The sequence below is a fragment of the Corapipo altera genome, unplaced genomic scaffold, assembly GCF_003945725.1.
Source record: "Corapipo altera isolate COAL_440 unplaced genomic scaffold, ASM394572v1 108, whole genome shotgun sequence".
Classification (NCBI taxonomy): domain Eukaryota; kingdom Metazoa; phylum Chordata; class Aves; order Passeriformes; family Pipridae; genus Corapipo; species Corapipo altera.
In genome coordinates this window covers 36,406-107,237 of record NW_020885028.1, presented here as the reverse complement: position 1 = coordinate 107,237, position 70,832 = coordinate 36,406, and the positions used below count along the sequence as shown (strand labels likewise).

General features: G+C 49.2%; 1 protein-coding gene across 2 annotated transcripts; it reads left to right on the top strand.

The window, feature by feature from the left end:
• Window positions 1-14,816: 14,816 nt before the first annotated feature.
• LOC113959241 (tyrosine-protein kinase ZAP-70) lies at window positions 14,817-46,109 on the top strand. Of its 2 annotated transcripts, XM_027668121.1 has the most exons (13): window positions 14,817-14,903; window positions 33,214-33,670; window positions 36,401-36,561; window positions 37,460-37,598; window positions 38,941-39,019; window positions 39,695-39,735; window positions 41,078-41,126; window positions 41,620-41,800; window positions 42,691-42,897; window positions 43,104-43,296; window positions 44,324-44,464; window positions 45,405-45,517; window positions 45,965-46,109. In XM_027668121.1, exons 2-13 carry the CDS (start codon window positions 33,269-33,271, stop codon window positions 46,086-46,088), a joined length of 1,830 nt encoding a protein of 609 aa, XP_027523922.1. In that variant the 5' UTR covers window positions 14,817-14,903; window positions 33,214-33,268; the 3' UTR covers window positions 46,089-46,109. The 2 variants fall into 2 exon arrangements, with proteins under 2 accessions (XP_027523922.1, XP_027523923.1); XM_027668122.1 differs by lacking the exons at window positions 14,817-14,903; window positions 33,214-33,670 and adding an exon at window positions 35,366-35,471.
• The last annotated feature ends 24,723 nt before the right edge of the window (window positions 46,110-70,832 follow it).

Here is a 70,832-nt window from a genome sequence, read left to right as displayed (position 1 = left end):
AACCCCGTGAGAGCAGGACCCCACAGCTGCACCACCTCACTCCAACAGCATTTCTGAGCTGTGTTATTTTAATGAATGTGTTAATGAACAAAATAAAATCACCAGCCCTCAAGGTTAATTTTTTTTCTTCTCTAAAACGGGGAACTGGCCCCCATAACCACACTATGGTTATTGGAGTTATTGTGATGTCACATCCCACACTGTGGTCGCCTTCAGTCCCAGCTGCTCCTGACCCTCCTAGGGGCTGAGCAGAACTTCAGCCCCTACAGGGGCAGCAACGTGGCCATAATGAACAGCTCCTACAAACAGTACTGCAGGGATTTCTGCTCCTCCAGCCATTCCAACCTGGGAGTTGTCCTACCAGTTCAAAATTTATCACTGGGGAGAAGAGCTGTGAACACATGGTTTGTTCCACAGGCCTTATGGAAACTAAAATGGAGTGGGAACTGGGATATGGGCTCAGGGGCCATGCCAGTGCAATGAGGGGCACTTGGTAGCAGCACTGACAGGCTTTTCGGGTTACCCTCTACTCACACATCCCCTGCTCTGCACAGTGGGCTCTTACCCACTGCTGGTGTCATAGCTGCCCATCACAGACACACAACAAACCTCACAGTGCCTGTAGCTCCTGGATGCTGATCTTAAAGTCATGTTTTCTGATAAAACAGCCCCCTTCTCACCTGCTGTTGCTGCTTCATGGAGGCCCACAAGTTTTGGCCATAAATCTCAGCTGAAATCTATTTTCAGCCTTTCAGTGAAGAAATTTTCCCTGATATCCAATCTAAACATCCCCTGGGGCAACTTGAAGCTCTGTCTTCTTGTCCCATAACTTGTTACCTGGGAGAAGGGACCAATTCCCACCTGGCTCCCCCCTCCTGTCAGGGAGTTGCAGAGAGTAAGAAGGTCCCCCCTGAGCCTCCTTTTCTCCAGGCTGAGCCCCCCCAGGTTCCTCAGCTGCTCCTCATCAGACTTGTGTGCCACAATCACAGAATCAAAGATTTGTGCATAGAATCACAGAATATTCTGAACTGGAAGGGACCCACAGGGATCATCCAGTCCAACTCCTGGCCCTGCCCAGGACACCCCAACAATCCCACCCTGTCCCTCACAGCGTTGTCCAAACACTCCTGGAGCTCTGGCAGCCTTGGGGCCGTGCCCACTGCCCTGGGGAGCCTGGGCAGTGCCCCAGCACCCTGTGTGGGAAGAACCTTTCCCTGAGATCCATCCCAACCCCCCTGGCACAGCTCCAGCCCTTCCCTGGCTCCTGTCCCTGGTCCCAGAGCAGAGCTCAGTCCCTGCCCCTCCGCCTCCCCTCGGGAGGAGCTGCAGCCCCTGAGGAGTCTCCCCTCAGTCTCCTCTGCTCCAGCTGAACCAGCCGAGTGCCCTCAGCTGCTCCTCAGACCCGTCCCCATCCTTGTGTCCCTCCTTTGGACACTCCCCAGCAGTTTTAGATCCTTCTGACAGTGTGGTCCCCAAGCTGTCCCCAGAACTCAAGGTGAGGCCACCTCAGGTCAGAGCAAAGCATGACAATCCCCTCCCTCAACTGACCAGTGATGCTTGAAACTGCTCCTAAATCACATCTCCCTATTTCTCCATCCCTTCCACCACTCACTTCCTCGACTCTGCTCACCCCAGGGAATGGCACAAGGCAGGTCCCTCAGTTGCTGATGCAGTTTTATATTTGCTGAGGGCTGGGGGTTCTCACCCTCTGTGCTCCCCTGAGGCGGTGGGTGTTTCATGGTGTGCAGTCCCCACCCTAGCTCCCAGCTCCTGGCAGGTTCCTGCACGTTCCTGAGGACACAATAAACAGCCCTGCTCCCCCATCACTCTGCTCCTCCCGCGGCATGGGGTCAGCAAAACTTCCCGAGACCTCCCTGGCTTTCAGCAAGAGAATGTCCTGGTATTCCTAACAAAATATTTGGCTGGATTGCCAAGTCCAAAACATGCTGAGTTGCAGATGGCAGAAGTCTTTTTGCAGTCATCTTGCCAGCACGACAGGACTTCCACTGGGAAGTCAGTTCTTAGCTCTAGAGTAGCACTATGGGTTAAACCCACAGAAATCAGCATTAACCGTGCAGGTCATGCTGGGAGCATCTGCAAACTGTGAGAAATGGGTTAAAGTCACAGGTCTGCAGAACAGAAAACAAAGGATTGAACCGTAATCTGCTTTGCTGCTCCAAGCGTGGCCTCTCTGGGGGCACGGCGAGCAAAGAATTAGAAACATGTAGTTATCACTGTTCAGCAGAACACAACAGCCTCCAGCCACGGGACTGCTTCTGCCTGCACAGCAACCCTTTCGGATCCCCTCACCATCCCTCACGTTGCTCGTGATCCCAATCCCACACCGGACAAGGGCTTTGCCTTTCCCTTCCTTGCTAGTTGAGAGGGGACCCACAACACTCCTGCAGCCCACCTTGCTCATAAGGGCTGTTTCACCTCACCCTGAGAGCAGTTTGTTGCGGACACCCATCCCAGCCACTCTGGGGTCCAGTTTAGAGCTTGCCAGGAGGAGAGATACTGCTTTCACACCGTTAAAATCAGCTCCAACCTCATCCAAAGGTGCCAACCAGGCAACGTGGGAAATCCAGACTGACGCTGCCAGTTTGAAACTGAGGAGTGAGGGGTCTGATCCGGGGTGTTCACCCCCCTGCCAGCACCCCAGTGCCAGCCTGGGTGAACACCTTCCCTGCCTTCAGACCACCAGCTCCTTCTCCCAGGCTCTCTGTGCCGCCCCAGCCGGGCCCTGCTGTGCTCAAGTCGGGCACACCCTCCATCCCTTTGTACAACAACTTCACAGGGGTTTGGGCTCCCTCCAGCACTGTGTGGGAGTAGTTTTTTTTCTAAAACACGAGAATTGTTTTACAGTCAAGTCTATTCAGTCATCTGAGTGAGAAAAGGACTGAATTAGCCCCTTGCTCCTCTCCAAAATCCAGCAGGGTCTTTAATTTTGGCAGCAAAGGGGCAAAAGAAGCCCCTGACCAAGTGAGGGCATGTGAGTGGAGAGCTGGGAGCACCGACCTTGCTCTGACACCGCCTGCTTTGCTTTCTGGAAATCCTATCTCTGTGTTACATAAGGATCTGGCCCTATCTGAAAGCCGGGGTCATTGCACTGTTCCAAGTGTGGTAAAATGCTCGGAGGTCCTCAACAGGAAAGTGGGAGAGAAGTGCCAGCTGGGATCACCCGCAGGGAAGGGTGTCGGGCACGAGGCTAAGCCCTGATGGAGCTGCTGAACCAGCCAGCTCCAGGCAGAAGGAAGGTGGCCACCAAGCAGCCCAGAGCTTCCAGCCTTGGACTTCTTTAGCTTTAAGGAGATGACTCCACCAAGCAGGTCCACTTTCAGATGGGACTTATGCAATAGTTTGGAGCTGCTCCATGTGACCCAGACTTGCTGGACCTCTGCCACCACTCTCCTTGCTGGCTCCAGCCAGGCACAAACAGCACAGTTACAAAGAGGACCGAGCAGTCATTAACAGAAAGTGCATCTCGCCCCACCAGACACACACACGGACTGTGCATGGAAGCACACATGTGTCATCCACGTGCAAACAGGGCATGTCTGCAGCTGTTTGTGTGTGGCTGTGCACATGAATACACACTGTGCACATGGATACACACTGTCTGCACGTGGGTACACGTGATCTGCACGTGGATGCATGTTATCTGCACATGGACAGACTATCTGTACATGGATACACACTATGTGCACATGGCTGCACGTTATCTGCACATGGATATATGCTATGTGCATGTGGACACGTTATCTGCATATGGATACACATTATCTGCATGTGGATACACACTGTACATGGATACACACTATCTGTTCATGTAAATATGTTATCTGCACAGGAGTACACACCACCTGCACGTGGACACACACTATGTGCACACGGGTACACACTATCTGCATGAGGATACACATTACCTGCAGGCACGTCTGTGGCTGATGCCCACACACCCCTGTGTGCCATCACGCACTGCCAATACCTGTGGATATGCCATGTGCAAATGCCATTTTTATATCTGAAACCTTCACGTCTCCGTAGCTGCCTTCTGCCTTCTTAACCACTCCTTCTCTCTGTGGGGTTCAGCATAGCCAGGAGAGAACCCCCATCTCCTGAGACTCCACACGAGCAGCTCTCCCCGTGCTCCTACCGCTTTCCCCAGCACAGAGCAAGCAACATAGTTCCAAGCTCTGATGGGCTTGGAACGCCAGGAAACTGCCCCAGGCTCTGGGAAAGGCCAGGAGCACTCCTACCTCAGAGCAGGCAGGGAAGCAGCCCCAGCCATCTGCATCCCGGCAGGGCTGGCTCCCGCAGCTCCCCTCCAGCAGTCCCGCTGCTTACACAACTCAGAAACGCACGGCGCCGAGCCTGGGGCTTGCAGAAAGACAAACACCCTCCTGTGCCAAAACCCAGCTCCACTCACCTGCCCAACCACCACCGGCCCTCCCCAGGAGGGATCTGCTCTGAGGAAGGGACGTGCTGCTGGTCCCAGTTGAGGCAGTAGCAGGTTTTATACAGTTACAGCTCACAGAGACCTGTCCCAGCCCACACACCCCAAAATTTGCATCCTAAATTTGACTCTTCATCAGCCTGGGCATAGGGCAGGGCCATACCCTACACACAGCATCAAAGACTCATAGAATTGTTTGGGTTGGAAGGGACCTTAAAGATAATCTCCTTTCTCCTGCCATGGGCAGGGACACCTTCCACTAGCCCAGGCTGCTCCAGGCCCTGTCCAACCTGGCCTTGGACACTTCCAGGGATGGGGCAGCCACAACTGCTCTGGGCAACATCTGTAGTGCTGTGCTGAGACTCTGACAAAGACATGTCTGGTCAGCAGACTGGAAGCGCTACAGAGCAGGACGAAGCCCCATTACAGCCCCTCTCATCACCTAAGAAGAGCATTTGAGGTGACTTCTGCTACCCAGAGGGGCTGTAAGAAGCACCATGGGAGCTGCAGGGAGCACTGGGATCAGCAGCTCTTTCTACCACCACCATGGCCCAGCATCATCTAACTCTGCACCCAGCAAAAGCCCAGTCCTGGACAGGGGAAGGGATCCACAGCACTGCCCATCTCCAGCTCCCCTTGTGCTGATTTGGACCTGCCAGGCTGAATCAAAGTGAGGTTGGAAGGGACTCAAGGGGGTCACTGATCCCAGCCCACTCTCAGAACAGGGTTAAGTTTGACGTTAGATCAGGATCACCCAACCCAGGCTGTCTCAGGGGGTCACTGAAGTGGCTTGGAAGAAATGTTGTGAGCTGTGGAGTGGGACCCTAAAGCAGTAAAGCCGGTTTGGACCTTGCTGTCCTTCCTAGAAATCAGAACCACTCAGAGAAGTGACATCATGGTGACACAGAGACAGGGAGAACAGCTCTAGATGGCCAGAGAGTTGGCTTGTCCTGATGTGCTGTGCTTGCTTGGCTCTGTGCTTCCCCAGGGCTGAGACACCCCCTCAGGCAGCACCAGCCTCCTGGGGCAGCGAGAGCACAACAAGCACGGCTCAGCTCTGCCCTGCCCATCCCCATGGCCTCCCACCTTTCAGTCTCCCTGTGAGGTGAATGTTACTGGCTTTATTCCACAGCGGGACAAACCAAGGAGAAGTGATTTGGTGACACGGCCAAGCAGGTGGTCTGTGCAAGACCATGGGAACCCCATGAAACCACCCCGGGGTCCCCTTTGTGAAGGGCAGGACTTGAGGAAACAGCCTGAAGTTGTGTCAGGGGGGTTTAGGTTGAATCTCAGGGAAAGGTTCTTCCCCCAGAGGGTGCTGGGGCACTGCCCAGGCTCCCCAGGGCAGTGGGCACGGCCCCAAGGCTGCCAGAGCTCCAGGAGCATTTGGACAACGCTCTGAGGGACAGGGTGGGATTGTTGGGGTGTCTGTGCAGGGCCAGGAGTTGGGCTGATGATCCTTGTGGATCCCTTCTAACTCAGCATATTCCATGATTCTATGACAGTGAGCACCCACAGACCCCAAAACACATTGCCACATGCCAGGGGAGCTCTGCAGGGAGAGGGTGCATCCTGTGGGATGAAGCCTTGCAGACCTCATCGGGTGTGGACTCCCTCCAGCCCTCACAGATCTGCAGATTGTTTCCAGGCCCCCACTCCCTGAAGTCTCTTAAACTCTGTAAGATCTGCTGTGCAGAGAGTTTATGGGCCCTTTTTCCCTCCCTCCAGGTACTCTGCTCTGGGAAACACATGGCCCAGCTGGTTTGCATTTGGTGGGGTAGGACACAGTGCAGCAGAAAATGTGCCGACTCACGAGCACATGTGGCTTCCCCGCGAGGAAACTGCAGCCCAAAAAGCCACCAAGTGCTTTTCCCTGTGCCCAGATGGGGAGGAGCTCCTTTGATCATGGCCAGGGAATGAAGAGCCACTAATCCTGATAGGATTGAGCTCATCTTTCCACTTTTGTTTTAACTGAAGCCACCTCAGAGTGAGTCTTGGTCCTGTTGAGGTCACAACTCCCACAGTGGGAGGCCAGGATTTCACCTGCAAGTTCAGCTCAGCTGGGCCCAACGTTTAGGAGTGTTTGAGTTCAGGAAGATTTACAGAACTGCACAGGAATAGATTCATTTTAACTCATTTTCCCTTTAAGAGTAGGAAACACAACATCAATAACAGCAGATTGGGGTGATAAACAGAAGTATAGAGCCCAGAGCAGCTGTGGCTGCCCCAGCCCTGGAAGTGTCCAAGGCCAGGTTGGATGGGGCTTGGAGCAACCTGGGCTTGTGGAAGGTGTCCCTGCCCATGGCAGGGGGTGGGATGAGATGAACCTTAAGTTCCCTTCCAACCCAACCATTCCATGATTCTGTGAAACACACTGGAACAGTCAGTCATGGAATACCCCAGGGCCTGGGAGGATACAGAAGGTAAGAGAGCAGCAGCGATGAAGGAACTGGATGGAGACCCTGCACTTCACACATGCCACTGACTTTGCTCCACTCAAGTCAGATGGAGCTAAAACATTCTGGCAGAGTTTCTCCATGGAGAATCTCCCAAGTCCTGAATTTGTTGCAGACTTAACTGAAGGCACTCACAGTAACCAAGATGGGAAAACTTGCTTTGATGGTCTCCCTTTAAACCTCCTTCAGTGTTGGAAAATGGGTCTGTATCCAGGCTGGTGGTTTTCCATGTTTCTCACTCTGCAGTCTCTGCATGAGATCCCACCTTACAGATTCCCAGAAATGTTTGTCACTACTTGCCCTGCAAACATGGAGTCAAGTGAAGATCTTTCTGGCTTGTATATCTCCAGCACATCTGAGCTGACATCATCCCATCACCAGTGAATTGTTTCTTAGAACTTGACAAATTTGGTCCCAATTCTGTTTGTTTTAAGTTAATTTGTGTTAACTAGAGATCTAGGCAGGACAGGACGTGACAAACACATCCTGTGGTGCTTCTGGCTTGGAACGAACTAATTGCTGGAAACTTGGCAAGAAAAGTGGTTTTTGGAGTTGGGGGTTTCAGATAAGCTTTAGATAAATGTTTGCATCCCCTGGGTGGGCCTGATGCAACCTATGCTGAGGAGCCTTCCATGGACCTGCTCCTCCTGGTAGTGGAGCCCACGCTGTCCCTGGGCCAGGGCTCCATGTGATGATAAGGACAGTCCCTCCTCTCCAACAGTCTCTGGGTGGCCTGGAGCCATCAGTGATAACAGAGCCTCTCATGTTACAGGTTTGTGGCCTCTCTTACAAGACTTGCAAACACTGTTAATGTTGAGCAGTAACACTTCCCTCAGGGCGACACTTCACCTTCTCAGCTGGGGCTTATCGGGGTCTTCCTGTGCCAAATGAAACAGTTGAGCCCCCCAGCCTTATCTGGGAAAAGCATGATTTACAGGAGATGACAGGACCTTTCCCATTCCACCCAACAAGCAGCCACTCAGGGAATGCAACTGGAGATGCACCAACAAGCACTGGAGGTTTCGGGGATCTCAGGAGGGGAGGAAAGCAGAGGGTGCTGCCGTGGGGCGAAGCAGGAACAACGGGAGGCTGAGGATGGAGCAACTGGAGCACTCAGCACGTTCCATATATGGAGAAACTTTGTGACACTGGAACAACCTCCCAAGAACTGGAGGAAGCCTCACTGATGGAGGCGTTTCAGACTAGTCCGGGCAAGGCAGAGGGAACATCCCAGTGGCTGGGGAACCACCTGGGCACCCCACAAAGCATTTCCCCTTCTTCCATCCACATCTGGGGGGGACCAGAAAGGAACAAAGACTTCAAAACTCTTCCTGCTATCCCCCACCGTGCCCTACATCACATGCTGTCACCACATGAGCTCTGCTAACGAGAGTATTAATGAGCAGAACAAGAAACAGATCCCTGGTGGAGCTGAGCAAGGAACAGAGCTCTGGTGGGGCTGAGATATCCCCACCAACATGGGGAGTGGCAGGGACTGAAACAGGAAAACACACTCCCCCTGAAGTTTATATCTGGACCAAAGAAATCCCCGAAAAATGAGTCTCTGCGTGAAATTTTGACACAGAGGGTACCTGCCCCAAGCACTGCTCCACACTTCCCTCTTGGTTGATTCTGGAAGATATTTGCCAAGGTTATTTTATAAACTCTTTTCTATTTATAGCCCATCTCCTTCATCTCTAATGAGATAATCTTCTGGCATTTCACCATCACTAATATTTACTTTGATGTTTAAAATAACATGTTCTGAGAGATTGATCTTGTTTTGGTTTTTTTTTTTTTTTTTGTTTTTTTTTTTTTTTTTAAAAAGCCCTTTAAAACATAATCAAAGCAAAGAAATATATGACCAGTGCAGCGGGGCCAAACTCCTGGGGATGCACAGGGAGTCAGTGACATTGCAACTTTTTCAGGGCAGACGGTTTATAATCCTCTGACCACATCGTGCAGGAGGGAGAGAGGCATTGCAGCTCCTGAAGATGGAGAGAGACAGGGAAAAGAGGGAGAGGGAGCGCGAGATGTGTTTATTCTCAGGAATGAAGGCAGCAAGGAACGTTTCATTCTGGCAACCGGGATTAGAACTGTTGCTTTCTGTAATTGAGAGTTTTGCCCAGGACAGCTGGGCTGAAGAGAACGATATTTTAGAGCAGAAAACATGCTTAATACAATAAAAAAAAAAGGTGAAGTGGAGCTGAGTGGGGCTGGGGGAGGTGAGGGAGACAGCGCAGGAGAGCAGATGCCTGACTCCTGCTGCCTGCAGACACTCTGAAACACAACCCTGCGTTTTTATGGAAACTCTGAATGTTGGAGAAGGGTGAACATGGTTTTCATTCTCATAAATGTTTTTCCAGCGTGCAATGCTCTTTTCGGGCTCATTCCTTCTCCAGGGAGACGGTTCTGATTTCAAAGAACACTCGCCTTCCCTCCACCCTAGACCACCCCGCTCCAACCTCAAAGAGTCTCCTCTGGAAAAATTATTTTAAAACAGTGTTTTACCTTTTCTAGCGTTTTCCCTTCTTTCTTCTTTCCCCCCCCTTTTAATTCCTTCAGCTTCTCTTTTTTTCTTTTTTTATTTCTCTTCTTTTTGCCAGCAGCAGCCAAAAGCTTCTCTCTCCCCCTCAGCGTGTCAGAAAGTTTCCAGGCTCAGGGTTTATGTCGCCTTCCTCAATAACCTTCTTCTGTCAGACCCAGGCAGAGCTGGAGTTCGAGCCTTTGCTAAAAAGTCTCCTTTCAGGAAGTGAGCAGTAATAAGAGAGCAGCTCGGAGGCAGCATGTATAGGGGCTGCTCAAAAAAAAAAAAAAAAGAAAGAGAGAGAGAGAGAAGAAGAAAAAAAAAAAACTGTGCTGAGGAATTTTGCCAGGATTAAAAAAAAAAAAAAAAAAAAAAAAAATCCCCAAACCCACAAGGCTGGAAAAGTCCCGCCCTGACTGCTGACATCAGTGCAGAAGGCAGATCTTGCCTGAAAGAATATAAAACTAATCAGCTCAGCCTTTCTGGGAAGGAGCAGGCAGAGACCTCTGGGCAGCCCCGGAGGCTCCTCAGCAGATAAAGCATCCCAATAAAGGCGATAAAGGAAAGAGGTCACGCTGATAGTGGCAGACAAAGCAGATAAACCAGCCAGGATTTGTTTTGGTTCAGTTTTTTCCCCCCAGACAACAAACATTTTTCCCATCCTTCATTTTAACCGTAGCTTTCAAAACGCTTTTAAAAACCCAGTGACTCTGAGGAAATGGCCCAAAAGGCAGCTGTGTTCCACAGAAATGGTAGGTACTGGCTTTAAATTTTAAAAAAAAAGCCCTCAAGAATTCACTAATGTTTTAAGAAGTCCCTTCCCTCTCAAGTTACATCATTCTCGCCCTGCTGGCTCCTGTGATGCCGTAATTCTCTTGTTCTCCTGCCACCGTGGAGTGTCCCACAGAGGACAATCCATCTCCAAAGTAAAGAATAAACATTGTAAATAATAAAATACTCCTTGTTTAAAAACAGAGCCCTCTCAGGACGTATAAAACAATAAGCAACCATAAAAGGCAGGAGCTCATTTCCTTCTTCCTTCTGAAGGCGTCTTTGGGATTTGAAAGCTGCATTTGTAAGTCTTGGTGGAGAGAGAATTACCTGGCAGTTCTGCAAATGTTATAAAAATTAGCCTTTCTGGGTTGCCATGTGCTGCCCTGCTTTTCCCTGGGAAGAGAGAGGGGCCCTGGGGGAGCACACAGGGAAAGGACAACAGCACTAGGCAGGGGAACCCCTGTCTGACCCTCTCTGGGGACAGAGAGACCACAAAACCAGCTTCAAGGCACCTTTTAATCTAAGAGGATTTAAATGAAGAGTTAAGGGGGTGAAAAGCTGCCAGGGAAAGATGTTTTATATATAAACCAAGCTCCCTGAACATGAGACCCCAGTGCCCAGGAGGGGATTGCAGGAGGCTCTCGGATGGAGGGTTTGCAGCCCTGTGGAGTGTTGTGTGGATTCCAGGACTGCAGGACATCCCTGCAGACTGTGTGTCCTCCCCTGACCCTTGTAGGTACACACAGTGCCAAATCCACAGGATCCAGCCCTGGGACAGGCCTGGGCAGCCAGGGCTCTTGGCCATGGCCCTGGGTGCCACCCAGGCTGACCCAGCACTAGTCTGGAACCACCAGACCATTAGATGGGGATGGAGAAGGAAAAAGCCACAAAGGCCTGGCCAGCCCTGTGTCCTGATGGGATGCTGGCCATGGATGCCTCAGAAAAGGGATGAAGGACAAAGCAAGAAGTCGTGGCACTTTTTGTGGTGTATCCTCCTCCATCCTCTGCTATCAGTAAACTCAGTGCAGGGCTGGGCCTGAGCCAGGAGCTGTAACAGCCACAATTCATGGTCATCCATGAACTTGTTTAAACCCTAATTGAAGCCCTCTGGACTCCACTCGTTGGAGTGTCACCTGGGCAGGAGATGCCAGGAGTGAGCATCCTCTGATCTCCAGGTATTTTGTGCTGCCTGTCAGGTGTGTTCACCCAAACAGCCCTGAGGAAAGAAGGGAAAACATCCTTTGCTCACAGGAGGAGATGCTTGGAAGGGATCCACAATGATCTTCGGGTCCTTATGGGTCCCTTCCAACCCAGAATATCCTGTGGTTCCGCCTGATGGTGGGGGATCACAGCCCCCAGCTCCACTCGGAGCACTCTCCCTGACTGGCACTCAGACTGGAAAGGCCTGGCTCTCCAGTTCAAAACTGAGTTCAAAGGCACTGGAGCTGCTGGGCTGGACTTTTGGCCAGTTCCCTGGCTGGGCGGACAGAGTGGTTTCCTTCCTCCCCAGGCCACGCTGGCCATTGTCTGAGCCCCCAAAGCACACACATAAAAGAGCGACTAAACAAAGTATTTGGAGTTTAATTGAATGATTCTACTTCTGGCCAGGGAAAAACTAATTGCTCCAAGCATGGCCTGGTGCCACCCTGGGGACGTTCTGTCTGCTGAAACTTGCCCCAAATACACTCAGTGTGGATAAAGAGAGACTGAGGGGCACGAGCCCATCTTCCCTTCCACAGTGAGCTGCCAGTCCCTCTCCCCTCCCAGGGAAACTTGGTTTTCCTTCATATGCAGGGTCTTCAGTCCCTCCTGGACAGTAAATAAAGTGTTAGACATAAAAGGACACATAATGTGAGTGCTTGGGGCCAATTGTCCCAGCCCAGCACCCAAACCCAGCACTGAGGACCCTCATCTTGTACCAGACCAGCGCCAAAACTGGGTCTTACTCCAGTCTTGACCTGTCTCTGAAGGGGTGAAGGAGCCACCTCAGAGCTGTGTACACCTTGGCAAACCAAGGCCTCCATCACCTGCACAAAAGCCCAGAAAACAGGAAAAGGTAAAAGGACCAAATACTCACAGGAAACAGGCAGAGGGTTTTCAGACTCTGCCTGAAAAAAAGGGTTTCACAGGCAACCAACGACCTCCGCACTTCATCTCCAACATCAAACAGCACCAACCAGCTGCTTCCTCTTCCTGGGATGAGCAGATGAGGATTAACTTCCAGGAGAGACTTGAAATCCTCTCTGTCCGGCTCCCCTGCATCCTCACCCGCTCCTGGGATGGAGAGGACCCCGAGCTCAGAGCGGGACCATCCCGGTGACGCTGCACCCTCCTGTGGCTACACACGGCACAGGCTGCCAGGGCCCTGCCAGGCCCGGGCTCAGCACCAGGCTGATGGAAACCCCGCCGGAATGATGGAATGGACCCCAGGGAAGCACAAATCCCAACACTTCCAGGCCAACTTGGCGCCGCCGCTCCCGGTGGTGCTGGCGGGTTCCCAAACCCATTCAGCCAGGAACCAGCCTGCAGGACACCCAGGGCAGTGCTCGTTTTAAGGCTTGAAAAGGCTGCAAACCCTGTCCTGGTTGCTGTTATAACACATGGGGAACAGTGCTGATGCCTGATGGGGTGATTTTGTATGAGCATTTTGTGCATAAAATAAAATATTCTCTCTCTCTCTTGCTATGTCTGAACTGCAGGGCCTGGGCAAAGTTCCCAGCTCTGGCTCTACATCACAGTCTGGCCCCAAGTCCATGTTGGGACAAGCTCCTTGGCCACAGACTAACCCTTTTTATGGTTGTTCAGCACCCAGCACAACAAAGCTCCATTCAATCCTTCAGCTACTGCTGCCATAAACAAACCACTGGGCTTTGTTTGGAGCCCAAATCCTGCAGGTTGAGAACCTGGGAGTGAAACAAGGCGTAAACAAATGGGTTTGTTTTTCCATCAGTGCAGAGACATGTAAACTAATTGCCCAACATTAAAACTGCAGTTCAATGAGTCCCAGGTGTTAGATAAAGCTGGGTTGGTGTTTCCCAAACTTGTAGCTCCAGCTTGAAGGAGCCATAGGCTTTGAAAGCAGACCCATCAAAAAGTGATCATCAAGATCTTTGTACGCCATCCCTAAAGGTTGTGGGGATTTTGGGCAAAGGACAAACTCGTAGGTGAACATTGCTGAGGGCACTGGGAGGTTGGGTGTATTGGGATGCTGCATTTTCACCATTGTAAACTGCCTAAGTGACTCATCCTTCTATCTCAGGATCTCACCTTGTCCTTGGGAAAACCTTTGTTATGGATTTCTGAGCGAACACCATGAACAAATGTAAACAAAAGGTTCCTCAGGGGGTTTTGGCACTGACATGCTATGGAGATGAGTAATGCTCAAGGATACCTTGGTTTTTGCATATCTAACCCTATTACCAACTTTCTTTTGTTCCAACCAGTCTTGAACATCAGCAAGCTCGGCCTGCTGGAATCAGGGTCTTAATCCCAGCTTCTTCTTGGGGTTTGTCTTTGCATTAGCAGAAATTGGTCATGGCCAGGCTGGACAGGGCGTGGAGATCCTGATCTCATGGAAGGTGTCCCTGCCTATGGCTGGAACAAGATGGTCTTTAAGGTTCCTTTCCAACCCAAATTGTTCCATGATTCTGTGGCCCTGGGGATGAAACATGGACATTTTTCCCTTCTGGAAAGGGAGACATTCCCCTGAGGAGCAGCTGAAAACCCTGCCAAACATAAACACCATTTGGTGGGACTGGTGCTGGATGGTGCCCAGCCCAGCTGGGAGTGTTCTGGCCATTTTGGCACCTCAGAGAATTCATCAGAAAGCAGGGCAAGGAAAACAGGCTATGAGTCCCTCACAAACCACGACTCCAGATCAGCCTTTCACAAAGGGCCTTTCTCAGTAGCCTCTGGCCTGGATGTGGAAAATCTAAAGAAATTAGGTTTCCCTTATTCCCTGGTGACTTCCAAGGACACAGCCTGGCATGACAACTACTCCACAACTCTCTGACAGGAGGGTGGGGTCGGCTGCTTCTCCCAGGCGTAAGTCTTAAGTGATAAGACATAGTCTTAAACTGTGCCAGAAGAGGTTTACATTGCACATTAGGAAGAATTTCTTCACAGAAGGGGTGATTAGACATTGGAAGGGGCTGCCCAGGGAGGTGGTGAAGTCCCCGTCCCTGGAGGTGTTCAAGGAACAACTGGAAGTGACACTGGTCTAGTTGATAAGGTGGTGATCAGTCACGGGTTGGACTCAATGATCTCGGAGGTCTTTTCCAACCTAATTAATTCTGTGATTCTGTGGCAGAGACACTCATGCAAAGACACTCACTTCCCCATGAGCATCTGTTCAATGGGCAAGAAGAGAACTTGTTTTCTCCCATAGCAGCCCCATGCCCTGGCACTGAGAAGATCTCAGAGTTCTTTCACTCTTCTGAGCTACCCAGCTTTTCTTTTCTCTTCTTTCCTTTCCTGTGCAACAAGGAAATAGGTCACATTTCAAAGAAACCAGCAACGGTGGTTTGCAAATGCCTGAGCGCTCACTGGATGGTGCAGCCCATTCCCCTCCTGTTTCTCAAAATCAACACATTTCTCACTCAACAAAGAAGGTTTTCCCTCTTTGTTCCTTTCCTCCTTCACACCTGCTGTAAGGAAGCCCCCAAAGCCATCGGGCTCGTCTGCAAACCAGGTAAGAGGCACTTTTTTTTTGCTGTCGGCGTCTTCGGTCGCGGTTGCACGTCATGGCTGCTTTGTTCCTTGTCTTGTGCCTTCCTGCCCACCCCGACAGCACTGGGGGTTTAGAGGGAAGATCCTGTAAAGCCTTGGTGTTAACAGGCCCAAACAGTTAATAAGGGTGAAACCCTGGTGTCAACAGGCCCAAATGAATCCATTGTGTGACTGCTTTCTGCCAGTTACTCCATCTGTTCAAGTTTGGGTCTAAGTCAGGGGACATCACACTGTTTTTGAAGGTGAGCGGGGTTTAGACAGGTCAGAACTTGCTGAAATGGTGGTTTGAGGTCCGATACTCATGGCCAGCCATTCTCTTCCCTTTATGCCCAGACATGACATCAAAATTTGTCTCCTTTGGGAGATTTTCTTTAAACTGCCTGCAAGCCTCAGTGGCACTGTGGGAAAATTTAGGATACCTGGCACCTGCTGGATAATGATCTGAATACTCAAGGAGGACTTCAGAGATTTGCTGCTGATCAGTGTAATAGCAAATATATCCCAAAACAGAGGCCTCTGGCAAACTCACATTCATTTCCTTGGATTTCTTTGTCATCTTCTCTGTTCCCTCCCTGCAAAGGTCCAGGTCCCATCAATCCTAACACAGCCCATGGTGTTATGGAATAAACTAGAACAAAGGAAAGTTGAGTTTGAACCTCAGAAAACATTTCCTAGTGGACAGATCTGTTAGAATACGGAATAAACACCACAGGCGCACAAGGAAAACCCATCACATAGGGAAGAACTGGAGAGGGGGCTGGAGAAGGGATCAGGCAGAAGGTTCCTCGCTGACAGGGATGAACAAACTAATCTACAAGGTTGTGTTTTCTGATATATTCATGATTCTTGTATTTTCCACCTTTCTTCATCCTTTTTCCTCTTGAGAAGAGGGACCCAAGTCCCTGAAAATCCTGATGCTCCCAGGAATAGGATTTCCTAAAGAAACATGGATGGTGTCACAGCAGTTAGAATTCACACATATCTGCATAACTTTAAAAGTTAATTCCCACTAAAATTTTGACCAGAAAGAGGGTTTCCTGGAAGCTGTCAGGATGTTACCAATCTCTGTACTACCCTCTAAAGCAACAGGCTCCACAAAGAGCAGAAAACTTGGAAATTCCCAGGCTCCAGACACAATCTAAGCCCTCTCAGTGACACACAGAAAACTTGGCTTGAGCAGGAAAAGTCTGAAGGGACAAGAGATGTGTCAGTTAAGCCAGGCTTAACTCACATAAACCCCGAGCAGGTGGGACTGGCAGCACAAAACCAGAGATACCAAAGGCAAGGGAAGCCAAAGAGAGGATTTTTTTCCCCCCTACCAGTGTGTGGGTTTGAGTTGAGTGACAGGGCTGGGAACAGAAAGGTGCCCAAAGCAGCTGCTTGTGAGGCAATGCAGGAAATTCATCTGGAGGGTTGGAAATACCCAAAAGTAAAAATAGATGTTACAAAAGCATTTAAAACCTCTCAAACTTTGTTTAGCACTTGTTTTTTCCAGGAATCTCTGCTGACTCCTACAGCAGCATTAGGTGGGTTCCATAAAATGGACAGGTTGGGAATCCCAGAATGGTTTGGGTTGGGAGGGATCTTAAAGCTTATCCTGTTCCACTTCCTGCCCTGGGCAGGAACACCTTCCACTATCCCAGGGTACTCCAGCTTGGCTTTGGACACTTCCAGGGATGGGGCAGCCACAGCTTCTCTGGGCAACCAGTGCCAGGGCCTCCCCACCCTCACAGCCAACAATTCCTTCCCAATCTCCCATCTATCCCTGCCCTCTGGCAGTGGGAAGCCATTCCCCTTGTCCTGTCCCTCCATCCCTTGTCCCAAGTCCCTCTCCAGCTCTCCTGGAGCCCCTTTAGGCACTGGAGGGGGCTCTCAGGTCTCCCTGGAGGTTTCTCTTCTCCAGATGTACACCCCCAAAGTATAATACTTGGGTAACATGATACAGGCTTAAAGTTATATATATATATATAGATAGATAGATAGATAGATATAGATATAGATATAGATATATAATATAATACAGGCTCAAAGTATATAATCCTTGCTTAGTATTTAGTACAGGAATATGAATCTTTAAACACAATTTTGATCACTGAATGTGCTTATTTAGCTTTGTAGCATCCCAGAGGTTCCAGGAAAGGCCCAGCTGGGTGTGGGATTGAATGGGCACAGCGGAGACCAGACCTGGGCTGGAGAGAGCCTAGAACATGAGACAGATCCCAGGGGCCACAGAGAACATGGGCAGCTTTTACTAAGTCCATGCACAGCCAGCAAACACAGTTCCAGCCTCAGTAAGGGAGGCACTAAGGATAAAGCATGAACTAGTCTTAAATAACTCCATTTCCCTATATCCTATTCAAATAAACAAAGCCCCTTTGCTGCTATAATTTAAAATGAACAAAAAGCCCTGGGCAGATCTAGCCCATTATTTCTCTCTGCTCTGAACAGTTTTATACTTGGAAAATGGAGATCACAAGCTGCCTGTTAGTGGAGCATTTCACCATCCAGAGCAGACCTTTCACATAGGAAATGTGAACACAAACTTCCACTGCCCCTCACGAGTCGCACACGTGCCCAAACACACTCTGGTCACATGGAAACACATCCTGACCACTCAGAGCTGATGAGATTTTGCAAGAGCAGAGCTGAACTCCAAGCCTTTAACTTCCCCAGTCTCCAGTTGTATTGATTTTCCTCTTCAGACTTTCCTCTTCAGGAATTTCCTCTGACCACCCTGTAATCCTGCCCAGTCTGAATCTGTTTAATCCTCACAACACAGAGCAGTAAACAGTGTTAAAAGCAATCCTGAGCAGCCCTGATGAGGCAAACCTTGTGCTCCTACTCTGCTGAAGACCTTTTGAGACCATCACTAACCACCAGGACATTATTTTACACATGATTTTGGGATCTTGCAAAATTTCCGTCCTTGTTGCAAATTAGATTTAAATCTTAGACTCACCTTTAGTCTTTTAAAACTCCAAACTGAAAACTTTGCTGTCAAAACTCAGTAAACTTTGCTGTCAGGTGGCTGTTGGGCTCTGAGTCTTTCTACTTTATTTGCCCAGTTTCTGACTTTAAATCCAGGTCTGCCAGTGCAGTGCCCTGGTCTCCATCAGTCACAGTGCAGGTTGTCACTGCTCTGGCTCTGGGAAGGTATTTCCTGGGATGTCAAACATGTCCTTGCCAAAACAGGAGCCATCTCCCACTTCTCTGTGCACAACTACTTCCAAAGAGCAAATGTAGGGACCTCAAATTCCGAACCTAACAGGACATTGTCAGCAGACCCTGGTGAACCAGGACCTCAAACTGCTCCTGACCACCGAAAGGAACAGGGAGGTTAATCACCATCACCTCCCAGTTCATATCAGGGCAGCTTAGCCAAGACTTACTTTGATAAATCAGAGGAGTGGAGCCTCTTAAGCCAGACCTTGTAACAGCCTTTGGCTTCCAACAGGCTCCAGGGGCCCCTCAGCTGGTGACAGCATTACTTTGGCAGGTCCAGATGCATGAAAGCCACAAAGGGCGAATGCTAAAGGAGCTGAAACTTTAGGCAAGACCTGTCACTTGTACCTTGGGAGATACACACAGTGTTTTTTTATTTTGGATGATCTTGAAGTACATCAAAAAAGCAATCACTTCATGTCCTGGGTGCCCCTGAGGGGATGAGACAACATACGATTCTTGCAGTCAGTTAATAATTCAAACAGATTTAGGAGTCTGGGGCAAGAAGCGGGGGAAGAGGCTTCAGGTAATGCTTTTGGTGGTTTTTTTTCTGTATTTTTCTGAAAATCCTCTGGGGTTTTAAAACAGCACAAGAACTTCACTTCTGAGTCCTGTTGGCCATAATAAAGCAGGTGTAAAGATGTCCAAGTGACTGTTCTTTCAAGCCCCACCATAGATCATCTAGAGATTCAATGTTCTTATGGTGCTGGGCAGTGTAATGTGACAGCCAGTGTGGTACCTGGGAGAACTCCAGCCCTTGGCATCCTCTGCCTCCCTCAACATCCTCGTCTGCAGGAGAGGGATCATCAACATCATCCCTCAGCTGCCTAGAAATAAAGAATTGAGACATGGGACCTGGGTACAGAGCACCATCAGCACATTTCTGAGGAGCAAAGCCCTGGACAAAACCTGGGGTAAAGCCTTTGAAGGGACAGGGAACAGTCCTGGTTTTTAGGAACCAGGTGTTCCAGGTGAGAGCTCTGAGACACACCAAGGTTACAAAGCAGACAAGAGCAATTCTAAAGCTTTATTACTTAAGAGAATGGCTGGAGCTGTGCCAGGGGGGTTGGGATGGATCTCAGGGAAAGGTTCTTCCCCCAGAGGGTGCTGGGGCACTGCCCAGGCTCCCCAGGGCAGTGGGCACGGCCCCAAGGCTGCCAGAGCTCCAGGAGCGTTTGGACAACGCTGTGAGGGACAGGGTGGGATTGTTGGGGTGTCCTGGGCAGGGCCAGGGGTTGGACTGGATGATCCCTGTGGGTCCCTTCCCACTCAGGACATTCTACAATGATATAATACTGAGAAAATCCTCTGTTGCAAGAGTTAAAAGCCCAAAGCAGAACACTGAGCCTTACAGTTCATCCACCAGGAGCACTGGCAAGGGCATGGAGTCGATGGGACACTGGATTCTGCCAGGGCTGCTGGAAGGGTCTGGGTTGGGCAGCACTGGGATGAGCTGCAAAAGTGCAAAGCAGAAACAGCTGAGCAGCAAAACCACCATGCTGCCACTTCTGGGGTTACTCCCTCCACTAACCAGGAGCACTCCAGCACCTGCAAAATATTAATGAAAATAGTCTCAAACCTTATTTTTTGATTATTTGACCCGAACCAGTCACTCTCCCAAGCACTTAGAGCTGCCTGTCAACAATTAACTGACCAGAAAACCCAATGGCAGAGACAAAGCTGGAAGAGACACCAGACCCAGCAACAATCAGTCATTGACCCAAACCCTGAGCTCAGATCTCATGGAAAGTCCTTCTGCCTCCAGATGCCCAGCACAGCCACATTTAGCCCAGATTCTGTCACATTTTGGCCAAAAAGAGAAGAGAACTGAAGCCAGCTGAGACCTTTGAAGTATTTTTAAAGAACCAACTTGTTTTAAAAAAATAACTTGTTCATGCTTCTGAAAAGCAGAGAGATTTTCAGGAGTTTGGAATTCCGAAAATCCCTCAGCAGAAACTTATTAAATAACAAAGTTATGATAGGTTGGGCTAGTGAAGAACAGTTTTTGGGTCTCCTGCTCCTTCTTGCCTCTTCTCCATCTCCCTAGAAAACTCCCAGTGCTGGTCTCTGAAGCAGATCAGTGAAATCTGCTGTTGAGATCTGCAAGGCAGGTGGAAAATGATGGTTTTCAGAGTGAAAATCATGACCATTTTCCTGTCAGATGTTTGTGCAGATCCTGAAGATTAGTTGAGAAGACTTACACACATGGTTTGCCCCTCAATTTTTATCTGAGACTATAATCTCTCATGCACAGAGCTCAAAAGCAGAGGTGGGAGCACCCAGCCTGAATAATATCTTACAGCTAGAGCCTTATTTTATTAATGAAGAAGTGTCAGACTGTGCACATGTCTAGAAATCAGTGGAGGAAACATCCTCCTGAATTCCATATCAGAAGTTCAAAGTCCTGGAGGATCATGTGAAGCACAGAGGGGGATCAAAGAGGGTCCTGCCAGGGCAAACTGGGCAGACTCCGCACAGACACCAGTGCTGTGGCTGAGCTGGGAAAGGAGACAGCAAATCCTGCCCCAAGGAACGTAATTTTGATGCTAAACCAGACAGTAGTCTAGAGAAAAGCCCCACAACCACAGCAAAAACAGGAGCCAGAGGAACAGGCAGAACTTTCAGGGATGTTCAGTGCTGTCTGCACCTCTCCAAAATCATGTTAAACAGCACCAGGCACTTCTGGGAACTCAGCTAGGCCAAGCAGAGCAGGACATGCCCTGCACAGCTGCCAGTGCCCTGGATTCCCTGGAACTTGGAAGGATTTCCATTTTGTCTGTGCTGAAAGTGCTGAAGAAAAACCTATTTCCAACCGTTGTCGCTGCTATGAGGCAACTGTGAGGGAAATCTCTCTGCCACCAGTGCCCCAAACACTACCAGGTTGGTTGGCAGTGCCCAAACACTGCCAGGAACACCCACCATGGTTGGATGCAACCAAGGAGCCCAGAGGGATCTCCAGCACAAAATTCCTTGGACCACAATGTTCTCCTGCAGAATTTGTGTCAGTGGGTTATTGGTGTCCTGAACTTTCAGGTGACAAGGGGAGGCTGCAGGAGGGTGAAGCAGAAGACAAGCGACCAGAAGGTTTTCCTAACCTTCTACTACTCCTTTTAGTGTCTTGCATCCAAGAGGGACATGAGGATGGGTGCTTGCAATGGGATGAGCTGCAAGGTCACCTCAAAACTGGTTTTCCTTGGTGGAAAGGTCTGGGGAGACATTTTGCCCATGTAAGGAGAGCCTGAACAGGGCAGACAGTGATTAATGCAACCTCCCCTTGACAGCACAGGAAGGACAAACACTAAGAACTTACCAGACCGTGCAGAATGAGCTATTTTCTCATCTTAGTCATGATCACTGAGCCACATCATAAATATGTGCCAGAGAATACTCAGTGCTGAGCACGTCACCCCAGTCTGTGAGCAAGTGAAGGGCTTCGTTCTCATTTCAGTGAAAGACCACCAAAAATGTCAACAGCAAAAGAAAAATCCTCCTGCATTCAGCATTTTTCAGTCTTCCAAAAAACACTGAGTGAACTGGAAATTACATTTCTGGCCCCAGAAAGAAACTGAAAGTAGGATTTTCCCTAGCGGAACCCATAACTGCAGAAATGAGAGATGGGAAAGTCCTGTGAGCTCATCCCAGGTTCTTCCTGTTCCCTACAGCACAATTTTTGATCCAGTGCTAAGTGAGTGGCAATGGGACTTTCACTCTTTCCCCTGTTCCACATCCTGATGATCCTTCTTGCTTGGAAATGTTTCTTAATAACTGGACTTGCTTTCCAGTGATTAATATCTTCTGCTTTATCCCCAGATCATCTTATCTGCACATCCAGAAGAGTTTTTCCTCTCTGAAAGACTCTTATGCTCCTTAGATAATTCTATTTTGGTCTCAGATTTCCCCTCATCATTTTTGGTCCACAATTACTGTGTATCCTCCACTCCCACAAGCTGTGCTCATTAATCAGCCCAGCCAGGCCCTTCATCTCTTTCACTGCTCTCTCCTGAACTTGTCATGATTCCAGCACTCTTAAGATCAAATCACCTACTGAAATAAGTCATTTCAGTAACACCAAGGTGCTGGGATCATGTTCACCACTGGTACTGAGCCACATGGGTGGTACTGATTTTCTTTTTCATTTTGAAACTGCAGGAACTGCTTTGGTCTGTTCTGTGCAGACTAAACTCCCCTTTGTGTGCCTGAGGAGCAATGAGTGCACCCAGAGCTCTGCCAGCAGCTTCCACTCCTCTATTCACAGCAATATTCTGATTATAAAGGCCAGTGGTATATCTGCAGCACCAGTGGTGAGCACCAGATGCCCAACACGTTCCTCTTGTTGTGCTGGGATTTGCTGGCTCCCCCTTCATGTGGGCTTTCAAAGCCAGATTGAGCAGCCCTGTGACTCATGGCCGTCAGAGCCCGTGGCACTTATTGCAAGTACGGAGAAGTTGCTTTAGTGTCTCAGCCAATTTCGGAGTTGGATATTTATAAGCTGCCTAAATCCCCTCCAGCAGTGCTACAGAAGGTTGTCTCCCTGTTTTGGGCTCTGCTGTGCCAGCACTTGGAGCACGGGAGCCACTGTGCCTCAAATCTGGGGCAGTTTAATTGAAGACAAACCATCTCCAAGAGCCACTTCAGAGATGGCTGGAGGCCCTGCAGCAGTGCTGGCTCCTCACAGGGGAGCTGGAACATTCACCTGGCACTGCCCCAAGCAGAAGCCCCTGTCCCGAGGCTGGTTACAGTTTTGGGGCAGCTCAGGTCACGTGGAAACTTTTATCTCATCCAAGCTGGGGTGACCAACACGTGGCACTGGTGCAGCACCAGTAAGGCCAAGCTCAGTACTGGCCTGAATGGGAACAGCCTGCTGGGTTTGGAATAGATTATAGGGAGAAATTCTTTACTCAGAGGGTGGGGAGGCCCTGGCACAGGTTGCCCAGAGAAGCTGTGGCTGCCCCTTCCCTGGAAGTGCCCAAGGCCAGGTTGGATCAAAGGAGCAACCTGGGCTAGTGGAAGGTGTCCCTGCCCATGGCAGGGAGTGGGACTGGATGGGCTTTAAGGTCCCTTCCAACCCAAACCATTCTGTGGTTCTGTGATTCCCCATTCCAATCCGCCTCCTCTCCCAGAGGGACATGCAGAGCTCCAGGGGTGCCTTTAGAGGAAGACTATAAACCAGAATAAATGTATCAACTGCTAAATTTGCATAAATATTGTCCAGAGTGAGAATGCCTTAAAAATACTTCTGTAGAGACAGAGAAGGCAGGGAGTTTTGGACAGATCAACCCATGTCTGACAGAATCCACCGTATGAAATCTGAGGAGAGTTTATGCTTAGGAAGATGTTACTTAGGGCAACACAGTGACAATTTTCTCTCAAAACTAAATGAAGGCAGAATAACTCAAGGAAGGAAACCCAACCACAGTGCTAAAATTTGAGCTCAGCTGTCACCTTTATTTTTAAACGGCACAGTCAAAGCCTAGATGCGGCTGTTAATGTAACAAAGCCACTGTCATTTTGTGGTTGGAAATAGAGCTGTCAGCCTCTCCAGCACCTGGAGCAGGGAGGCAAGAAGGGCACGTTCCTCAGAGCAGCATCAAACCTGCTCAGTGGGTTTAGTCCTCCCAGAGAAGGACCTGCCCAGCACCATCAGAAGGACCTAGGCCAGTGTACGTCATAATAAACTCACTTCCAGTAAGATGTGTCGCACCCAGTGCTCTCAAAGCCCTCTGTGTCACCTCTCCTGCAACCTGCTGAAGGCTGTGCTACTTGTAGTAGGAAGTAGGGAAGTAGTGTAGTAAGTGGCCAGGGAATAGACTCAAGCTACAAGCTCACAATCAATCCCTCAGGTAAATATTTTATTTAATCTTCCTGCAGTTTGACACTCCCTAAACACTCTGCTCTGGCAGAAGTGGTCACAGCAGGAAGGCTGGCAGAGCCCAAGGAGCATTTGGATCATCCTCTGGGGCACAGGGTGTGACTCTTAGGGATGGTCCTGTGCAGGGCTGAGAGTTGGACTGGATGATCCTTGGGAGTCCCTTCTAACTCAGCACATTCTGGGGTTCTGTGAGTCAATCCCTAGGCCTCTGATGTTGTGTGTAAGTTGTTATTTCAGCAAAAGCCCCTCACAAGGTTTTGCAGGGAGGGCAGGTAGAAGCAAGCAAAATCCTCCAACTTACACCCAGGCTACTGCAGTTTTTGGTCATTGGCTCCATGGAACCACCTGCTCCATCTCAAACCCAGAGGATCCTGCTGGCATCAACCCCTTGGTGGCAGGGACAGCTCTGTGCTCACCCACCCCCAGGACAAACATCTGCCATCACTTGTTTGGAGCCGTGGCTGTGTTCCCAGAGCACAGGAGCACTCGGCAGCCAGGAAGGAATGGGTGTTAGGGGTTTAACTCTGTCCCTCAGCCCCTCATTAACAGCTGGTCAGCATTGAGGGCTCTGGAACCAGGAGTGTTTTCAGTGGCTCCACAAAGGATCAGCAGGGGGTTTTCACAGCCTTTCTAACTAAACCCACATCCAACAGAGGAGCATGAGCTGCCTTAGGACAACAGGGTGACTTTGCTTTACCCAAAAGCATTACACAGTGGTGTCACCCTGCAGGTGGGGACAGCACCCACCTATTCCAGAGCTGCCCTGAGAGGGACACTGCTCACCAGGGGCATTTGGCTTGTGAGAAGATGCTGCTACAAACCAGGGGCAGCTCCAAGGGCTTTTGTTCCTCTGCTAATCCAGCCACTGACGCCTGTGGCAGAGCAGGAAACAGGAATCAGGGTACCTGTGCCTGTCTGCACCACTGGATGTTCCTGAAATATTAATGTCAGCTTGAGTTAAACAAATAAGCCCATTCAGTTAAATTTTCTGTGCCCCTCATTGCAGCATTTTAGGAAAAATATGGTTCTTTACATTCTGATTTATCAAGGTCTGATAAATACTCAGGAAATATAAGATGTTCAACAAGTCTGGACATCAGGGTTGCCCAGAGAAGCACTGCCCCATCCCTGGAAGTGTCCAAGGCCAGGTTGGACGGGGCTTGGAGCAACCTGGGATAGTAGAAGGTGTCCCTGCCCATGGCAGGGGACAGGGCTGGATGAGCTTTAAGGTCCCTTCCAACCCAAACCATTCTGTGGTCAAAAGTAACCCAAAACAAGTCTTGCCTGTGTAGGGACAAAATTTGTTATGGCTTTGTTTTATGTCAAAATCATAAGGGTTGTGGAGAAAATATAAATATATGTGTATAGTAAAGATGCTCTGGTGAAGAATAACATTTTATATGTTTATAGATAAGGAAGCAACACCCTGTTCTTTAGAGAAAAAGCAAAGTACTTTTGCTAAAATCCTATAACTGGTGGCCACTGATTCAGTGCAAAGCCAACCACACTTAAATTGCTCTGTGCTGAGGAGCACAGAAAAATCCAGGTGCTTGGCTGTGTCTTTACATCCACATTTTCCACACAGAACACAATGAGACAACACAGTTTTAGTAAGAGACAGGTGCATTCTGCTAGAAAGAGCATCCCTTGGATGTGGCTACATGGAAATAGGAAACAAGTTTGTACTTTGGATCAGCCTGGAATGGGCTGCCCAGGGAAGAGATGGAGTCACCATCCCTGGAGGTGTTTAAGGACAGACTGGACGTGGCATCAGTGCCATGGTCTGGGTGACGAGGTGGTGTTGGGTTGTGGGTTGGACTCCATGATCTCAGAGGTCTTTTCCAACCTGGTTGATCCTGTGATTCTGTGATTGTGTGATTTTTCAGAGACCCATTGGTACAATGTTCTCACTGTGCTTTGCCTCAGGGGCTGAGCTCTGCCTTTTCACAGGAATATCTGCCCTAGTCTCCTGTGGGGGGTTCCAAACCCACCCTTGTCCCCCCTACAGCAGCTGCACCGAGGGCTCACGAGTGAAAACCCCAGAGGAAGCAGGGTTTGTAACCCCAGGAAGCTGCTTCCTGGGAACTGGGCAATGCCAGCTGTTGACCAAACCCAGCCTGAGCAGAGCAGGCAGAGCTGTCTCTCCACAGCCCCCTCCCCTTCCCCCGCTCCCAGAGCTAATTGCTTCCGCTCATTAGCATCTGACAAATAACCATGGAGGGAAAACAAGTCGCCAGCAGGATCTGAGCTCAGGCCTCTGTTGCCATCTCCCTGCTCCAAACGGCGTGTCATCGATTTTCCCTGCTCTGCCGCACCGGTGCTGCCTCTTGGGGAAGGATGAGCACCACGAGCGGCCAAACCACAGCAGAGCAGCAAGAAGAGAGGGTCTGAGAGCTGCAGGGTGGGGGCAGAGGTGGCACATGGCACCCTCTGAGCCTCTGGGCACAGACTTGTATCTGTGCCAGACTCCTCAAACATGAACTGTCAGCAAGGGCACTGGCTCGTGGGAATAAACGTTTACCAGAGCTGAGGACACCCAAGGCAGCCTGTCCAGCTCAGGTCCTGGTGGAAGGTGGCACAGAACACCAGTCACCCATTCCCCTGCCACTGGCTGCTTCCAGTACACGGAATCACAGGACCATTAAGGCGGGAAAAGCCTTTAAAATCATCCAGTTCCATTGCGAGCCTAACGCTGCCAAGGCCATCACTAAACCAAGTGCCACATCTACATGTCTTTTAAATCTTTCCAGGGATGGGGACTCCACCACTGCCCTGAGCGGCCTGTGTCAGGGCTGGACAACCCTTCCAGTGAAGTAATTTTCCCTAATATTCATATTCAGTCTTCCCTGGCACAACTTGAGGCTATTTCCTCTTGTCCCAGATAAGAGGAAATAGTGACCCCCACTTGGGCCTTCCCGTCCTGCCAGGGAGTTGTAGAGAGTGAGAAGGTGCCCCCTGAGCCTCCTTTTCTCTAAGATCAAGGCCACAAGCATTTGAGCAGAGCCACTCCCTCTGTGTTTGACCTCCAGTAACACTGTGCTGGGTGGCACAAGGTCTCTGGACACAGATTTATAAAGAGAAAGAGGGGCACTGATCTCCATGAGCTCTTCTCTGGGTCTGGTACAGTCAGGAGCCTTCACATATCACTGGGGCACCAGAGCCCTTCATGGGCCTTGCAAGTGGAATTGTTGCTGTGGAATTTAATATTTTTCCTTTCAAAAAGGACTGTGGACTGCCCCCGGGGCCAAATGGCTCCAGTGTTTCACCCCAGGTGGGAGAAGGACATCAGGAGGAATTTCTTCCTGGAAAGAGTGGTCAGGCTTTGGAAGAGGCTGCCCAGGGAGGTGCTGGAGTCACATCCCTGCAGATGTTCAAGCAACGACTGGACATGGCACTCAGTGCTCTGGGCTGGGGGACAAGGTGGTGTTTGTGTAAAAGCCACCACTTCAGGCAAGTCTGAGTCAGTGCTGCTCCCTGAGAAGTAGAAGAGTTATCTCCACATACAAGCAGAAGGCAGCCTGTTAGTGAGCACAAACACAAACGGGCTCACACTTTCATAAACTCCCACTCACACGTAGCTCACTTGCTGATAAATGGGTGAGTAGCTGAGGTTTCAATGAACTGGGAGGTCAGAAAAGCAGCTCTGGCCAGGAATGGGAGTGCTCAGGAGGAAATCTTGGGAAGAGCTGCCATGGAGTGCATAAATAAAAATTAAACATTAATCGGGAACCTGCAGCCAGGTCAGTCCAAAGTTAAGTTTGTCAGGTTTGTCTTTGAACTAAAGAAGCATTTCATGTTGAATCAAAGTTATTTTAAAGCTTTCTGTTATGTAATATTTTAAAAAAAAACAAAAACAAACAAACAAAAACCCGAAAAAACCAAACCCAAACATGTGCCTGAGCTCCAGGAATCAGCTCTTCAGTTCATCCTCCTGCACAGTGCCAGCTCCTCTTGGGATGAATGACTTGGAAAGGCAGCTGGAGGTATTTTTCAGCCCTTCTTATCTTCAGCCATAAATCCAGTTCTCAGATCAAATCAGGAACAACTGAATGGAATCCAGGGAAGGGATGGGGGACAGCCAGAAGGTTCCTGCACATGCAAGTCCAGAGGGAAGCGCCTGCTGCTTGAGATCACTCTGTCTCTGCCACCCCTCTGCTCCTCACCCCCAGCTCCCAGCCCTAAATCCTCCCCACCCCTTCTCTGTGCCACAGAGAAGGCTCAGTCCTGCTCCTCCATCCAGCCACCCCTCTGTGGGGACCATCAGGGCTCCTGGAGAGCTCAGGGAACAGTAGGCTTGGGATAACCTTGGGAACAGACCTGTGCTCAGGGCTCTCCTGCAGCGCTGTCAGAAGGGGCTGTAGCAGCACTGTGACAATGCACATTTATTCTTCGAGGGAGCACAGGTGGCACCAAGAGAAGCATCTTCCCTTCCCAAGGGGTGGTCAAAGAGGCTAGTTCACATGGACAAGGAGGCTCTCCAGGCCATAGGAGCTCGGGGCAGAGTGATGCTCCTTCCACACCCACCCAGCTGACTCACCTGCTGCAGGTCAAGCAGCTAAACTGGGCTGCCCATGGAACCACCCCTGTGCCACAGGACACTCCCAACCCTGAGGGGCAGCAGAAGAGACCTCAGAGGAGCCAAAAGACCCCACTACCCACCCCAGGCTGACCTCACCTCTCAGCAATGCCAAATTTACCAGGCACTTCCAGCTGCCCCTGCTCCCCTTCCCCAGTCAAACCCCATGTAGGGGGTGGTTAAAACCCCCCTGCCCCACACTGCTCCCAGCACCACCTCCAAAGCATCCCCTGACCTCTCTGTGCTGGTTCCCACTCTCCAGCCCCTGATCTCCCCTGGGCAGGTCCCTCCTCTCCCCCAGGGTGACCCAACCACCTTAAAGGGACAGCTCAGCCAGCCAGGGCTGTGATCTAAAGAATTATTTGTGGCATAAGGGATTATTTGTGGTATATGGGATTATTTGTGTTATATAGAATTATTTTTGGTAAATGGGGGTATTTGTTGTATAAGGGATTATTTGTGCTATATGGGATTTTTGTGGTATATGGGATTATTTGTAGTATATGGGATTTATTTGTTTTATACAGGATTACTTGTGTTATATGGGATTGTTTGTGGTATAAGGGATTTATGTGTGTTATATGGGATGTATTTGTGTTATATGGGGTTATTTGTGGTATATGGAATGTTTTGGGGTATATGGGGTTGTTTGTGTTATATGGGATTATTGCTGCCAGGACAATGGGACAGAAAATATGGTCCTAACAGGATGCTGAAGTTTGCCAGTGCTGCCTCCAGTTTCACCAGTGCTCCTGGGAACTGGCTCTGTATTCACACAAAGTGCTTCTGCTGTTCTGAGAAGTTACAAAATCAAACCAGTTCCTATTGGTTCCTGTCTGATGAGTGAAATAAGTGCCCAACTATATATGGACGTGATTGCCTGACATCTCCTGGGTGCCATGGGCACAGATCCCACTCTGTTCGACACAGGGGTTCTTTTTTTTCAGGACATCTCCATGTCATGACACCAACTTGCAAACGTGGCCATCATCACAGGGGCCCTGGGTGACAGCCCCGAGGGCTCTGTCTAGCCTGAGGGGAGCACCTAAACCCAACAGGAACACCCAGGGCCAGAGACTAGGCAGGTGCTGGAAAAATCAGGTCCTGTCACTTAAAATTAATGATGGTGGAGGGTCCCTTGCACAGCTTCTTCTGTGCATTTATTACATTCACCAAATCAGTCCATGAAATTGGTTCTAACTTTTGTCTGCTTTGGGAAAAGGAGGTTGTGTGAGGTTTGTGGAAGTCTGTTGGGGTTGTTCAGGGTTGCTCAGGTCCACCCAGATGTACTGCCAAGGACAGAGCTCAAAGGAGCGTTTGGATGTTACTCTTGAACACAGGGTGTGACTCTTAGGGATGGGCCTGTGCCCATCCAGGAGTTGGACTCGATGATCCTTGTGGGTCTCTTCCAACTAAGCATATTCTGTGGTTCTGTGACCAGAGCTGTAGTTTGGAAGAGGAGCTGAGTTATGCCCAGAAGACCCTGGGCTGGTGTATGAGCAATGGGAAGAGCTAGGGTGGTTGGACAAACCTTTTAAAAGTAAGAGGGGCTATAAATCATCCTGTTCAAGTTTGCTCTGAGACTTCAGCAGGTGACTTTCCCTCATGTCTGGGGACTTAGAAGTTTTTTCTGGTAGGAGTCATTTCCTACCAGGGTTCACCTGTGACAGCAAGGCTTGGATGAGATGGGTGGCACAGCCTGAACCAAGGCCTGGGATCACTCCATGAGGGTTCCTTCACTCACAGCTCTGTGTTTGGAGAGGAAAACCAGCCTGTTTATAACAGAACACTCTGTGTAGGCAGCTGGAAATTTTGTGAGAGCTCAGATGTCACCAATGGCTTCCACCACCTCATTTTCACCTATCTGAACAATTTGTTTGCTGTGATGTTCTGCTCCTGGACTTTCCAGGAGAGGGAATCAGCATGTTTGGGTGCAGCATCCTTGTACTCCCTGCTGTTTGTCCCAGGTGGGCAGTGGAAAGTAGCAGCACACGAAGAAGGCCATTGATCTCCCACTGCTCACTCAGCACTTCCTCTTCCTCCTGAACGTGACTCATGAGCTCACTGCAGTTAAACCCAAGAGCTGCAATCCTCAGTCTCACATCCTTCAGTCCTGGGAACAGGATGAGGTTGGGAAGACCTGGTCATCTGAGGGAACCGGGTTTGGGAACCAGGTCTGGGAACCAGTGCCTGGGCTGCTTTGATGCCTGGAGGCACCACAGGATTAGGACGTTTGCTTTGGTCCCAAGCACCGACTCCAGTCTGGGTTTGAGCCACGGGGTGTTTTCCTTTGTGTCCCAGAACGGCAGCTCTGCCAAGACCCCAGTCTGCTCCGTTGGATGGATTTGGTGGAAGGGGCTCCACCGTTGTGCTGTGCCTGACAGGGTTTCACTGGTCCCTCATCCAAGCTGTGAACACCACTGAGGCTTCCTGTTGTGGTTTCCTGCCTTGGCTGAAACGCCTCCTGTTCTCCCTTCCTGTTCTCATCAGGGCCATTTCGGGGCTTGATGGAGACAACAAACAAATAGGTACAGAATGGTCTGGTTGCCATAAATCCAGCTCCACAAGGGTCTTTGCAGAGCAGGGTTGGTTCCTTCTCAGGAATTTCCTCCTCACCCTTATCCCATTCCTACCCGTCCAGAGCACAGATCCAGCCAACCCCCTCCCAGCTCCAGTGATTCAGCACTGCCACTGTTGTGCTGAGAGGGATGAAGGAGCCTGGGGGAGCCCCAGCAGGGCTGACCACCAGCCCAGACACAGCTCCAGCCACTGCCTGAGAGCAGAGGCCACAGCAATGGGCTCAACCCATTGGGTAGTGACTTCTCCCACAGTGTTCAGAAATAAGGGTCAAATTGGGAAGAACTAAGGCAAATTGCCCAAAAACCCAGTGTCCTCTTTACTCTCCCAGTGTCTGCTTTACTCTGAACACGAGTGACGTGTTTGTGGGATGGGGACAACCACTCTGACCTTTCTTGGGGTCGTCATCTGTGCAGGGAACAAATGAGACCCTTAGGATCTGATGATGTTTCCATGAATCACAGCACATTGGCCCCTGTCAACACCCTCTGGGTGGGATTCTGGATGATTCGAGATAGAGATACAGGACTTGTGTAAATACAGAAGGGCCTCTGCAGCAACTCGGTCAACAACGTGCCCCTTTCTGCCAGTGGGATCGGCCAAATTCAGAGACCACCAGAGTCAGGTATTGTGGGGAAAAGAAAACATAGATTGTTCAAAGGACAATTAGAGGAAAGTTTCTTCTTGTTCCCATCGACTGACGGTTGATGTCTGCCCAGAAGCACTTGGGCTTATCTCTATCTCCTCGTGCTGTGTTTGGTGCAATCATGTATCTAAATGCTTCTTAGACATCTCATGTTGTAATCTTACTGCATTTAAGATTCTGGCCTCAGAGACCTCCATGACAAAACTAATTTACTCAGAGAGGTGAAAGAATTTCCTTTTATTGTGAAAAGAGGGCTGGAGAGAAAATGGTAGGAAGTCAAGGCTGAAAACTTCGGGATGGATGTGAGAAGCACTTTTTTAATAGTTAAGATAATTAACCATTTGGAGCGATTCACTGCAGGATTTGGTGCATTCTTTATTGCTTGGAATCTTTAAATCAAGCTCAGATGGGTTTTACTTATACTTTGTAGCTCTATTTAGGGCAGGGTGGAGGAATCCTGTGGGATGCTGTGGATGGGGATATGGATAGAGTGAGTATTTAGGAAGAGGTGCTGACCTTCTCAGGAAGTAAGTGCAGTGAAAGCACCTGAACTAACAGCTCTCGCCTGCAGTGCTAGAACAGGCAGAAAAAGCAAAGGCAATAAAGGATTTTAGTTTTTTCATAAAGCATTGGTTAAAGTCCTGGCTGTGAGGTTTTGATTTTTTTGTGGGTTTTTTTTGGTTTTTTGTGGGGTTTTTTTTGGTTTTTTGTTTGTTTGTTTGTTTGTTTTTGTGTTGTTGTTGTTGTTGTTTGCTTGGGTTTTTTTAACATTGTACTCTAACATTTATCCCTGATGTTCCTCTCCACAAGAGGTTTGAAATGACTCAGAGAGTCAGCTGAGGGCTGAAGAACCTCAAGACAGAGGAGTCTTTATTCCAACTAACCATTTTTGCAAAATTATGTGTCAGTGAAGAACATTCAGGGCAACGAGGCTGGTGAAGGGTCTGGAGCACAAGTTCTTGTGAGGAGCAGCTGAGGGAGCTGGGGGGGCTCAGCCTGGAGAAGAGAAGGCTCAAGGGAGATCTCATCACTCTCTACAACCCTCTGACAAGAGGGGGAACCGGGGGGGTTGGTCTCCTCTCCCGGGCAGCCAGCCATAGGACAAGAGGGCACAGCCTTTAGCTGTACCAGGGGAGGTTTAGGTTGGACATCAGGAAGAAATTCTTCTCAGAGAGAGGGATCAGCCACTGGAAGGGGCTACCCAGGGAGGAGGTGGAGTCACCATCCCTGGAGGTGTTTAAGGACAGACTGGACGTGGCATCAGTGCCATGGTCTGGGTGACAAGGTGGTGTTGGGTTGTGGGTTGGACTCCATGATCTCAGAGGTCTTTTCCAACCTGGTTGATCCTGTGATTCCGTGATTCCATGAATTTTCTCTTCCAGACTGAGCACCAGCAGTGCGTGAACCACCCGGAGGAGTCCCAGGAAGGTCTCGGAGATGCCGGATGCCGCTGCTCACCTGCCCTTCTACTACGGCAGCATCGCCAGGTCGGAGGCTGAGGAGCACCTGAAGCTGGCGGGGATGTCGGACGGGCTGTTCCTGCTGCGGCAGTGCCTGCGCAGCCTGGGTGGGTACGTGCTGTCCGTGGTGTTCGACCTGCAGTTCTACCACTACCCCATCGAGCGCCAGCTGAACGGCACCTACGCCATCCTGGGGGGCAAGGCCCACTGTGGGCCCGAGGAGCTCTGCGAGTTCTACTCCAAGGACGCCGACGGCCTGTGCTGCCCCCTCCGCAAACCCTGCAACCGGCCCAGCGGGGTGGAGCCCCAGCCCGGGGTGTTCGACAGCATGAGGGACAACATGGTGCGGGAGTATGTCCGGCAGACATGGAAACTGGAGGTACTGGCCTTTTCCAAGAGTGGGAATGTGCAAGGGGTGCTCACACCCTGCTGCTTGCGCCCTGACCCCTCTGTCGCTGCTACCCTGTTGGAAGATTTATGGCGAGGAGATTAGAGTTCTTTGCTTTCCTGCCCAGAAGAAGCATCTTTCCCAGAGAAAATGTTAGGTGTTTTCTCCTCCTGCATTCCAGAGAAATTTTCTCTGGTATGAGGAAAGAGATAAGAACTCACAGACTAAGGGCCTCTGGGGTGGGGAGGGCCAGGGGGCCAGTGATGATAAAGAAGAGCAGGAGTGGGGCTTTTGTCAGGCCCAGTGTTCAGAGCACCATTAAGATAAGTTCCTTGGAAGTCCAGTGTTCTTGACTCTGGAAATAAATTTTCCTACAATCCTTCCACTGCCTGGCATTTCGAGGGTACCTGTGTGTTATCTTACTTCACAGCCACTGTCATCCCCCTCTTGCTCTTGCATCATCCCTTTGTTCTTGCCCCCTCTAGAACAAGATCCTTCTTGGAGGCTGATGGCACTAAGAACAGTCTTAATTCCTCTCTTTCACAGTTCCTTCCTCAGAAACAAGTCTAAACATCTTCCCAAGCCTTCTTGAGCTCTGACAGAGCCTGCCAGAGCTCAAGGAGCATTTGGATGATCCTCTGGGGCACAGGGTGTGACTCTTGGGATGGTCCTGTGCAGGGCTAAGAGTTGGACTCGATGGTCCTTGTGGGTCCCTTCCAACTCTGTGATTTTGTGACTCCCCTTTGGAACACCTGGAGTTCCCCTTGCCAGCTTTTCCCCACGTGTCCTTCTCTCCTCTGCAGCCCATGGGATGCTCCCTGCCTTAGATCAGTGCTCTTCACATGAGATGCCTCCAAATGTTGTGCTGAAGATGGAATGAAACCAGACTTAGACTTTTGCTCAGGTCTTCCTCTTTCTTTGCAGTGGAGTCTTTGCCTATTTGAAGGTTTTTCCTTTGTAGAGGGGTTTTTTTGCCAATGGAGCTTTTACCTATGAGCCTGAGGTAGTTGGTACAGGATCAGATCTCTCATTTAAATTTAGATACTACAACAGTAGTATCTAAATAACTGCAGACAGGTTCCTGTATTTTATTACAGACTAGAATATATATAATATATGAATAAAGCAAAACTCTCTAAATGGTCACACTGGCAGCCCTGTAATTAATTTCCTTCTACCTCCTATCACCTTGACAGTGGCTACTCAGGCTCCTCAAGTGTGATTTTGTTGTTTCGTTGGAAGGGGTTGCCTGGGAAGGTGGTGAAATCACCATTCCTGGAGGTGTCCAAGGAATGACTGGATGTGGCACTCAGTGCTCTGAGCCAGTTCACAAGGTTGGGATTGGTCACAGGTTGGAATTGTTGATCTTGGGGGTCTTTTCCAACCTAATTGATCCTGTGATTCCATATTTTAATTCAAGTCTTGGCAGACATATGGTTCAGGAATTGTCCTTATGGAGCCTTTCTACAAAAGCTCTCTAAATTTGGCCTATTTTAGAGCAAAGGTATTTGACAGAATGAGGTATTCTATAGGTTTTCTATAGCAGAATGAGGTATTCTAGATCAGAATGAGTTATTTTGTGCCAGAATTCTATACCAGAAGCAAGTGTTCTATGGGGTTTCTCCACGAAGCAGATCTGTGGCCACTGACAGATAACACAAAGGACATCGCCATCTCCTGGCAACGAAAAATAACAGTTTAGAGCAGGTGTGAGCCCGGGGAGATGGATTGAGGGTCCCCCACTTGATTTCCAGACTGCATTGCTCTTGCCAAGTTCTGGTGTCTGGAGCTGGTGAGCAGCCAGGAATGCAGGAGCACCAGAGACGTTCTGCTTTAAAGAAAATAATGGAATTCTGGACTCTCCTGAGTTCGAAGGGACCCACAAGGCCATGCCCACTGCCCTGGGGAGCCTGGGCAGTGCCCCAGCACCCTCTGGGGGAAGAAGCTTTCCCTGAGATCCATCCCAACCCCCTGGCACAGCTCCAGCCCTTCCCTGGCTCCTGTCCCTGGTCCCAGAGCAGAGCTCAGTCCCTGCCCCTCCGCCTCCCCTGGGCAGGAGCTGCAGCCCCCGAGGAGTCTCCCCTCAGTCTCCTCTGCTCCAGCTGAACCAGCCGAGTGCCCTCAGCTGCCCCTCAGACCGTTCCCCATCCCCGTGTGCTTCTTTTGGACACTCTCCAACATCCTTCTGACATTGATGTTTCTGACACTGTGGCCCCCAAACAGCCCCCAGGACTCGAGGTGAGGCCACCCCAGGTCAGAGCAGGGTGGGACAATCCCCTCCCTGGCCCGGCCAGTGATGCTGGGCCTGATGCCCCCCAGGACAGGGTGGTCCTTTGGGCTGCCAGGACACTCTGCTGACTCAGACCCAACTTTCCACCCACCAGGACCCCCTCCCAAGGAACGCAAAGAATGGTTGAAAGACACCCCACAACCCTTGTGGCATCAAGTTCCGCCACATTGATGATTTTCTCTTCCCTCACCAGTGAGTCAATGGACTTCAGCTGGATTCAAGGGATGAGGTCAATTGAGAGAAGAAAGGAATTCTGCTCTGCAGCAGAACAGAATTCTGCTATGACCCACTGTTGGGTTGCAGTCCCTTTAATTAGGAAACCCTCCAAGTTTCCTGTGTCATCTGCCCCAACTGGTGCAAAATCAGCTGTGCTGAAGCCTTGCAAAGGTGCAGCAGAATGGCAGGATGTCTCCTTTCCCACTCTTTTCCAGGGGGATGCACTGGAACAGGCCATCATAAGCCAGGCTCCACAGGTGGAGAAGCTGGTTGCCACCACAGCCCATGAGAGGATGGCCTGGTACCACGGCAGCATCACCCGGGACGAGGCTGAGCGGAGGCTCTACTCGGGGGCACAACCTGACGGGAAATTCCTGTGAGTATCCAAACCCTGGCAGATGCTGTGATCCCTGTGCTTTTCACCCTTTCCCCACCTCCACCATCCTGTAATTATTGCTTTCACATGACAGTTCTGAGAGGAGGTTTAGCTGATTGTGGTCAGGCTAGTTACAGATATTTCAAAGACAGGGGTTAAGACCCCAAATCTGTTATTGCCCAGACAGCGTCTGGACTCCATGAAGAGCCAATCTTGAGCTTTATTTATTTCTCATGTTGAAATATCTCTATGAAATGTGCTTTCCACTGCACTGGATGATATGAAATACAGGGTTCAGTTGATGAAGGCATTTAACACTGACAGTTTGGCAATGTATGGCCCATAAAACACAGGAGAAAGCATTTGCTTTTCATCTCTGCCAAGGTGAGACAGCTCTTAATTGAATTATCTCCTGAATGAGTCAGGGAAAGGAAGAATTAGCTGGAGAACAGTTCATTAGGAACTTTAGTGATAGGACAAGGGGGAATGGGTTTAATCTGAAAGAGAGGAAATTTAGATTGGATATTGGGAAGGAACCCTTCCCTGTGAGGGTGGTGAGGCCCTGGCACAGGTTGTCCAGAGAAGCTGTGGCTGCCCCATCCCTGGAAGTGTCCAAGGCCAGGTTGGAGCAACCTGGGCTAGTGGAAGGTGTTCCTGCCCATGGCAGAGGGGCAGAACTGGATGAGCTGTAAGATCCCACCATTCTTGGATTCCATGAGAGAGGCAAAAACCAGAAGTTGAAGGATCCCCCTCGGCATCTTCAGAGGGGTGTTGGGAAGGTGGCAATTCCAACAGTGGATTCAGGGACACCTTTCCACATGCCCACCCACCCCAGGCAACCATGACAACTTGCAGGGCAAATTCTAGAGCTACTTTTAATAGTTCTCCTTCCTTCCAGGCTGAGAGAAAGGAAGGAAAACGGCACCTACGCCCTGTCCCTCGTCTATGGCAAGACTGTGTATCACTACAGGGTGGACCAGGACAAGTCTGGCAAATACTCCATCCCTGAGGGCACCAAGTTCGACACACTCTGGCAGGTAAAGTGCTGGGGGTGCTGAAAACTGATGTCTAAGAAAGTACAGGCATTTTTCACTTGTTATTCTGAGAGACCCACGAGGATCATCAACTCTGAAGTGAATGGCCCATACATGGATCAAAACCACAGCCTTGGTGTGATCAGCACCAGGCTCTGACCAACTGTAGCTGCCTTGAGGGACAGGAAAGGCCATATGGACCTTTAAAGGCTTTAAGAGCATCCATGGGTAGTGGTATGGGTTGTTTTCCCTTCCCGAAAACCCTGAAATTGCTCATCCCATGTTGTCCCTCCCGTGTGTTCCCCAGACTGCTCCAAGATTGGCAAAACCGTTGACTACAGGTTACCACGCCATGTTTCAAGGGACTGGTTTTGGTGCAGAGAGTAGGGGAGTGCAGAAATCTGGAGCCAGCTGCTGAAATCTTTATGTGGCTGAAGATCCCAGTGGCAGGAGACACATCCTGTCACCCCTGAGAGTGGGAAGGGGACATGGCTGCGATGACCCAGCAATCCTTATGAATTTTTTTTTATGGGTTTTTAGGGAATGGGACACATGGTCCAGCAACTCTTGGCACTGCTGGGGACTCCATGTCCCCCCCAGAGCCCAGCTGTGCCCCCTGGCACCCACCTCAGACCTGCTCCAGGGAGCAGATCCCAGAGCTTCCCCCTGGGTAGGGCTACCTGGGGGGACAGTAACTCTGTTTTGCTGAATTTTCCAAATTCCCAGGACTGTTTTCACTCTGAGTTTGATTGAAAACAAAGGCCTGGGGGCATTTTTATGGCAACAGAACCATGTCAGGCTCCCAGTTGCAGCTGAAATCTGAGCCAGACAGGAGAAGAGAAAGCCTTGTGTCCCTGTGGTCCAGTGGCCAGGGCTGGGCTGCTTGTCTCCAGCCAGAGTCAAATCCCCACTGTGCTTGGACCAGTGGTGCTGCAGGGAAAAGCTGCCTGGGATCCTCAGAGCTAACCCTGGAGTTCCTCTAGGAAAGCAAAATGTTTCTTTCAGGCTTTATCAAACACAAAAGGACTTAAAAAACCTTTCTGGCTGGGACAATAATATTACACTGAAAATCTCATACTGGAGATTTCCTTTTGTCTTTTTTTGGTCCTTATCTAACTTGAAAAGTTCTTCCCAGCTCTGGTAGATATTTAAATATACAAGCACTTACTGTAGGACATCCCTGAGTGAGCAGATCTCCTTTTAGACAGAGGAGAGAAACATTCTAGTCCTTGCCTGCATAAATCTGAGAGGAACCATTGCCATAAGCCACAAAAGTTGTCTTCAACAAAAAAAGAGGTGATTTTTTCCTCACAATAATCTCTTTTTCCTCCGATTCCTTTTGCAGCTGGTGGAGTACCTAAAACTCAAACCAGATGGGCTGATTTTCTACCTGAAGGAAACCTGTCCCAACCCCAACCTGCCAGGTGAGCTGACGTCTCCCAGTGCCACCCCTGGCCTGGGTTTGCTACCAAGTGGTGCCAGTTTGAGTGGTGCCAACCCACATTTCTCTTGCTGTGTCCAACCTTGCTGAGCCCTTGCTGGGCAGGGAGCAGTGAGGTCTCTGCTCCTCTGGCAAACTGGGCAAGTCTCATGTCATGTTGTCTGCTCAAAGTGGCCACTCTCCTGGCCTGGCCTAAGGACACCCAAAGGCAGGAGCAGATGGGGAGAACCAGTGCCTCAAATGGATCAGGGACTCCTGGTGAGCCAAAAGGCTTCTGAAAATCACCTGCTTTTCAGGCAGCAGGAAACATGTCCTGCAAGGCTGGGTCCTGGTGGGTCCCTGGAGCTGAATGATCCAAACCATGGGTCATTTTGTGCTGGTCCAAGTGTCACAAATGTCCCTTCAGAGCCTGCCCATGGGACCCTCACTCTCCTCAGCCAGTCTCTGCTCTGGGATTGATGGAGACTGATTATTCCCACTGATTTGGGAATAACACCCATATCCAGGCACATTTCCACACCTTTTTTTTTTTTGTCTAAAGCTGCAAAAACTGTCCTTTGGGGGGTGGAGGGGATGTGATCAGACACAACCCTTCAAGGGCTGCTCTGATCCTGCTAAGGATTAGGCAAATTCCTAATTTCTCTCTCCTGATTTGCAGCATCTGCAGCACCAGCTCCACCAACCCACCCCTCTGTGAGTGTAAGTTTTTGGGGGGGTCTCTTTTATTGGTTCCTCAGTGGTTTAATGCTGTTGCATTTCAAGCTTTGCTGATCAAACTCTGCTCTCGAAACTCTGCTTTTCCCTAAAACTTAGTAACTCCAATGGACTATACTAGGGCCATCCGTGACATTGTCCCTTTTCCAGCTTGGATGGGGATGAGGAATTGCTGGGCACAGCTACTGTTGGAGCTGAAAATGGTTTCCATTCATACTGAGCTCCTTGCAACACCCTTGGGGGGGGCCTCTGCCCCTGCCCTCTTTGCCAGGCAGGAGCGAGGAGGACGTGGTTGGATTCTGGGAACACTCAGCCCACTGGCCCTTGGCCAGGTCTTTGTGCTCCCTTGGCCTCGGGGCATGTCTGGGCTCAGTCACAGCTCCCAGAGCTGAACTGTGTTGAAACCAGGGAGTTTGGGGGCTGGGAGCCCTTTCCAGAGCCCAGTGGAGCTGAGTGAGGCCTGAGCACTCCCCCATTGTCTCAGGAGCTTTCACAATCCGTGGTGGGCTCCCACGTCACAGGATCACAGAATATGCTGAGTGGGATGTGACCCCCAGGGATCATCAGTCCAACTCCTGGCCCTGCCCAGGACACCCCAACAATCCCACCCTGTCCCTCACAGCGTTGTCCAAACGCTCCTGGAGCTCTGGCAGCCTTGGGGCCGTGCCCACTGCCCTGGGGAGCCTGGGCAGTGCCCCAGCACCCTCTGGGGGAAGACCTTTCCCTGAGATCCATCCCAACCCCCCTGGCACAGCTCCAGCCATTCCCTGGGTGCTGTCCCTGGTCCCCCCAGAGCAGAGCTCAGTCCCTGCCCCTCCTCTGCCCCTGCCCAGGAAGCTGGAACTGCAGTGAGGTCTCCCCTCAGTCTCCTCTTGTCCAGCTGAACACACCAAGTGCCCTTGGTCTGCCCTTCAAGGCCCTTCCCCATCTTCACTGCCCTCCTTTGGACACTCTCTGATGGCTTCAGATCTTATACTGTGCTGCCCAAAACTGCCACATCCTGGTGACTCCAAGCAGTGCTTGTGCTGGATGAATGTCCCACATCTTTGCCACTCTCTGCTGTACTGGAGGAGGGTGCTGTGTTCAGGGGACCTGGCTCTGGATCCCCCAAGGCCTGATCCCTGATTTGGGATCTGCCAGCCGGGACTGGAAGAGGAATGTTGGCTTGACACCCCTCCCATCTCTTGTGCCACCTCAGGGCCTTTTAAGGGCATCACCATCTGGGCTCTGTTGGGGTGCAGAGGCTCCCTGTCCCTTCCCTTTCCACTTCTAACTGAGGCAGTTTCCCTGTGCTCCTTCATCTACTTTATCCCCATTTCTTTTCCAGAGAAACCTGGGGCCCCTCAATGCAGACGGATACACACCGGAGCCTGTAGGTGAGCACCTCTGAGAGCCTGTCCTGGCAGGAGACAGAAACTGGGGATGGCACAGGAGCCACAGGAGCTGCCTGTAGACCCCTTTCTTACAAAGGCACCCAAGAGCATCCCAGTCATTTCAGGGTTTTGAGCTCCCAGTAAATCCAGCCTTATCCCATTCCCTGTTTTACCCAGTACATCGAGCCCTGTCCTACCCCCATCTTCCATCCTGCCTCCTAAATAATCCATGGATTCAGCTGTATTTCAGTGGGGTGACGTCCTGCCCATGCGAAGCCCTGCAGAGATATGTGGAATGGGAATGCTCAGCCACCTCTCCCCATCCTGGCTCCTTCAGCAGCTGGAACCTGGACAGGCTATGGGTTGTGTAAGGAAGGGAGATGTCCATGAGAGAGGATAAATGCTGGAGCTTGAAGGAGAATTGGCCTCCCAGTCAGTGAGGGAGAGAGGGATGGGGAAGGGCAGGTGGTTCTAAACAACTGTGTCCCCCGAGAAGGTGCTGGGAAGTCCTGTCTGCTGCCCATGGACACCAGTGTCTACGAGAGCCCCTACAGTGACCCTGAGGAACTGAAGGACAAGAAACTGTTCCTCAAGAGGGACCACCTGATGATTGATGAAGTGGAGCTGGGGGCAGGAAACTTTGGCTGTGTCAAGAAAGGAGTCTACAAAATGAGGAAGTGAGTGTTACCCAGAGGGGTGAGGAGGGAGCTGGAGGAGAGAGATCCGAGCTGGGCTCAGGGGTGTCCCCAGTTATCCTGTTTCTAGCTGGATGGACCCTAAAATGATAATGGGGTGGAGGTATAAGAGATAGTCTGGAAGGTCAGTGGTGGTGGATCTGGTGGAGTTAGCACCACTGGAAGTGGTCAAAAACCAAGTGGATGTGGCACTTTGTGCTGTGGTTTACTGGGTGATGGTGGGATTCATTGATGATCTTAGAGGTCTTTCCCAACCCTAATGATTCAATGATATTATGGCACAATACTATGATTCTATGACTTTTCATGGGTTTTCAGTGACAGCCTCACTCCCCTGAGGGTGAACCTGCCCCACACACTTCTGAGCACACCACTGCCACTTCTGAAAAATCCCAGAAAGGTTTGGGTGGGGAGGGACCTTAAAGATCATCTCATTCCAATACCCTGAAGGTACTTCATGGGCTCAGAGGAGCAGGTCCATGTTCCTGAGATCAGGTCCATGTGAGGGCAAAGGAGTGAGACTGAGGAGATGTGCCATCTTTGGCTCTCTTGCTCTTGTCTATGTGCCCACACAGATGGTCCTCACCTACTTTGTGCCTCGGTTTCCTCCTTGAAGAGTGGCAGCAATGACACAGATCTTGGTGTGTGAGGTGATGTGCCTTCAGATCTACAGATGGCAACTCCTGGCCTACCCTTAGAAGGGTGAGGTGATCCTTTCCTCTTTGGCCTAGGATACCAGGATGGTGCAGGGCTCTGCCAAAACAGTCTGTTGACAGGTCCAACAGCATCACTCGAGAAATGTTTTGCATTCCTGGCTGCGATACCTGAATCCAGCTGCTGCTCAGCTCATCCCACACGTGTTCCTCTTGCAGGAAGCAGATTGATGTGGCCATAAAGGTGCTGAAGAGCAACAACGAGAAAACAGTGAAGGATGAGATGATGAAGGAAGCTCAGATCATGCACCAGCTGGACAACCCCTACATTGTCCGCATGATCGGGGTCTGCGAGGCAGAGTCCCTGATGCTGGTGATGGAGATGGCTTCCGGAGGACCCCTCAACAGGTTCTTGGCCTCCAAGAAGTGAGTTTTGAATTAAATGTCTCTGGCTGATTTTCTGCTGCTGGGTGAGCTAAGCTTTGGAGGTGCAGAGAAGCTGCAATGTCTCTTCATGTGGGATAAGAGGGACTGAGCAGAGCTGTCCCTGTTCATTCTCCCTTGAAGCTGGAAAATTCAGAGGGGACTATGGCAGATCCTTTATTAGTGAATTGTCCCTTCATCTTCCCCAGAGATGAGATTGCAATCAGCAATATCGTGGAGCTGATGCACCAAGTGTCCATGGGGATGAAGTACTTGGAGGAGAAGAACTTTGTCCACAGGGACCTGGCAGCCAGAAATGTCCTGCTGGTGAACCAGCACTATGCCAAGATCAGTGACTTTGGGCTCTCCAAGGCTCTTGGTGCTGATGACAGTTACTACAAGGTGAGTGTGAGGAGCAGAAGCCCTCCTGGCTGGGGGCTGAGACCCCCAGAGACAGAGGCTTTGGGCTCCTCAGGAGCTGCACAACAATGTCACACTCTGGCTGGTCTCACTACTGGGACACTAAAAGGGGGTTTGCAAAACTCTGGGTCCCAAAGAAGGCATTCAAATGGCTGTAGAGGCATCGAGGGGGACGTGGTGCAGCGGGAAGAGAGGAGCCAGAGCAAAGAGCAGGGAAGAGAAGGGGACGAAAAGTGAGCCAGGGCTGCTCTTCTCAGCAGTGAGAACCAGAGACCCCACCTGGAATCCTGGATCCAGCTCTGGGGCCCCCAACACAAGAAAGAAATACCTGTTGGAATGAGTCCAGACAAGGCCACCAAGTTATCCCAGGGCTGGAGCCAGGCTGGGAGAGCTGAGGGTGTTCAGATGGAGAGGAGAAGGATACAAAGAGACCTTAGAGCTCCTTCCACTGCCTAAAGGGGCTCCAGGAGAGCTGGAGAGGGACTCTGGACAAGGGCCTGGAGGGACAGAACAAGGGGAATAGCTTCCCAGTGCCAGAGGGCAGGGTGAGATGGGATATTGGGAAGGAATTCTTGGCTGTGAGGGTGATGAAGGGCTGGGATGGAATTTCCAGAGCAACTGTGGCTGCCCCATCCCTGCAAGTGTCCAAGGTCGGGTTGGACAGGATTTGGAGCACCCTGGGCTGGTGGAAGGTGTCCCTGCCTGTGGCAGGGGGTGGCACTGGATGGGCTTTAAGGTCCTTCCAACCCAAAGCATTCCATGATTCTGTGATTAAACAGCCCTGGGGTTGGGGTGCAGGAGCAGGGTGGCAGGAAGGTCAGCATCCTGCACTCTGTGTCCTGCACAACAAGCTCCAGCCTCCAGGACTGGGGTTTGGAGCTCAGGATTTAGGGGATTTTTTCAGCACCGTGGGATTGCCCTGGACACAAACATTTAGCAAAGGAGGATTCAGGCCCAGCTCCCAGCTCTGTGTCTCAGGGTGGGAATGCTCCCTTTTGCTTTGCTCCAGGCCAGGACAGCAGGGAAGTGGCCCCTCAAGTGGTATGCCCCTGAGTGCATCAACTACCACAAGTTCTCCAGCAAGAGCGACGTGTGGAGCTATGGTGTGACCATGTGGGAGGCCTTCAGCTACGGGCAGAAACCCTACAAGGTGAGACAGAAACCCTACAAGGTGAGGATAGAACCCTACAAGGTGAGATAGAAACCCTACAAGGTGAGAAATAAAACCTTCGAGTCAGAAACCCTACAAGGTGAGACGGAAACTCTTCAAGGTAAGGCAGAAACCCTACAAGGTGGAGCAGAAACTCCACAAGATGAGGCAGAAACTCCACAAAACGAGGCAGAAACCCTTCAAGGTGAGGATGGAACCCTCCAAAGTGAGGCAGGGCTGGGTCCATCACAGGTGGATGACACAGTCAGAAATGACACGAACAGAAACTACAATTCCTGTTTCCTTGAGTTGGTGTTCCCACTGTTGGACAGAGGGGAAAGGACTCAGGTCCACTTACACTTCATGGAAGGCACGATGAGGTTGGATCCTGCAGCTCTGTGTTCACTGAAGGGAGAAGAAACAGAAAACAAACTAAACATTTGGGTTTGAGTCAAAGGAGATCTTTGGTCCTTCTGCTCATTTGCAGAGCTGAAAAGTCACTTTTCAACCACTGCCAAGCCTGGGGTGGGGTCTGCAGGGTGGGTGGGTTGAGATCAGCAGGATAAAGTCTGGAGTCTGGGCAGGATGGGGTCTGGAGGGTGAGTGGGATGGAGTGTGCAGGATGGGGGGATGGGGTCTCTAGCCTGGGTGGGATGGGTCTGCAGCATGAGGTCTGGAGTCTGGGCAGGATGGGGTCTGCAGGATGGGTGAGATGGGGTTGGCAGGATGGATGTGATGAGGTCTGTGGGGTGGACAACATGAGGTCTGCAAGATGGGCCACATCCTGAGACACTGTTTGTGGGTGCTGGGGTTGGAAATGGTGATGCAGTTGTGGCCCATGGGTCCAAAGCTTTACCCCAAGCCCAGCTCTGACCTGTCTCCTCTAACCCTGTGGCAGCTCCAAGAACATTAATGCATTTCCTACTCAATCCTGTCCTAGAAAATGAAGGGCCCGGAGGTGATCAGCTTCATCGAGCAGGGCAAGCGCCTGGACTGTCCCAGCGACTGCCCCACAGAGATGTTTGCCCTCATGCAGCAGTGCTGGACCTACAGGTGAGGCTCTCACCAGCTCAGCTCTTTGCTGGGTGGCAGGTCCATCAGAACCATAGAATCCCAAAATGGTTTGGTTTGAAGGGACCTTAAAGATCATCTCGTTCCAAGCCCTGACATGAGCAGGGACACATTTTGCCAGGTCAGGCCGGAGCACATTGAATGGTGACAACACAAAGCAATTGGTCTCTCCTGCCTTGGTGTCACTCCCCACTCCGTGATGAACATTTTATTACCATCCTCCTCCATTTGCCTGTGCCAATCCTGGGAGTTGTCCAAGCTCTGTGTCTTTGACCCTCTCCATCCCAGAACAGTCTGAGCTGGCCTCTTAAGCCTGGTACAACTGGGCTGCTGCTCCTCCCCAGGTTCTCTGTGTTTGGTATCTTCTCATTACATCAGTCTGCTCTTGTCCCCTCTGTTGACCCTTCTTGTTCCTCTCTGCCCTCTCAGGTGGGAAGAACGTCCAGGATTTGTAGAAGTGGAAAACACAATCCGCTCCTACTACTACAGTATTGCTGCCAAGACAGAAAATGGGCCACAGACAGAGGACAAGTCCAAAGCAGCTCTTCCCTGAGGTTCCTTCTCTGCTCCTCAACACACCCCCAACTGCATGGGACCTGGAAAGGCTCCTTGTGAAGTTTTGCTTTAATCTCTCAAATGCTGGTTTTGTTTCTCAAGCAGTTCCAGACCGAAGCACCTGGGAGATGATGCTGTCCCAGCACAGGGGACACTCAGCTGGGATCATTTGCCTCCTGTCAGCAGCAGGCCATGATCACCTCCAGCCTGACCTGGCACAGGATAGTATAGACAGTATTAGAGCTTCTTCCTGCCCAATTCCAAAGCTATCCCAGGACCTTCCCTCTATGGAGACCTTCAAAACCCACCTGGACACATCCCTGTGTCACCTGCTCCGGGTGACCCTGCCTTGGTAGGGGAGTTGGGCTGGATGAGCTCCAGAGCTCCCCTCCAACCCTAACAATTCTCTGATTCAGTGATTCTGTGACCTCAGAGCTTTGTGCTCACCAGTCTTACCAAGGATGAACTGTGCTGGCTCCAGCAGATCTGGATCTTTCCAGACACCTTCACATACAATTCTTTCACAGGAAACCACCAAGGTGGCATTTCTGGTGAACTTTGAGTGGGGTGTGACACAGGACAGGGAGCCACTTCCCCCTTGGCTTAGAGTGAGAAGCAGCTGGGCTGGGGAGGAGCAGTGGGACCACTGGCTTGTCCTCCTGCCCCTGCCAGGCCCTTCTTATCCCCCTGGGCACTGCCAGCCCTGTTCAGCACAGAGCAGGGCTTCACACACCCTCCAAAGTGGTCATGGCTCCTAAAGATCTAAATTCCAGGGCCCATTCCTCACCTCCTGGATCCCACCTGGCCCCTCTGTGCTGATGAAATGAGCATCTTGTTCTTCAAGCCTGGTCATCCTCTAAATAAACTATTCTAAATTTTTTTTAACACACCTATGGCTCAGACTATTGAACTGCTTCAACCTGACAACTAAATACTTGTAATTTCCTTCTACTAGGCCAGAATTTCACTCCCTGATGGTCTCCTTGACCAACCAGGTGAGCCTTGGGCTGGTTTTGCTGCAGTCTTTTCTTGCAGCTTTGTTGCACCCCAGCTGAGTCCCCTGTGGAACCCCCCTGGTTGACCCGTGGTGGGGGGACTGTGGCCTGCCCTGCTGCAGAGCCCAGGGGGGTTGTGAAGGTTGGGGAAACAGAGGAAGCAGAAGATCTGAGCCCCAAGGTACAGTGACTACAGAAGCTTATCTCTCACCATCTCCTGGTGCCTGAGAAGCCACACAGCAGCTCACACAGAGCACCTTGTCCTGAGGCAAAGCAAACAGCTGCAGTCCAGGGGCACAGCTCCCATCTAAAGCACCGATGGGAGGTGGATTTGATCTGAAGACAAAGTTCCTGGGGAGCATCAGGTGTGGGGCTTGAATTAACCTCTGGTACAGCCTGTTCAGAGAACTCAGGTTTGATGAAAACCAAATGTTGCCCTCTCCTTGCTTAGACTGAAGCCTCCAGTGGCACCAACTATTTATGTGCCAAAGCATTTTCTCTCTCAATCCCACGAGCTTGTCCTGTGTGTTGAACTATGGACATATTATCTCTGCCAGCAGAGAGGAAAACAGGTATCAGAGGAGAAACTGCCTTGTTGCTGTTTGTCCAGTCAGTGGCAGAGACAGGAAAAAAATTATTCTCTATGTCATGTTTTCCTCCCAGAGAAAACTGGAAAAGAGAAGGTTCAGTGTGTTTTCTACTTGAAAACCACTGCCAAAGGGTTTTGCTTAGATCTTGCTTTCAAAACAAGTCCATCTTCTGGTTTGAAATGATCTCACATATTAAATTTTCAGCAAACTGGTCACTGCTGAAGGAAAGTACCAGAAAAGTCATATTCCCAGAAGAGCCTCTGGTTTAGCTGGAGACAGTCTGAAGCGAGTGTGTGTATCCACACCCTGACAGACAGGACATAAATCCCTTGAGGTTATGCCAGAAGACTAAGGGCAGGGGTTTATCCTCCAGTCTGGGCTGTGGATGTTGCTCTGGCTGTTCCAAGAGCATCACAAAATGTCAGGAGTTGCTGAAGGGGAAAAAAAAGGAGGGAGACAACCAGGTCCTGAAGTCACAGGGCTCTGTGGCTCAAGAGTCTTTGTGATTCCTGCTTTGGGGATGTGCAGGGGCTGAGGGGAGTGCCCTGGGCATCCCCAGTGTGCCATCACAGCAGGGGCTCAACCCCCTCAGTAAGACACATCTCCAGGTCCTCTCTCCTTGCTCCCTGCTGGTGTGTCCAAATAATAAAACACTCTCCTGGATCTCCTGGCTGACCCAGAGTCTTTGGGTGCCAAAGCAAGAGCTGTGGCCCTGCTGAGATAAAGGCAGAAGCTGCAGTTGGCACAGGCTCAGTGCTCTGTGGCTCATGCTGCTCTCCCCAAAACTTCCCCAAATCTCTTCTCTTGCTGATTTGTCCTTACCTCCTTCTCTCCACTCATCCATCTCCCTCTGTTTTATCTTTCAAGCTCTCCTGACTCTCTCACTCTACATCTTGCAAGGGAAAGGATGAACTTCATCTTCTCACTGAGCACCCGCAGCGATAACGTGAGGTGAGACGTGACAAAGTGTTGGTGACCAACCATGTCTGATCAACACCATGGAACACCCCATCGTACCCCCATGCTGATCTATCTCATTCCAACCTATCTTATCACCAGGACACCCATCTTATCACCAGGACACACCTCATTATCAGTTGCAAGTCACAGAAGGACAAACCCATCCTTCTATCTCTCCCAGGTATCAGGAACTTCTGTTTTGTTCAGCAGCCCAGATGTGACTCACACAGCTCTGGGTTCACTGAACATTGTACCAGACCCCTAAATAATCTGCTGAACCAGTGTAAAAGTGTATTTTCAAAGCCAGTGATGGCTGTTTTCCCCTCTCCCCCCAAGAAGTGCTGCTCCTGATGTTCATGTTCCTCAGGGTTGTCTACTCCCACAAACCTGCCTAGCACTTAAATATCTGGCAACCATTAAAGCACAGAATGCTGCCAGAAATACACCTCAAAATCACAGATTTCTCCATGAAAGTCAGGTCAATCACTGACCCTACACTGTCCCCTTCCCGCTCTCCATGACAGGACATCAACTTGTTTCTAAACACATCAGAAGGAGAGGCAAGGGAAGGGAAGGATTTGTTGCACAGGGGCCTGGAAGAAAAGCTCCCATCCACCTTTATTTTCATACTTCCTTCTCTAGGTGATGTCTCCTTTTTATGTTCAAAGGCCTTCATGGTTCAGAGAAGCCAAAACACACCCAGAGCCATCACAGGCATCCAAATACTCAACAGTGGCCTCCTCTGCTCTCCTGAGACCCCACCTGGAATAATGTGTACAGGTCTGGTGCCAACAGCATAAGAAGGACACGGAACTGTTGGAGCAAGTCCAGAGGAGGCCACAAAGTTGAACAGAAGACTGGAGCACCTCCCCTATCGAGACAGGCTGAGAGAGTTGAGGCTGTTCATCCTGCAGAAGAGAAGGTTGTGTGGAGACCTCAGAGCCCCTTCAAGTATCAGAAGGGGCTACGAGAACCCAGAGAGAGACTATTCATCAGGAATTTTAGTGACAGGACAAGGGGAAATGGGTTCAAACTGAAAGAGGGGGAATATAGATTGGCTATTGGGAAGAAACTCTTCCCTGGGAGGGTGGGGAGGCCCTGGCACAGGTTGCCCAGAGAAGCTGTGGCTACCCCATCCCTGGAAGTGTCCAAGGCCAGGTTGGATGGGGCTTGGAGCAACCTGGGCTAGTGGAAGGTGGGAGCAACCTGGGCTAGGGGGTGGGACTCGATGAACCTTAAGTTCCTTTCCAACCCAAATCATTCTGGGATTCTAATTAGCCAAATCTTATTGCAGAAGCTTCTACTATCAACCCCCTATACAAGAGGAAAAAAGGATGTTCAAGGCACTGGAAGATGCAAACCAAGGTGCCAAATTAGATGCTCTTCAGCTGACACGAGGAGTGCATGTAATGGGGCTGGTTTTGTTATGAACAAATATCCAAGTTCTGAGGAAAAGAAATTCCCGTTTCACAGCATGAGGAAATCACTTTGTTTGCCACCAGGAAATCCAAAGGAGCAGGTGACACTTGGACTGAGCCAAAAGGCCTTTTCTCCTTTTGTCTCTAGTTTTCAAATGTTACCTTGGTTTTGCCTGTCAGAAATCTCTGTGCTGGCAGGAGAAACTGTAAATATCCTTCACGGGTGTTTTTTCCTTTGGTCAGCAATGGAAACCTTGGAAAATAAGAGAGGTGTTGTTTCTGGACTTGATGATCCTTATGGGTCCCTTCCAACTTGAGATATTCCGTGATACTGTTGGAGAGTGGTACGAAATTCATCCTCACTCACCTCTTCCAGCTCGCAGCGATCCCACCCGGGGGCAGGAGCAGCCCTGTGGGGGGAGGACAGCACTGGGACACTCCTGCCTGGCCTGCTGGAGCCAGGGCACCAAGCCAGACCTGCACAGAACTGGGAGGTGCAGAGAGCAGCAGACACACACCGAGTCACCAGGAGAGGCTGGTTTTGTCCCTGGCTGCCAGCACAGGCAGTGATGGGTGGTTTCCTCAGTTGATTCTCTGAGCTGGTTTCTGTGGCCCTCAGTGACCAGGTTTGGTCAGTGTGAGGTGCTGCTCTGCTCCATCTGCACGGGCAGCTCCGGGCAGGGGGGGTGGTGTCCCCACTGCCTCTCCAAGGCACTGCGGGCAGGTTTGGGGTCCACAGAAATGTAGCCTGGAGGGTTTGTGAGTACCCAGGAATTTGGCTCTTGGTCTGAGATTCCCGCCTTATGTTCCATCCAGGATGAGAGGATATAGTGTTAAGCTGCACTTGGAGAGGTTTAGGTTGGACATTAGGAAAAATTTCTTCATAGAAAGGTGGATTAGACCTTGAAAGGAGCTGCCCAGGGAGGTTTGGAGACCCCATTCCTGGAGGTGTTCAAGGAATGACTGGAACTGGCACTCAGTGCTTTGGGCTGGGGACAAGGTGGGGATCAGGCACAGGTTGGACTTGATGGTCTTGGAGGTTTTTTCCAACCTAAAAGATTCTGGGATTCTGTGATCCTCCCGATCTTGTCCACTCATAGGCCTTCCCTACCTGTGACCTCCATCCTGGGCTTCCACTGTAACTCTGGGACAGGCTGACACATCCTCACATGGAGCAGAGAAATCACTGGGTGTTGACAGGTCAAATAACCAACTCCTTCCATAAATATGTGTTATTATGAAATTAATCCATGAATTCATTACTGTTGTAATTACTGTAAAGAAACTGCTTTTCTTTGGTAGCCTGGCTGGGGCATTGGGCTCATCCACCAGCTGGGAATTCTTGTACCCGCAGAGCCAGGAAGTCCAGGAATATTCAGGCAGATGGGTGGGCTGGCAGGGTTCGAGGAAGCCTGGCTTTGTTTCCACTGAAAGCTTTGACAGAATCAAACCCTTTCCATGGAACACTTCAATTCTGTCTAATCAGCATTTTCAGGTGGAAAAGTCTTCTGTTGGAAAACTTCCGTCCAACCTAAGTGATTGACTCCCAGGGTAAATGAGCAGCATGTGGGTGTAGAGAAGGGCCGTGGCAGAGGGGGAGCAGTTGCCACATCCTTTGGCAGGATGGAAACAGGGGTGTGGTGAAGCAGCTCCTTCCCCAGACCTGAAGCATCCCTGTGATGTGTCATCCTGGACATAATCCAGGGAATTAGGCTGGAATGACAAACAATCAACAGCCCTGGACCTGAAATAAATAGAGAATCCTGTCTAAGTGTGAAGAAATATGTGAGGTGGGTTTTGGTCTCTTCTCCCAGGTAACAAGTGACAGGACAAGAGGAAACAGCCTCAAGTTGGGCCAGGGGAGGTTTGCGTTGGATATGAGGGAAATTTCTTCATGGGAAAGGTTTTCAAGAACCAGCACAGGCTGCCCAGGGCAGTGGTGGAGTCACCATCCCTGGAAGTGTCCAAAAAACACGTGGATGTGGCACCTGGGGACACAGTTTAATAGTGAACATGGTGGAGGTGCTGCATTGATAATCCTAGAGGTCTTTTCCAACCTTAATAATTCCATGATTCTGTGTGAACGTCCATCTCTGCCTCTTATTTATCCCTCTGCATTTTTGCTCCCCAGAGCTGTGCTTCCAGAAATACACAGTTCACCTAATCCTTTGGGAATTTGCCTCATTGTTGCACAATGTCCTACTCATGTAAAATAAATACCTATTAAATCTGCAGTTTTAACACAGCATGTTCTACTTTTTATTTTCTTATGGGAAATAATAGTTTTATTTGCTATTAAGAACCTATGCAAGTCATTCCTTCAGGAAGGAACTCAAGATCTTTGTGGCAATGAAAAAGGGAATCACAAAAAGTACTGTCTTGCTCCAGCTCCTGTAATGGAAAACTTAACCATTAAATATTCAAACACTTTAAGAAAGCAAAGTGAAAGTACTGATGTGGAAAAAAAAAAGTTGCAGTGATTAATAAAAGATCTCCTACAATCAGTGGAAAAGGGGAAAGTGGTTTCTTCTGTGTGTTTGTGTTTTAACAATATAAGGAGAAAGAAGGGTGGAAAAAGCGTCTGATGGACCAAAAATGGGTTAAAAACAGACACAGGAAGACAGATATTGAATCACACAATAAATCACCTGGTTCAGAGTCTGTTTTCCCAACTGTAAAGCTGCAAAGAATCAGAAAAGAGAAAATAAACTGTACCAAAGTCTGTGACTTGATATTTAGAGCAGCCTGTTTTAACACCTCCAGAGTTGGTTTGGTATATTCAGAAAAATCACAAATAAACCAACACTGGGAGGAGCTGCAAAGACAGAGCAAAGGTGGAGAAGGGTCAGAGGAGTTGCTAAGTAAGAGCAGAAATAATTATAGAGGCTCAGATACAGAAAGTGAAAGGCAAGGAAATATTTTTGAGATGTAATATAAAAAAGTGCTGTCAGAGAAGGAATTTAACAAACATTGGCACAGTGAATATTTCAGATTATATTCCAAGGTAATAAACTATAGGAACCATGTTTTAGAGGGGACATTAAATTCCACTTTACCATGTTTAATCCTGATTTCATGTCAAATCATCTGGTTCGTGTCTGTTATTTTGTCTTTAGACATGAAGAAAAATCTCTCCTCTGGGTTCGCTTAATTAGGTTTTCTCAATCAAGTACTTTTCCTAACAAGAACTCCTGCTCTTTTCATTATAATTTAGGGATTTTTGACCTTGCTTCTCTGGATGCTGAAAGTAGAGCGAGCAAAGGCTTGCAAGGAGCCTCATTTATTTCCCACTCCCAACCTGTTTTGCCCTCCTGCACTCAGGGATCAGAGCCCAGAAGAGGATGGACAAAGCCAGATGGATAAAAAGGAACTAGGAGCTCACACTGCTGGAGAAGGACACTCCTTCCAGAGTTCTCCCAGTTCCATAGTTCCTGGTTGATCCCTCTGGCACTGGGATCAAGATGCTTTAGCACAGACACAGACTCCTCCAGAACAATGTCAGGGAAAACTGGTCTCATAGGTACAGTTCAAATGGAGAGGGAATTAAACAATGGGAATCTGGGGAGGTCATTCTTCCCAGCAAGTCAGTGGAAGGAAGATGGAAATGTTCCTTTTGAACAGATTCCAAAGGACAATGTGACTTATGGTCAGAACGAAGTGAAGCTTCATTTTCCCTTTGGGCATTTTGGTTTTGAGCCTTCAAACTGCAAAGTTATTTCTCTGCGGCACTTTGCGCAGGTGCAAGGATTGTCAGGGGGGTTTGTGCCCTGCTGTGTGTAGAAAATGTTTTGTGTGTGTGACACTAAATACACCTCAACAGACCTAAACACTCCTGAACACACCTGAACGGACCTAAACACTCCTGAACACCCCCAACCCCCCCCCAGCCATGTGTGTGCAGGTCTGTGTGTTCCTGCTCACAGTGCCAAAGGCTGTGCTTCTGTTTGCCCAGGTCCTACACCAATTGTTGTCACAGAATCATGGAATGGTTTGGGTTGGAAGGGACCTTAAACCCCATCTCTTTCCAGCTCTGCCATGGGCAGGGACACCTTCCACTAGCCCAGGTTGCTCCAAGCCCCGTCCAACCTGGCCTTGGACACTTCCAGGGATGGGGCAGCCACAGCTTCTCCGGGCAACCCGTGCCACGGCCTCCCCACCCTCACAGGGAAGAATTCCTTCCCAATATCCCACCTCACCCTGCTCTCTGGCACTGGGAAGCCATTCCCCCTTGCTCTGTCCCTCCATCCCTTGTCCCAAGTCCCTCTCCAGTTCTCATGGAGCCCCTTTAGGCCCTGCAAGGGGCTCTCAGGTCTCTCTGGAGCCTTCTCTTCTCCAGGTGAACCTCCCCCGCTCTCCCTGCTTTTGAAGCCTTTGCTATCAGGCAGAAAAGGAGGTCAAAAACTGATTTAATCCAGAATTTTCTTAGTCCTGGTGTGTGAGCTGGACTAACAGCTTCCTCCAGAGTTTTTTCCCTGTCCCATCTTTTTTCAGCCTCATTTGTGCAGATTTGAAGGGTTGTTTTCCCACATAGGCACAGCTACTGCAATGAATATCTGCTTTCATTTTTCCCTACTAAGAAGTGTCACAAATACTGATTTTTGGATGTTTGGATGTTTATCTTCAAACTCTCATGCCTTGGATCTTTGGTCATTCTCCATGAAACCCTTCTGATGGTTCTCACTCTCACTGACCTTGAAGCATTCAGTGAAATTCCTGCCCCATGTCAGCAGGGGCAAACACATGGAAAACCTCGGAAATGGCACACAGATGCTAATTTTTTTAAATGAGGTGCTATAATTTCCTGCTCTGGCTTCAAGGGGAGAATTGCAGAACAATAAATGAAATTTCAGGTCTCTATTCCCACATCAAGAGGATCCTAAAGGATGTGTTCCTTTAAACACCTAGCCCTAGGTGAGGTTTTGAGGATGGGACTCTCTTGCAGTGGAAATCTGGGCCTGGAAGGAGCAGATCCTCAGCTCAGCCTCAGCCCATCACTGGAATAAAGACTTGGGCGGGTATTTCTGCTGAGCATCAAGTGTGGTGTCCATGTGTGAGAGCCAAGAAGGTGAGGACAGGGAGGATGGAAGAAGAGTTTCCTTAGAGAATAAGAAGAGGAATCATGGAATCATGGGATCATTACAGTTGGAAAAGCCCTCTAAGATCACCAAGTCCAACCATCTGCCAGCACCACCACCATGTTCACCACTAAAGCACAAGTGCCACATCCAGAAGTTTTCTGAACACTCCCAGGGATGGTGACTCCACCACTGCCCTGGGCAGCCTGTGCCAATGCTTAACAACCCTTTCCAGAAGAAATATTCCCTAATATCCAGTCTAAACTTTTCCTGGCACAACTTGAGGCCGTTCCCTCTCCTCCTGTCCCTTGTTCCCTGGGAGCAGAGCCCGATCCCCCTCCTCCCCCCCAGCTCCCCCCTCCTGTCAGCGGGTTGCAGAGCCAGAAGGTCCCCCCCTGAGCCTCCTTTTCTCCAGGCTGAGCCCCCCCAGCTCCTTCAGCTGCTCCTGCTGCTCCAGCCCATTCCCAGCTCCGTTCCCTTCCCTGCACACGCTCCAGTCCCTCAGTGTCTTTCTTGGGGTGAAGGGCACGACCCTTCTGATCACCCTTGGGTGTGACACAAGGCCCCCACATGAAGCAGTCTGAGTGCCTCTCCCTGTAGTTTGCATCCTTCTTGTCTCACCAATCCACACAATCCTCCCTGCTGGGAAGTGGCAAAGGGTGTCCTGTGGGTCTGAATAACCCAGTGAAATGTCCTCCCCCTGCTCTGCCTCACTCCAAAAGCTGCTGCTGCTGCACTCACAGAGCCCCAGACCTCTTGTGCTGCCCCATTTCATCCCCAGTGGGTGGAAGAGCATCGTCCTCCAGCCCAGCACCCAAAGGGTGAAGTGCTGGCACAGCTCAGTCCCCGGGTGACAGCAGTGACACCACAGAGGTCACAGTGTTTTAATACCAGGAGCTGCTGCCAACTCTCAAACAATGGCCCAGGCGTGACAGAAGGGACTGAGGAGTTTTCCAGGCCCTCAGGCCAATGGTTTCCCAGGGATGAGTCCTGCCAAAATCCTGGATGGAATGCACATGACCACAGAGATAGGAGCAAAATCCACCCCAATTCCAAAAATCTCCAAGACCAGCGCAGTGAGAACCCAGCTAAATGTTGTATCATCCTCACAGCCCAAATCCAAACTCAAATCACCCTCCATCCTTCTCCAGCTCTGGCTGGCTTTCCTTGTCTGTCTGGGTTTCCTGACCCTTACACGATGATTTTTACTCCATTTAGGACAAAATGAGCAGTGTCTCATTGTGAAATCTCTGTAGCGATTGGCAGAGGGTTTGAGGAGCTGCAGACAGGCTCTATTCTTCTTGGTAGCTGGGCTGAGTGACCACTGAGGGCAACTGTGCCCCAAAAATGCTGTTGTGGCACTTTCTGCTCCTTCTCCATCTCCAGCACACGAGTAACTCCTCTTGAAATCAGTGAAATGTCCAGGTAAAGCCCAGCTGAGCTGGAAGAAAGGTGGTGGCAGAGTAGGGATTTGTTTCCTGGGGGTCAGGGGAGACTGGAAAGAAGCCAAGAGGGAGGAAAGCCCCTGGTGTTGCCAGCAGAGGAGGAACAGGCTGTGGCTGCTCCTCTGGGCACAGAGGGCTGAGGGGAGGTTTTGAAGATGAGGTTCATCACCAGGAACGGTGAGACCCAACCTTTGAAGGTCTCCTGCTGTTGTAGGCACAGCTCTAAGTGTGCTCAGCCCTACCTTGAGGTGGGGAGAGAAACAGGGTTGGACCACAACTATGGGAGCCACCCAAGAGCCCCCAGGGGAGCTGGACATGGAGGAAAAGCTGGTGGTCCCATGACCGTGTAGAACTTCTGTTCCTCGCCATAGTTTTGACCCCAGAAAACAGCAAAAAGTTTTTGGAGGAGTTTTCCTCTTCAACCTTTGGAAGATTCCTTAAAACTCCATGTCTGAAAAGTAAAAAAGTATTTTGGGATTTTTTTTTGGCTGCAATGTTTTCGATTGTCCAAGCTGAGAACCACTGGGGAGAGGGAGAACAACTAAGGGTGGTTTCCAAACTGCTATTATGAAAATTCAGTTTTAATTGGACATTGAGATTTGCTGTGGAAAACTTGTGCTCAGTGAAGACACACATTGCTGTGGAAAACATAATTTGAGCAAAACATTTCTTTTCATGCTCCCTGTGCACAACAAACTGCACAGGGGTGGAATTACCCCATCTCTGAAAATCTGAACTGTAGGAAATCAGCTTTTACAGCTGGATGTGATGGGCTCATCCCTGTTCATTATCCTGCCACAAAAATCACTATATTTCCTCAAAAATGCTTTTTATTCTTATCTCTTTTCAGAACAACCCATTTTAAATGTAGCATTTTTACTCCAGCTCACGGCTAATAAGGGTCTTTACATCAGAATCTTATTCCTTCATAGATAAAACCCAATCCTTATAAAATCAGCATTTTCTGAAGGAAAACAGACCAAAAAAACCCCATAGCACTATTTCCCAGTGAAAAAAATGGGGCAAAATGTTTTCTTCTCATCATGGTTAAACTTCATGTTATTTGGTCTGTCAAGCCTGACCAAAGCATTAATTTTGGGTCCCACTCTGACCCACACACCATTGTGGCCATTGCTCATCAACAAACCCTGGTGGAGACGCCTCTTGGGCCCAACTCCTGGTGATCCCATCCCATTGGGTTTTTGGCTGAACCACCACATCAAACTGCACAATGAACCCAGCCCAGAGAGGAGAGCAGGGCTGTGAGGACACCAGATTCCCAGGAAAAGCCACCTGTGGGTGGGATGTTGTCTTGGGAACATCCCAGGGAAGTTCCTCTGCAATAGTTGTGCCCAGAAGAGGTGACCTGAGGGATGTGACAGACCCAGAGGTGTGGGAGGGAACATTCAGCACCTCCACTGGCTCAGGCTTGGCTTGAACATCCCTGGCTGACCCCACTGCTGAGGGGTGAGGGGGTGGTGTGTTTGAATTAAAAAACATTTATTGGAGGTGATCACTGACCCTCTGTGACCAGATTCATGGTGTGTTAGTGTTGAGGGTTAATCACAGTTTAGAGTTTCTGGGCATAAAACAGTTCTGTGAGTGAGAGTGGGATAGTGACAGACAGTCTGGATCTTCCTACAAATCATTGCTCACAAATGTTATGAATCCTGGGTTTATTTTCCTGTTCTGGGACAGTCTGAGGGGCTTTGTCTCCACAACAACCTGCTCACAACAGGTTTTCTCTGTTTCTGAGTGGCACTCCCAGCTCTGAGCTGGAGCACAGTCTGGCATCACTGGAGCTCTCACAGAATCTATAGGTTGGAAAATACCTCCAAGATCACCAAGTCACCTGTGACTGAATCCCCCCATGGCACACCAAAAGTGCCACATCCACTTGTTTTTTGAGCCCTTCAGGAGTGGTGACTCCCCCACTGCCCCATTCCAATGTCTGACCACTCTTTCAGTGAAGAAATTTTTCCTGATATCCAACCTAAACTTCTCCTGGCACAACCTGAGGCCATTTGCCCCATCCAGACTCCTCACCTTCCCAATTCAGAGAAAGACATAAAGATATATTTTTGCTTCTCGAGATAATAACCTAAAGTAGATCAGAACCCCATAAATGTCTGTTTGTTTCTCTCCCTTCACTTTAAAGGGAATCTTAGAGGATCAGTCCGGATGTAAAAACCCAGCACTTGCAGATATCTAAAGTTAAATGAAATCAGAAATATAAGGATTCCCAGTTTTTGGAGTAAGAAGAGAGAAGAGTGACCTCTACAGCTCATCCCTTCCCAGGCTTGATTTCCTGGGAAGAAAGATTCACTTTCTGCCTTGATCACACTAATCCTGTCAGAACCAGTAAAAATAAAATAGAATAAAGTAATACAGGATGAAATGAAATAAATAAAAGAAAATAAATTAAAATACAACAAATGGGTTGACACTCAGTGCTATGAATGAAACTGGAGTCTCTGGGCAATTAGATATTGGGAAGAAATCCTTCCCTAGGAGGGTGGGGAGGCCCTGGCACAGGTTGCCCAGAGAAGCTGTGGCTGCCCCACCCCTGGAAGTATCTAAAGCCAGGTTGGATGGGGCTTGGAGCACCCTGGGCTGGTGGAAGGTGTCCCTGCCCACAGCAGGGGGTAGGACTGGATGGGCTTTAAGGTCCCTTCCAACCCAAACCTTCCTATGATTTTTATGATTTAAAACATCCCCTGCAATTGGGGTGGTTCCAACCCAATCATAAAATATTCTTCTTTTCTTCCAGCCACCTCTGGGAGCACCTCAGGGCTTGGCTGATGCCCAGCAGGTGGCACAGGCTCCTGGTAGGGGCACAAACAGGGCCAGCAAAGCATAAAGGGATTTCTGCTCCCCTGGGCTGCACTGAGGCCTCAGCAGAGCCAGCTCCTTGTTCCTCTGTCACAGAATCCTGGAATTTCCTGTGGGAAGGAACCCACAAGGATCATCCAGTCCAACCCCTGGCCCTGCACAGACACCCCAACAATCCCACCCTGTCCCTCACAGCGTTGTCCAAACCCTCCTGGAGCTCTGGTAGCCTTGGGGCTGTGCCCACTGCCCTGGGGAGCCTGGGCAGTGCCCCAGCACCCTGTGTGGGAAGAACCTTTCCCTGAGATCCATCCCAACCCCCCTGGCACAGCTCCAGCCATTCCCTGGGTCCTGTCCCTGGTCCCAGAGCAGAGCTCAGTCCCTGCCCCCTACCCAGGCAGTTTGAACTGCAGTGAAGTCTCCCGTCAGTCTCCTCCTCTCCAGCTGAACACACCAACACCTGCACCGTTTCCTCACTGAATCACAGCAAAATGTAAAAGCACAAATAAGATCCCGATGCTGCCACAGCAGGAGCAGCAGGTACCAAATGTGCTCTGAAAATCTGCCATCTAAGCAATGACCATCCTCACTTTATTCATCATGGAATCATGGGATGTTTGGGGCTGAAAGGGACCTTAAAACCCACCCAGTGCCACCCCGTGCCATGGGCAGGGACACCTTCCACCAGCCCAGGGTGCTCCAAGCCCCGTCCAACCTGGCCTTGGACACTTCCAGAGATCTAGGGGCAGCCACAGCTGCTCTGGGCAACACAGATACAGCAGATGCTTAAAACTGCAGCAGAAACATCAGTGAGGGGTGGTGGAACCCTCTGTGCTGAAGAATTCAGAGAGGGAATTTAACTGATTAGAATCAATTAATTAACTGTGGCTGTTACACAGTCATTTGCTGTGTGCCAATACTTGACTCATCAATAGAAACACATCTGAAAACATCACAGCCCCAAATCTCCCTGTCCGAAATCAGCTTGGGCAGAGCATGGTGCTGCTAAACCAAGGTTGGGGCTTTGAGCCCCTTATGGGCCATTCACTTCAGAGCTGATGAGCCTTGTGGGTCCCTTCCAACCCAGAATATTCTGTGACTGTATTTGTGCTGGACTGACTTGTCTGTTCTATTATTTAAATTCAGATTTATCTGGCTGCACCCATCAACTCCTCCTCTTCCTCCTCCTCCTCCTCCTCTCCATCACCAGTGCCCACCACCTCGTACTCCCCTCAGGCTGCTGCTCCCACCTCCCTGAGCTCACACACACACATGGCTTCTGAGTAACTCAACATCCATCCTCTTACTTAAATTGAGGTTTATCTGGATGCACCCATCAACTACTCGTCCTCCACCTCCTCCTCCTCCTCTCCACATCCCACCAGTGGAGACATCCATGGTGACCTCCGTGCCCCCCTCAGGCTGCTTCTCCCACCTCCCTGAGCTGACACTCACTCCTGGTTTCTAACTCAACACCCATCCTCTTTCTTAAATTAAGATTTATCTGGTTGCACCCATCAAATTCTCCTTGTCCTCCTCCTCCTCTCCATGTCCCATCAGTGCCCACCACCCCACGGTGGTCCCACTGCCCCCCTCAGGCTGCTACTCCCCCTCCCCGAGCTCCCGCTCACACTCTCACTCAGCCCGAGTGACTCAACACCTACGACAGGGGGTTGAGTTTTTGAGCCTCAAGCCGAGCACAGAGTCGTCCCCCCCGCGCTGCCTTTTCGCTGTAAATGTTAACGGGAAGCTCGAAAGCAGCTTCAGGAGCCCCCTGACCCCCAGCGCGGCGATGCCGCGGGCTCTGTCACCGCGTGTCACCGCCTCTAACGTGACCGCGACAGGAGCGCAGCGCTCCTGGGCTGCCCGAGCCAGGAAAAAAAGTGACAAACTAAAAACAAAAGAGCCTAAAAAGGAATCCCCGGTGAGGCACGGAGGCGCCTGGGGGTGCGGGGCTGCCCCAGGAGGGGTGAGGTGAGGAAGGGATGGGACAGGAGGAGTTCTGGCCGTGCCGCTCTCGCCCTCGCGGGGGGCTCCGGGCTCAGGAGCCGGTGCCGGGTGACTCCAGGGGCTGTGTCCGACCCGCAGGGTAAGTCCTGGCCACGCTGGTGCTGGGGAGTTCATGGAATTGGGGCTTTTTCGGGTGTTGTGGGGCAAAGAAGGCAACAACTCTCCAAAAAACCACTTCTGTGCTCGTCCCTGAAGCTCTGCATCTCTCCTGAACCATGGATGGCTTGTGGCATGAAAACTGCTGGCTTTTTGATTTTTTTCATATTTTTTTTATTCTTTCCTTTTTCTCCTTTTTTATCTTTTTTCTCCTCCACTTCTTCATTTTTTCATATTTTTAATCTTTTTTAAAATCTCTTTCATTCTAATCTTTCATTACTTATCTTTTTCGTCTTTCTTTTTTTTCTTCTTTTTCTTCTCTTTCCCTTTTCCCTCCTTCCTCTCTCTCTCCCCTCCATATATTATCTCCACGCACTCTCTGCTTTCCTCCACCATTCCCTGAATTTCTCTAAATTTTTGGCATCCAGGACCCCTCCATGCCACACCTGCCCACTCAGGGACATCTGGCTGTGCCCACACCTGAGTGCTCACACCCTCCCCATAATTCAACTCCCAAATTCTTCCTCCCCAGTTTCTCTTCCCATCCTCGGAAGGAGTCATGGAAGTGGTTATATTAATAGATTTTATTGTATTATTCTACTTTGTTTTCCTAATTGTCGAGGTTGGACACTTTTGTTGCCTTTTCTTTCCTCTGTGCTTATTTTAGTAGCTGGTGTTGCTTTTGATTTAAAGAGAGTTTGACAGCAAATAACTATTCTGTTGTTAAAAAACCTGTTTGAAGGACAATTCTTGGGTCTTCCCAGACTAAGAAGTGACCACTGGGCTCCCACCCAAAGATTCGAAGCTCCTGTTCCACATGTGACAAATCCCTTGTTGGTTCATACAGAATACAACACTTAATTTTTGAAATATCAAAAGTTTTGTAAATTTTTTGCCACTCTAAATTTGAATTTTGCTGTGCTGAGCCTTCTGAAAGGCTGAATTTCTTGGGGACAGTCAAAGATTTTTGGGGAGAAGGGAAACACAGTTCCAAATTATCCAACTATCCCATATCTAGAACTCTGCTCATCAGAAATCACTGTTGGAATAATTAATTGTAGGGTGGCTTCCATGCCACTGTGAGTGGAAGAATCTGCAGCTGTCAGGTAGATAAAATTAAGCACTCCAATCTCTGACATTTCTATTGCCAAATGTAACAGGTTTCATTTGTAAAAGACCACTTTTAAAATTCAGGCATCTCTCGAGACGTCTCAGAACTGCAGTTCTCCAATAAAGACACTCTAAAACATGAACTATTTTAAAAAACCACTCCAGTCTTAACTTTAACTTTGCAGCATGTCTTTAAAAGCCAAATTCAAGTGATGTTGAGTGGTAAAATCAAATGTGAAGAACTTTTGGGTTGGTTTTGTTGGTGGGGTCGGGTTTGTTATTGTTGGAGTTTTCTACTTGTCTTGTTTTTGGGGCTCCTCAGTGTTCCATTTTTAATCCTCAAGAATTAACCAGTTTTCTTTAACTGAAAGCTGACACTTCAGTGTAATGAGGTACCTTCAGGAGAACAGCAGATATTGGGAAAGTCTTATTAAACTTCAGGATTTTTTTTCCTGAACAACTGTAAAACATCTGTTCAGCTGCAAAAAACAACCCAAGGGCTTGTCCTCATCCTTGTGATTCCTGCCCGGACTTTTTCCCTGGAAGAGAAGCCTCTGGAACACAGTCCACTTCCTGCTGTTCAGCCTTTCTATCTTATATCTTTTCATAATTTATCTCTTTATAAATTATCTCCTCATAATTTATGCTCCCTCACTGGGTTGTCCTGTAGGGTTGGTCTGAGATGGGCTCTTGCTGTGCCACCATGTCAGTGTGGCCACAACACCTGGGAGGGGGAATTATCCCCTGATTTTCAGTCTTTGGGGGCTCAAGGACTCATCCTGTGCTCCCGGGGGTCCCTGAGAACTGTGGCAGGTGAAAACCCTTGGGTGATGTGTGTCACTGAAATCAGTGCCAAGGTCACAGCTCCCTTCTCCAAACCTGTGCCCAAACTTTAATAAAGTGAGATAATAGCAATATATATAGCAATAGGAGCAATAATAACAGAAATAAGTCAGGTAAGGTGCAGTTAATAGCAGAATTTGGCTTTGTGTTTTGAGAAGGAACAGTATCTTTATTTTCTTACGGAGTCAAGAAACTCCCACTTCTTCCATTTTGTGACAGTGCACTGTGAATATTAATATTAATTCTAATATTGCACAGAATAACCCAAGGGATGCAAGGGAGAGTTAATTGGTTTTTGCTGGTTTCTGTAAAGGTTATTAAAGCTTGACTGCTGATTTCTGCTGCTGGGATGGTTGTGCAGCACTAGTGGAGTCACTCCAGATTTGGCTTGAGCGCAGTCTCAGACAAAACCCAACCTCTAATTTAGAGCCCTCACTTCAGTTCCCCAGCAGTATTTTGAGACTGATGAAGCACTGATAAGCACCCTGGTGCTTGGGGCACAGAGGAACTCCATGATTTCAGGTGGAAATGAGCAGTTTCACCTTTTGTGGGTTGTCACAGGTTGTGTGTGTTATAGAAACTCAGCAGAGGTGACTCTGCCCGAAAAGTCTTCAGAAGTTTCATTTATTTCCTGTGATAACACAGTGAAAGGGAAACCTCTGACAGAAAATCTTGATATTAGCAATTAATGAATGAGGGAGGTGATCAGGCTGGGTCGAGAGTGCCCTTGGCACGGGCGGATGATGAAGGAGGCCTGGTGGCCTTCAAGACGAGCCCGTAACGATAACTTACTTCTTTTAAGGAGCACAGAGAAAGCTTTTAGAGAACTTCAGATCCCATAACAGGATTTCTGCAAAAGAACACAAGGATGGCAGTGTTCCTGCCAGAAAATGATCATGGAATCATAGAATGGTTTGGGTTGGAAGGGACCTTAAAGCTTATCCAGTCTCACCCTCTGCCATGGGCAGGGACACCTTCCACCACTGTCCCAGGTTGCTCCAAGCCCTGTCCAGCCTGGCCTTGGACACTTCTAAGGCTGGGGCAGCCACAGCTGCTCTGGACAACCTGCAAACATCATGAGATGATGGGAAAGATGCCACATGCAGAAATTTGTGATCCTCCATAAACTGCACTACTAATCTGCTAAATATTTCTACACATCTCGTTGTGAATGGCCCAAAACAGGAGGGCAAAAATAGGATCAGTTTTATTTTGGTTCTTCAAGAAACTTTTATAAATGGGACCTTGTGATCAGCCCTTCTGGAAGTGCTTGTGCTGTAGGTAGGAGCAGGAAAGACTGGAAGGAGAGAGCTGGACTTGCTTTAAGTTTGTGTATTTAAAACAGAATAATTTCTTAGGGTTGGAATCTGGATGCCAGCACTGCTGGATAAGAAAAATCCCATGGGATTTACTGCCTGTGTGTGTCTCTGTGGCTCAGCCATGAGTTAAGGGCCTCATTCAGTTTTGTAAATGAGGAATAACTTGCAGCTGCTGCTGTAACTGCCCAAGGAGCAGCATAATGAGGATGGAACAGGTCCTGGAAGTTTTACTGGCTGAGGAATTTATGTTGGGTTGGGCATTTTGAAACAGATACGTGAAAAGATGAAGAAAGGAATCGGGAATATCAAATATAGGAGAAGGTTGTGCTTCCTGGTGTTTGCTGGAGAATGGATTTTGAAAATGGAGGGGAAGTCCTTGTTTTTACCAGGATTTGTTTTGCTTTTCCTCTTGAGATGTTGTCACAGACTTGGTGACTATGGTGTCTTTGCAGCTGCTGCAGAGCGCGGGTTTGGTCATTTGCAAGTGATCCCATTCCATTTTTAAAACAGGGATTTTATGCACCCTGAAGACCTGGTGACCACAGATGATTGAATCTACGAAAGATGAGAAATATGTTCAATACTTTCCTGGTGGTTCTTGACTTCTAATTTCCAGGACAGAAAGCCACCGACTTGTGAATGCCAGCGGCAGATCTTGCTTAAGCCAGTGTTTCTGGCCTTGCCTCAGCTATCAGCCTCAGCTTAATTTTTAAAATTCAGCTTCTGCTGAATGTTAAATTTAAATTTAGGCCCCATCATAGCCTGCAATGACATTCGTGACCTGTGGAGAGGAAGGGACTTACCTTTGGGTCTTGGCCACCTCTCACTTCTTCCTCATGACGAGGCATCACCGTAAGTTGTGGGGTAACCTTCAGATAATTATGAGCTTTATCTCTATGAATCAATCTTTACTTTAAAAAAAACCCTATTGTGACAGCAGTTTTTGTCACATTCAGTATGAAGCAGATGGAATTTTCCATTCCTCTGGGTAGGCAGAGAGAGGTGGAGAGCGGATGCAGGGCTGCACATCCTGCACGTCGCACACGAGCATCCCACTGCTCCTTCAGCCAGCCTTGTGAGCTCCTGGGCCTGCTCTCCTCTTCTCCCATCAGTTGTGAGACCTAGTGACTGGAAAAGGCTTCCTGCAGGTCCACCAAGGTAAATGCAGCCACACCTTCCTGGTTCTTGTCAGCAAAAGCGCCACTTCAAACGTCCTCGCGCAGGAATTAAGGGATTCGTGCCTTCCCTCTGTGCTGCTGTGTGGCATAAATATGTTATTTACTGCTTTATTGTGAATGGTAGGACACAGGTCTGATACAGAGGGGCTGCTCCTGCAATCTGTGCACTGTGACTGTGGTCTCAGTGAGGCAGCTTCAGTACTTGCTGGTGGCAGCGGTGCCAAGTTGGGTTTGTTGGCATCAGTGAGCCTGGGGAATTCCAATCTGTCTCAGCATCATTGGGTCTGAATGAAACACCTCAGATACCCCTGTGCTGCCCTGCGTATGCAGAGAAGAAATGGCAAAGGGAAGAAGAATATTTGGGTTATTCATGTTCTACGTTCCTGGAGCAGGGCCCATCATAAGGTGCTCAAACTAAAGGAATAGTTAAAAATATTTGGAAAATACTTCGGAGTATCCAAATTGTTTTTCAGGCATAATCAGCATTCCAAGGAAAGTTTTAGTTGTTTTAAAAAAAAGACCAAAAATTATATGAAAATACTAAGATGTTGATTGGTTTGCATTTTCATAGAATCCCAGGATGGTTTGGGTTGGAAAGGACCTTAAAAATCATCTTGTTCCACCCCATGCCATGGGCAGGGACACCTTCCACTAGCCCAGGTTGCTGCAAGCCCTGTCCAACCTGGCTTTGGACTTCTAGGGATGGGGCAGCCACAGCTTCTCTGGGCAACCTGTGCCAGGGCCTCCCCACGCTCACAGGGAACAATTTCTTCCTAATATCTAATCTGAACCCACTCTCTTTCAGTTTGAAGCCATTCCCCCTGTCCTGTCCCTTCAGGCCCTTGGAAATAGTCTCTCTCCATCTTCCTTGTTGGCCCCTTCAGGCCCTGCAAGGCCACAATCAGATCACCCCAAAGCTTCTCTTCTCCAGCTGAACAATCCCAGTTCTCTCACCTTTCCTCCCAGCAGAGCTGCTCCAGCCCTCTGACCATCTCGGTGCCTCCTCTGGACTTGCTCCAACAGCTCCATGTCCTTCCTGAGCTGAGAACCCCAGAGCTGGTTTCAGTTTTGAGCTGAAAGCCTTGAGTCCCCAGTTGCACTATTTCAGAATTGAACTAAACTGTCCCTGTCAAGCACAGTCTGCCCAAAAGTCAAGACTTTCAACCCAAACTATGAAACAAAGCAGAGGAAGAAAAAGGATTTCTTTAAAGTCCTTTCCCAGAGAAAAAAACCCCACATTTATGAAGTACCTTATACTGAGCTATGGTGGGAAGGGGTTCAGATTTCTTGGGTGCAGAGGCAAGTTAAGAGAAGCAAATACCATGAAGATTTCATTATTTTGAGATTCTTCAGCAGCAGCACTCACTGGAGCATTTGCAGACCAAGAAATGTGAAAGTTGGTCAAAGATCATTAGTGAGGTTTTAGGGCTTTGCAGTACATTTCCATCTTAGGTCTTTGTAGACCAACAGGAAAGTTTAGAGGTCAGTTTGTTCCAACCTGAGTAATACCTGAGCTGGTTTTGAGGCTTGTTACCATGAGAGTGCAGCCTCAGGGCTGTGGCTCTGGCCACAAGGACTGAGGGATCAAGGAGGGCTCATGCAGCACTTTTGCTGCTGGTGGTTTGGTAATTTTGGGTAGGTTTGCATGGTTTGAAGTCTCTACCTCAAGACCAAGAGACAAAATTAATCCTCCCAAACTCCCAAACAAACCACCCGCTGTGAATAAGTTGCACAGACAATGATTTAATATCTTTGAGTTCAATATGTCCTTCAGACCAGGAATCTGTAGAGAAAAATGTGATTTTGGGGAGTTCAGCATCTGTGGTTATGGCCAGGTTTCAAGAATAATCCACTCCAGAGAATCCTTATGGGTTCTTGAGTCTGAACTTACAAACAAGTACCTAAACAAGTGCAAAGTTTCAGTGGAGACCAGATCTTAGAAAAACTGGTGGTGAAAATCCTTGGGTTTGAAATTCTGGGATGCGCTGACAGACTTGCAGCAACATTTGGCGCTTTGAGCCAACAATCATTTGGTGTTTTCAAAACAGACACACAGCAAACTGTGACTTTGGCATGGTGGGGCTGTGTCTGAGTCAGTTTTGGTTTGAATCTGAGTTTAAAGCTTCACAGCAAGAGCGATTCCTCCACCAAGAGCTGCCACAGAAGTTGTTGGCCCTGAGTTCATCTGGTTCTGCTCTGTTTTCTCCTTTTCTGCCTCCTTTCATCACTAGACCACGTTATTTCCCACTGAGACACAAGAAGTGAGTAAGAGCTGTTCCTCAACAGCTCCTGTTAACCACTGTTTTAGTGTGAACATGAAATACTCAGGAATATGAGTAATTAGAACGAAGCCCTTTTATCTTGAACAGACCAGGAGGTTTAGAGAGTTCTCTCAGATACCACCAAACCACAGGTTTAATTTTTTTTTCTTATTACTGAGACGAAGAAGCAGCACCAAGGATCAAAACTTGTTTGTACAGTGCAGTGTCCCTGGGAGAAGTTTTCAGAGGTTTCTGTTGTAAAATCATTGTCTCATTTTATCAGCGTAAATTCTTATTAACTCCTGTGGGTAAGACATTCATGTGCTGGAGGAGCTTGAGATGAAGAGCTGAGTTCTGATTTAGTTCAGGGTGAACTAATTTAAGAGTGAAAAGAACTAGAATATTAGAACTAATTCAAGAGTGAAAAATAGGCAGCTCTCAAACTCCTTTAAATTAGTGTAAAGCAAGGACAGCTTGGCTCAAACTTTGTGCTCTAAATGCTAAATTCTAAATTCTCTTCCCAGCTCAACAAAGGCAGGTAAACTGTGATGTTTCCATGGATTGGCTCTTATATATATGGATGCTGAACTGAGTGTGATCAGGAAACTGGGAATGAAAATTTGATCCAAAAATTGCCTGTAGGGGAGGGAATTTCATAATGGAATTATGTCTTGTATGAAAAATAATGGGAAACTTCCTTCCCTTTTGTTTTTTAAAGTTATATTGGAAATCAAATATATTGAAATTCAAGGGTACAAGTTATATTGAAAAACAAATATACAAGTTATATCGAAAATCAAATTTACAGTATATTCAATTTATATTGGATTCAAACACAATATACATCCTGCAGTCTGAACATGTGGTTTAGTTTTAGGGAGTCTTGCAAGAAGTTGATGATCCTTATGGATCCCTTTCAACTTGAGATATTCTATGATTCTGGCATGGAAATATCACAGCAAATCACCCATTTACACTTCAGAGTGAAGAACAAAAATGCCCAACACAGGGAAGATCTGCCAAGTCACTCTGTGCCCTTTTATATTACATTGGCTTCCCTACTTAATTTAAATATATGCAGATTTATGCTTGGATTTTCATTCTTGAGATTTTAGTGATGAATTCTCCTCTCAACTGTGTATTTAATCGAGGCTTCAAACTGCAAATCATTATCAATGGTTGTAGATATGAATTTGTGATATAAATAGGGGCAAATAAACAGATGTGAAGATTTAAGAACAATTTTGCAACTTATAGAAAGCGAAGCCATAGTGAGAGGCAGTAAAATTTAGAGTCATACATTAAAAATAGCAAATTGAGAATAATAAAATACAGATATTCACTATATTATGACAATCCACTTCATCCTGTCTTCTGATGCAAAGAAAAGGTAAAACCCATGACTGTGGTTCAGTTCTGGAGCATCAAGAACCCTCTTGTTGTGTGGTGGTTGGACCCTGGATGGTCGCCCACATGACCTGATCTTTTTGACTGATATTCCCTTGTCATTTCCTTTTAGTTATCTACATTTTATTTTATTTTAAATTCTATTTGTATTGTAGACAAATTTTAATTGTCTCCGTTATCCTGAGGCAATGAACTCCAAATTTTAGGTAGAAGATGTGCTTCCCTTTGCTCCTTTGAAATCCACTACCTGATAATTCCAGCTAGTGTTCTTTATTCATGAGAAATATTGAGGTAACCTTTCTGTTTAGAGAAACTGTTCTGAATCTGCAGCTGTTCTGATGGCCCTTTGCAGGATTTGTTTTAATTTGACTCCATCCCTGGTAAAAAGAATAATCTGAGGGTCAAGGGCTTGACACACTCAGAGAAAAGGGAGGTTCACCTGTTGTTTTCTGTGTGGTTTGATTAAAGAAAAGTGTGTATCAACTCAGAGATCTGCAATGAATCAGTTCCTGTGAGAGATAAGTCTTTTCTGGAGGGTTCTGCACAACCTGCTGGAAAGCACAATTCATCAGTCTGCTCCTATCTGCTGCTCAGAGGGGAGATAAGGAAAGAAAGGGAGATAAGTTTGAACAACTCACTGAAGGTGGAGCCGTAAGATGGTCCTCTGTCAGTGCAAGGAAATAGTTTTAGCAGAAATGAGGATATTTTGACAAGGCAGATGAAAAGCAGGTACAAACCCCTCAGTCCAGCACATCCTCACTGCCACGGAGGTGAACATTCAACCAGGACATTGCACATTTAGCCCTTCACAGCTGATCAGATGCATTGTAGAGGTGATAAGGATAATTTTATTGTGTATCTCCATGTATTAAACAGTCTTTATATATAAAAAATGTGACTTGCTTTCTTCCTGCTCAGAAATGCGAGAGGCTGGAAAAGCTCCAAGGCTGCTCCCCAGACAAGCAGAGCTTCAGAGAGATGCTCTGTCTGACCAGATCCAGTAGATTTAGTGCAAATCAGAGGTGAAAAATGAAGGAATGCCATCATTTCCCAGCATTCATCACCCTACCTCTCCACTGGGGGTGCAGAGGACACAGAACACAGCCCATGTTCTGCCAGGATGGTGGTGAATGTCTTTCACTTTTTGGCCACAGGAGCAACGGGTACCAAAACACAGTTAGAGAGCACTGGTTGCATAACGCCCTC

Excerpts from the sequence above, each read along its gene's own strand:
- LOC113959241 (XM_027668121.1), top strand. The coding sequence starts at position 33,269 with ATGCCGGATGCCGCTGCTCACCTGCCCTTCTACTACGGCAGCATCGCC. Across the intron at positions 37,599-38,940 it reads AGTTCGACACACTCTGGCAG|CTGGTGGAGTACCTAAAACT; the intron begins GTAAAGTGCTGG and ends TTCCTTTTGCAG. Across the intron at positions 43,297-44,323 it reads CTGATGACAGTTACTACAAG|GCCAGGACAGCAGGGAAGTG; the intron begins GTGAGTGTGAGG and ends GCTTTGCTCCAG.